Below are 65,318 nucleotides of genomic sequence, written 5' to 3' on the forward strand. Positions count from 1 at the left end.
AAAGAGCAAAATTTATATCTTAAGGTACGGAGAGAAAAAGTCTGGTGGTGCTAGAGGGAAATTAAAATGGATTTCATTGCCAAATAAACATAAAATTATAAAAATTTTAAAGACCTTTTAAATACACACACACACACACACACACACACACACATCCTATAGCTTTTACTTCAGAACTTTAGCCATGAGATAAATACAAATTCACCAGCTTGCAAGCAAAAAAACTGTTGTATCCAAACAGTGGTTTTGATCTTAATAGAAAAATAACAGCAGATTTAAAGCAGGCAGAAAAGAAAATAGAGAAAAAAGAGAACTTAGGAACTCTGTAGTTTGTAGGTGGACCTTAAGGCTCTTCTTTTCTTTCCTTCTTTCTTTCCTTTCTTTCTTTCTTTTCTTTCTTTCTTTCTTTCTTTCTTTCTTTCTTTCTTTCTTTCTTTCTTTCTTGCTTGCTTGCTTGCTTGCTTTCCTTCTTTTCTTTCTCTTCTAAAAAAAAATGAAATACATATGCAGGAGAACGTGCAGGTTTGTTACATAGGTGTATGTGTGCCTTGGTGGTTTGCTGCACCTATTGACCCAACCTCTAAGTTCCCTCCTCTCATTCCCCACCCCCTAACAGCCCCTGATATGTGTTGCTCTCCTCTCTGTGTCCATGTGTTCTCAAAGTTCAACTCCCACATGTGAGTGAGAACATGTTGTATTTGGTATTCTGTTTCTGTGTTAGTTTGCTGAGGATGATGGTTTCCAGCTTCATCCATGTCCCTACAAAGGACATGATCTCACTCCGTTTTATGGCTGCATCGTATTCCATGGTGTATATGTACCACATTTTCTTTATCAAGTCTATAATTGATGGGCGTTTGGGTTAGTTCCATGTCTTTGCTCTTGTAAATAATGCTGCAATAAACATACATGTGCCTGTGTCTTTATAGTAGAATGATTTGTATTCCTTTGGGTATATAACAAGTAATGGGATTGCTGGATCAAATGGTATTTCTGATTCTAGATCCTTGAGGAATCACCATACTGTCTTCCACAATGGTTGAACTAATATACATGGGCCCTTTCTTTCTTAATGTAAATATGCACAAAGACCATATTACTTCCATTTTACTTAAACTCTGGCAAGTACAGGTGCCATAAAACCTATGGAGTGCTCGAAAGGGAATCATTCTCTTTGCTTTCTCCTCATTCTTAGATTATTTGTTTCCCAGTTTGCTTCTTAAAAAGAGGAACTGAGCTGAGGCCTAGAGGTTTTCTGTGGTGGATCAATATGTGCCACTTGTGGGCAGGACTCCACAGTGGGTCACCACTGAAAACAACAGTTCAGTTCCTCATGCAAATGCACACAGACAAGCCGAATCGAGCTTCATTTGTGGAGAAAAAGCAACAGAGAGGACCCTTTAGAATGCATCTCTGAACTAGAATTAGGATCTTTAAACAACAACTTCCTAGAAGGAAAACAAAACAACAGCCAAGACCACTTTTTGTAAACTGTGCTCAGACACCCCTTAACTCTGTAGCTGTCATCTACCATTATACCCAGCAAGGTCAAAGCCAAAGAGGTCAGGTCTTGCAATACAGGAAAATAGAGGTTTAGAGTTAAGAAGAATCTACCCATGACTCTTGAAACTCCACAAAGAAAACAAAACACCCCAAAAGGGGTGAGTGGCAACCTTTGTTCTGATTCTTTAAGGTGGTTCAAGTCATTAGAAGCCTTCTCTAGATTTTTTGGTACTGCAGACGGCAAAGGGGGAAAGAGGTATATGGTGGAAGAAAAGTAAATGAAAGAAAATTTGTTTTCTAAGGCAGGAAGGAAACATAGAAACCAAGTGCATGGGTTTTTGGTTCTTTTTGTTTGTTTTCTTCTTTTGCAGCTGCAAGGAATTTTAGCCAAATTAAAGAGGCTTTGTTACCCATAATTTTGAATTCTCACTTGGATTTGACCAAGTCAGGTAGAGTTGGTCAAGTCTGATGGGAGAAAGACCAAAACAAACAACAAAGTGTCCAACAATATGATTACCAAGCATTCTAATGATAAGGAGAAATTAAGACCAGCTGGTTGTTAAACTTTAGCCAAGACAAAGCCCCAGTTCAGCTACTTACCTACGGATGGGTCTCAGGCTGAAGGCTGCTTTCTACCATCCTAGAAGCAGGAAAAAAACTCAAACTGGTCTTCCCTGCTGGGAGTGAGCTCAAACTCTACATGCCTTTCATCACCATGGAAGCAGGAAATCTTGCCTTCCTTGTAAAGGAAGTAAAATAAATCTTGCCTTCCTTGTAAAGGAAGGCAAGTAAGCCAGTAAAACTCCAAAAAAAAAAAAAAAAAATAGATGGGGCAGTTGTACAGCAAAATACACTTTAGATCTTCACCAAATTTTGGGAGATCATGGATTCTTTGGGGAGGGTGCTTCCACAACTCAGTAAATTGTCCTCTTGGTTTGAGCCATAAGGTTAGCTCATGCTATTACCAGGTACCAACTGGATATTTGTCAAAGGTCAGGTGCATCTCCACTCAGAATCCCTTCAGAATTACCAAAATGTGAACCCTGAATATCTGAGACAGGCTTTAGTTAATTTAGAAAGTTTGTTTTGCCAAGGTTGAGGGTGCTTCAGTGACACAGCTTCAGGCTGCTCCAGTGACACAGCTTCAGGAAGTCCTGACAACATGTGTGTAAGGTGGTCAGATAACACTTTTGTTTTATACATTTTAGGGAGATATGAGACATCAATCAACATATGTAAGATAAACACAGATTTGGTTCAGAAAAGGCAGGACAAGTCGAAGCAAAGGCGGGACAAGTCAAAGCTGGGAGGGGGCTTCCAGATCATAGGTATATAAGAGACAAATGGTTGCATTCTTTTGAGTTTCTGATTAGTCTTTCCCAAGGAGGCAATCAGATATGCATTTATCTCAGTGAGCAGAGGGGTGACTTTGAATAGAATGAGAGGCAGATTTTCCCTAAGCAGTTCTGAGTTTGCCTTTCCCCTTTAGCTTAGTGATTTGGGGGCCCCAATGTTTATTTTACTTTCATAGCCTTCTAACCTTATTTATCCTGCCTCATGTTTAAGAAGGCATCATAACTCTATGATTAAGATCTGGGCAACAATTTTCTTAAGGCATCTGAAGAAATGTGAAGCTTATCAATGATATCTGAACAAATCATCTTAAACTTGATTGGCTCAATAGCTTAGGGCACTTCAGAGCTGATAATTGTCAAGTAAAAGTAAAAACATCAAGAGCAGGTGCTCCTACTAGAATGCCAAGTTATAATCACTTACCATATTATTTCAGATTCAAATGAAGGCACTACTCTTGGAGATTCTAATTAGGATATGCACCCCAGCTGCGACCTACTCAAGGCTATGAACTAATTTCAAAAAAAAATTCTTTTTTTTCTCAATTTATTTATTTATTTATTTATTTTTATTATACTTTAAGTTTTGGGGTACATGTGCACAACAAGCAGGTTAGTTACATATATACATGTGCCATGTTGGTGTGCTGCACCCATCAACTTGTCATTTAACATTAGGTATATCTCCTAATGCTATCCTTCCCCCCTCCCCCCACTCCCACAACAGGCCCCGGTGTGTGATGTTTCCCTTCCTGTGTCTATGTGTTCTCATTGTTCAATTCCCACCTATGAGTGAGAACATGCGGTGTTTTGTTTTTTGTCCTTGCGATAGTTTGCTGAGAATGATGGTTGCCAGCTTCATCCATGTCCCTACAAAGGACATGAACTCATCATTTTATATGGCTGCATAGTATTCCATGGTGTATATGTGCCACATTTTCTTAATCCAGTCTATGATTGTTGTACATTTGGGTTGGTTCCAAGTCTTTGCTATTGTGAATAGTGCCACGATAAACATACATGTTCATGTGTCTTTACAGCAGCATGGTTTATAATCCTTTGGGTATATACCCAGTAATGGATTGTTGGGTCAAATGGTATTTCTAGTTCAAGATCCCTGAAGAATCGCCACACTGTCTTCCACAATGGTTGAACTAGTTTACAGTCCCACCAACAGTGTAAAAGTGTTCCTATTTCTCCACATCCTCTCCAGCACGTGTTGTTTCCTGACTTTTTAATGATCGCCATTCTAACTGGTGTGAGATGGTATCTCACTGTGGTTTTGATTTGCATTTCTCTGATGGCCAGTGATGATGAGCATTTTTTCATGTGTCTTTTGGCTGCATAAATGTCTTCTTTTGAGAAGTGTCTGTTCATATCCTTTGCCCACTTTTTGATGGGGCTGTTTGTTTTTTGGTCTTTGACAAACCTGACAAAAACAAGAAATGGGGAAAGGATCCCCTGTTTAATAAATGGTGCTGTGAAAACTGGCTAGTCATATGTAGAAAGCTGAAACTGGATCCCTTCCTTACACTTTATACAAAAATTAATTCAAGATGGATTAAAGACTTACATATTAGACCTAAAACCATAAAAACACTAGAAGAAAACCTAGGCAATACCATTCAGGACATAGGCGTGGGCATGGACTTCATGTCTAAAACACCAAAAGCAATGGCAACAAAAGCCAAAATTGACAAATGGGATCTAATTAAACTAAAGAGCTTCTGCACAGCAAAAGAAACTACCATCAGGGTGAACAGGCAACCTACAGAATGGGAGAAAATTTTTGCAATCTACTCATCTGGCAAAGGGCTAATATCCAGAATCTACAATGAACTCAAACAAATCTACAAGAAAATAATTCTTAAAAAGAAAAGTGAGCCTCGAAATTTTCAGCCTTTCTGGGTTTATATATATTAAAATGTTAAGTGTGGAGATGTTTAAATTATAACGTAAACCCATAGAGACCACTGTCAGAAATATACTATGCTATCCGGATAAAATACAGCTCAACATGCTTTTTTTCCTCAGCAGAACTCACTGGGAAATAAAGCCCACTTTTTGGTTATAAATTCCAAAATGTTGTTTATTGAGTGAAATGACTCGAGTACATTAAATTCTTTATAGAAGATTTCCCTTATTTCATTGGTGTCTACTTTTCTGAAATTTGGTTTTATGTTTTTTGTCAAAATAGGGACAATAGTATTGTGAGATATAATGTGTTCATGATAAAATGTATTTCAAGAGCTAAGGCATGAATTAAATCTGTCTTAATTTAGGATATTAAGACGCACGTGCACATACACACACATATACACACAGCACTTTTATTCCAATACCTTCAATTATCTATATTTGATATAGAATGTATCTTCAAAATGATTTCAACACGGGTTGCTCCTCCTGTGTCTTTGTGTAAAATATAATTGCCAGGGAATCAGTAAAATAATTATGAAAGCAATAGAGAATGATACCAATGAATTCTTAAGTGCAGAAATGTTTATTAGAAAGCAGAGATGCAACAAAGCATAAGAAATTCACGCTAGGAGAAACACAGAATATAATTGGGTGGCTGGATCTGAGGGTGCAACCTCAGTGACAAAACTGGTCCTGCAGATAATATCTACCTCACTGAGAAGGAGAATCTGTACCTTAAAGTGATAAACAAAATAAGGAAATCAGAAAATTGGAATAATTTCTTAGCTAGTGGATTACAAATTAATTCACATTTGGTGCCACCACCGGAGGAAAAAGAAAGCAAGGGAGGGAGTTTAAAATGAACCAGAATGTTCTCACAGAGTCAGTGAAATGGTGGTGGGCTCTTTGGAAGCATAAGGTCCATCCTGTTGAATGACATCAACCCCACTTCATGTATCCTAATGGTCAGCACAGTAGAAGGGTCTACATCTGTGGGCCAGTGGTGAAGGGGGACGTGAGCCAGGGCAGTGGGCTCAGCAGCAAGAGGAGGCACAGCATAAGGGGCGGGGACAGGTGGAGATGACACAGGTTGGGCGATAGCAAGTGGTGTGGCAGGAGACTCGGCCACAGACTGGACGCAGGCAGCAGCAGGGGCAGCAGCAGCTGGGGCGGCAGCAGGTGGGTTGGCAGCACACAGACTGGCAGCACTGGGGCTTGCAGCAGCTGGACACACAGCAGCTGGGGCGGCAGCAGCTGGAGATGCAGCACCTAGGGTGGCAGCAGGTCGTCTCACAGCAGCTGGGGCGACAGCAGGTGGGTTGGCAGCACACAGACTGGCAGCACTGCGGCCTGCAGCAGCTGGACACACAGCAGCTGGGGCGGCAGCAGGTAGTCCTGCAGCAGGTGGTCTCACAGCAGCTGGGGCGGCAGCAGGTCTCCTGACAGAGGTCTTGGCCGCAGCCCTGGTCAGAGCACACGGAGCCACAACAGGAGCTGACCATGGTGTCAGAACGGGGAGGATCTGGGTGGGCTTCCAAGAGAGTGAAGTTCTTGGGTTTGGAAGTCTTCTGGGTCCATAGCCTCCTTTATACCCTGCTGAAGGCCCATTGCCACCACGTCATTATTTCCTTATTATTTACCTCGTGGAAAACTTAATCATGTATTTACGTAATTGTGTGTTTCTACTTAAATACTCCAAAAGAGAGAAAATAACCCATTTCCTTTTCCTGCTGTGCTCCTGTGTTTCTATTGGAAACACTTGTCATATTTCTTCCTTAGTGGGGGTCACCTTTGTCCCTGGTCTCTGCAGTGTCTTTTACAAAGCACTGGTCACATGACTCTGACACTTTATTTCTAAATGTGATTCTCCCTCCTACCTGTAGATTGCTCTCTGCAAATCATGGGGGACAATTTTTATAATGTGAATGTGTCTTTTATTGTCAAATAATGTCCTGATCAGATGAAATGTTGGAAAGAAATTAGAAGGAAGGACTCATTCGGGAGAACGATGTCCCATCTATAATGAAGACGACTGATTCCGTGTATGCTTCTTGAGTGGTTGGGGAGATGGTCAGATCTCAAGGAAGTTATAAACTCTGTGTCAGATCTCATTCCACCACTCCAAGTGAAAGTACTTAGCCATGATTCATTGCCTTTAAGGAGTAAAAACACATTTTTCTGTATGTCTTACAGTATAGGCATTTGGAGTAGGAAGTTTTGATTTACCTTTGATCATCAAAACTGCATGATGGATTTTCATTGACAAAAGCATTTGTTATATGTAAACAATATTTAGAATTATTAAGCCTTCAATAATATGCACCCAAGAAATTCTACTGGGTACTCTGGGTATAGAACAGATAAACCCTCCTCTTTTTCCTTCAGGTACTTGTATAAGACACATGCATAAGAAACAGAATTTGGCAAAAATGAAAAGAATTACAATTATGTTCATTAAACAACTAAAATAAAAAATGTATAGTATGTGGATAAGTTCCATACATCCTCAGGGTATGTATATTACTTGTGAAGTATTGACTATGTACCAGACATTGTGCTAAATATCTTTTTCATTTTCACTCTTTATTACAACCTTATAAAGTAGTGTACATTCTTATTGCTCTTTTAGCAGAATACTCAAAAGAAGCATTAAAAAGCTAAAACAAACAAACAAAATGCTTGTCCAAGATTAAAGAGAAAGTAAGCCTAATATGTCTTAGTGTAGCCAAGAAAGTGGTAAAGAATAAAATTTGCTAAGCTTGCTGAAACTGCTTCATCTTCTTGGAATGTGTCGTCTTTTTTTGTCCACTCTGCAAACTCCTACTCATTTGTCAAAACCCAGTTAAATATTTCCTCCTCAATAATATCTTTCCTGATAAACTACCCCATTCATTTATCATTATTTCCTGCCTTGTGCTCATAATGTGATACATTCTATTGTATCATAGACGTTTACTTCTTTCATTCGCTCATATGCAATGCAAATACCCTGAACGCATGGGCTATGACATTTCTTTTTGTTACCATGATACTCAGCACAGAGAACACCGGAAATAAATGTTTGTTGAATGAATGAAGGCTTTTTGATGACATAGAAGCATGTAAGGTCCTTTAAAAATGTATATATCTTTTGACTTCTGGATAAAAGAGAGGAAAACATTCAAAACAAGGAGATCAGAGTTTCATTTCAGGAAAACTACAATTATTTATGTGGTAAGCAACATGTCCCCTGATAAATAACATATGTGGAACCTTGTGGAATTAGGATTCCGTTTATAGAATGAGACTTGGTTATAGATAACCAGGAATACCATGTTATCCCATTGTGGAAGGGAGAGAGGGTGAGACAGAGAAAGAAGGAGTCAAACTCATCCTTTTATAAGGAACCCACTCTTGTGATAATAACATTAATCCACTCATGAGGGTGGTGTCACCATGACCCAAACATCTCCTGTTAGGCCCCACCTCCCAACACTGCTGCATTGAGGATCAAGCTTCCAACACATGAACTTTGAGGGACACATTCAAACCATTGCATTCCACCCTTGGCCCCCAAATCCATGTCCTTCTTGTACACAAAATACATTCCTTTTATCCCAATAGTCCCAAAGTCATGTTCCATCACCAACTTAAAAGTCAAAATGTAAATCTAAGAGTGTCATGTGACTCTGATATGAATGAGACTCAACACAGGACTTATCCTGAGGCAAATTCTCCTCCATATGTGAACCTATTAAAGAAGTTATCTAGTTCCAAAATCCAATGGTGGGAGAGGCATAGGATAGACAGGCCCATTCCAAAAGGGAGCAATAGGAAAGAAAAAAACGGTAACTGGCCCCAAGTGAGTCCAACAGGGAAGACAGCATTAAATCTTAAGACTGGAGAATAACCTTTGACTCCATGTGCTGCCTCCTGGATGTGCCCGACACGGGGCAGGGCTGCCTGGGGGCCTTGGTGTTAGGCCCCAAATGCCCTCAGATAGCCCTGCCCCATGGCTTTGCTGGGCTCAGCCCATACAGCAGCTGTCTGATTGGAGTCTCTGCTGCAGCTCTCTCAGGCTAGTATTGCAGGCTGATAGTTCTATAGTTCTAGGGTCTCAGTGGCTGCTCTGACCCGCCGTTTTCCTAAGCACGGCTCTAAGAGGACCTCTCTGCTGTGGCTACACCACTATGGCAGGCTGTCAGAAACAACCTTTCAAACCTAGGTGGACCACCATGGCCCCACAACTCCTGCAGTCTGTGTATCTACAGTCAGTACTACATGAACACCACCAAGGCTTACAGTTTGTACCCTCTGCAGCAGCAGCACAAGTCTCATCTAAGCCCACTTGAGCCACAACTGGAGCAGCAAAGGGGCACTGTGCTAGAATGTGGAGAGTACCAAGCCCTTTCTGACCTCAAGATTCTCTCATTTGGAGCCTGTGATGGGAGGGATAGCTTCAACAATCTCTGAAATGCCTTCAGAGCCATTCTCCCATTGATCTGATGAACAGCACCTAGCTTCCTTCTATTCATATCAATCCTTGTATCAAAGCATCACTTGGCCACACCCTTGCATGCTTTTTCATTCTTTTTTTTAAATTTTATTATTATTATACTTTAAGTTTTAGGGTACATGTGCACAACGTGCAAGTTTGTTACATATGTATACATGTGCCATGTTGGTGTGCTGCACCCATTAACTCGTCATTTACATTAGGTATTTCTCCTAATGCTATCCCTCCCCCCTCCCCCCACCCCACAACAGTCCCTGGTGTGTGATGTTCCCCTTCATGTGACCATGTGTTCTCATTGTTGGTCAGGCTGCACATTTTCTACATCTATATTCTCTGTTTCCCTTTTAATTGCGAATTCCACCTTTAAATTGTTTCTTTCCTCTTGCATTTTACTATACGCAGTTCAAAGACACCAATCAGCTCCTTCAACATTTTTCTTGGAAATTTCTTCCCCCGATATACTTGTTCATCTTTCTTTAACTCTGCCTTCCGTAAAGCCTTTAGACATGAACATAATTCAATCAAGTCCTTTGCCACTTTGTAGCAAGGATGGCCTTTACTCCAGTTTCCAATTCTTGTTCCTCATTTCCATCTGAGATCTCATCAGAATAGCCTCTATTGTCCATATTTCTCTCAGCATTCTGGCCACGGCCACCTAAATAATCTATAAGAAGATTCATACTTTCCCTACAGCTATTATTTTCTTCTGAGCCCTAACCAGAATCACCCTTAATGCTCTCTTCATAGCATTACAGTATTCCTTCCCTATCTGTGGATTTACTTTCCATGGTTTCAGTTACTTATGGTCAACCACGGTTCTAATGTATTTAATGGAAGATTCCAGAAATAAACAATTTGTAAGTTTTAAATTGCATGCCATTCTGAGTTGTATGATGAAATATCACCAATCCTGCTCTGTCTTGCCTGGGACAAATGTCTTCGCTGTGTCCATACTGTATACATGACCACCCTTTAATCCCCGAATAATTATCTCAGTTACCAGGCTGACTGTTGCAGTATTGTAGGCTATGCAATGCTTGCTTTCAAATAACCCTCATTTTACTTAATAATGGCCCCAAAGTGCAGGCTACACTAATTTGGTTGACTTGGACTTTAGAAAATAATGTCACTTAATGCTATTCTGCCATAAAATCATAATAAAATCATGTATTTTGCAGCAACATGGGTGGAACTGGAGATCATTATCTTAAATGAAACAAATCAGACACAGAAAGACAAATATCGCATATTCTCACACATGGGGGCTACATAATGTGTGTGCATGGACATACAGAGTAGAATGATAGACCATGGACACTCAGAAAGCTTAGAGAGTGAGGGTGGGGTTGACAATGAGAAATTACTTAATGGGTACAGTTTATGTTACTCATGTGATGATGGCCTAAAAGCCCTGACTTGCTAATTATGCAATCTATGCATGTAACAAAGTCACACTTGTACCTCAAAACTTAAAAAATAAAATAAAATAATAATGTCGTTTAGCTTCTTCCCAATACATTTAAACATAATTAAGCATCATAGCTAAAGAATGCTTCTAAGTGATGAGGTTCAAGGCTCAAGTACAGAATAATATGATTCACTTGCAATTAGCACAAAGTACATTCACGCTAGGTTAAATATATCTTCTGTAATTACATTTACCTTCCCAATTTGTCCATGAATTTTGTGGAAGATGCCAATTTTCCCTGGGTACAGGTGAGGGAAAATTAGCCTGCACATGTCCCAAATTAATAAGATTTTGTTGTATGATGATCAATTATAGCAAGAAATTTAGGAAGCGTAGGAGATATTCAGGACATTGTCCTAATTCTTTTCTATGATGTAACCTGATCATCAGAATTTCAGGTAATATGTTAGTCAAGTAATGAATTATTGCCCCAACACACAATACTGCTAGGAATGCATAATGCCAATAGAATAGAATAGAATAGAATAGAATAGAATAGAATAGAATAGAATAGAATAGAATAGAATAGAATAGAATAGAATAGAATAGATCAAAAGTGAATCACTAATGCCACAGTCTTCAATGTTCAGAATATTCACAGGGTCATGTAGGGATTGGCTTAGGGCCTTGAAGAGCCCTGTGTGACTCACAGGTGGGATCACAATAGCAGGTCCATGTGTGCAGATGAGCTTTATATTGGTCAGAAATGTTCTTTTGGAAGGTCTTTGTTGGGTTTGATATAATCGGAAATTAGGAGTCCTATACAGCTATAGATCATCGTTCACTTATCTATTCAACAATGAGGAGACCTCTCTCATTCTGTTCTACAGACTATGCAGGAACCTCCATACTACTTGTTCTTTAAGACTTAGGTGCTATTACCTCCTCAAGCAAACCTTTCCTGATGCTCTCTGCCCAAGCCACCTCTCCCTTAAGTTGCCCTCTTCTAAGATCCTGGCAGCATGTTTCTCATGTGTTTCATATTGTTGAATTTATTGTTAGCTTTTTGAAAGCTTTTTGGAGATATAATTGACAAGTAAAAATTGCATATATTCAAGGTGTACAAAATAATGTTTTGATATACATATACATTGTGAAATAGATGACCACAATCAAACTAATTAACATATCAATCACCTCACATAGTTATTCTTTTTGTGGTGAAAATACTTACGTTCTAGAAAATTTCAACTGTACAATACAGTATTGTTAACTATAGTCACATTGCCATACATTCTATTTCCAGAACTTACTGATTTTGGATAGCTGAAACTTTATACTCTTTGACCAACATCTACCCATTTCTTCCTCATTCCACCCCAGGCAACCACCATATAAGTCAGATCATGCAGTATTGGTCTTTGTGTGTCTAGCTTATTTCACTTGGCTTAATGTCCTCCGGGTTCATCCATGTTGTTATAAATGACAGGATTTTCTTCTTTTTAAAGGCTGAATTGCATTTTGAATAATGACATTTATATACATTTTCTTTATCCACTCATCTGTGGATGGGCATGTAGATATTTCTGTATCTTAGTAGTTGTGAATAATGCTGCAATGTACATACAAGTGCAGATATCTTCAAGATAGTGATTTTATTTACTTTGGATATGTATCCAGAAGTGGAATTGCTGGTTCACAGGTGAGTTCTATTTTTAATTTTTTGAGGAGCCTCCATACTGTTTTCCATAATGGCTGCATCAAGTTACATTCCCACCAACAATGTATAAGAGTTCCCTTTACACCACATCCTTGCCGACACTTATCTTTTGACTTTTTGATAATAGCCATCCTAACAGGCATGTGGTAATATCTTATAGTGGTTTTCATTATCACTTCCCTGATGATTAGTGATGTTGAGCACCTTTTCAAAGACTACATTTGACGGTACTTTAGAATTCTCAGGTCAATTGGGAAGTTGGAACACAAAGGAAGAGGAAGAATGGTGGCTGTTGGATAGAGAGGGATGTAAGAGCTAAATTCTTGTCACACATAACAGTGGGCCAATAGATAATATCTAAACTTTAAAAGTCAAGAAATAGTAGTGTAACCACACCATTTAGAAAGATCTTTTTCCTAGAGTTCTCCCTCCAAAATCCTCATCTTACTGTTCTCCTCTGCACTGATTGCTTTCTAGGCTTGCTGTACGGTTGCCATTTTTGGATTTACCTTGAATGCAATTCTGATTTTCTGACTTGAAATTCCTGTTTTCTGAATCTGTGTTCTCCTCTTTGTCAACTTCTTCTTCATGTTGGTGGTGCACATCCTCCAGACGTTACTTTAGAAAGGGTGCAGGGACAATAAGGATTTTTTTGGACTTTTCATATCTGAAAATGTTACTATTCCTTTGTTTCTGTTTGGTAGTTTGGCCAGGCATGGAATTCTAGGCTAAAAAACATCCCACTGAGAAATTTTAAGGCATTTCCCATTGTCTTCTGGCTTCCGGTGTGGATGTTGAAAAGTGTGATGCCATTTCGCCTCCTGAACCTTGGTATGGGAACCACATATTATTTTCCTCACTGGACGCTTTTAGTACCATTTTCATATCCCTAATATTCTGAGATTTCACAGTGATGTATCTTGATGTGAGCCTTACATTCACTGTTCTCAGCGCTGGTGGTCTTTTAATCTGGAGCTCCCTTCTGAAAGAAATTTTCTTTTACTATTTCTTTGATAGCTTTCTCCCTTGTATTTCCTTCCTTCCTTCCTTCTTCCTTCCTTCCCTCCCTCCCTTCCTCTTTCTCTATTTCCCTTTCTTCCTGTCTTCCTTCCTTTCTTTTTCTTCCTCTTCTTTCTTTCTTTTCCTTCCTTCCTCTTTCTCTTTCTTTCTCTCCTTTCCTTCCTCCCTCCCTCGCTTCTTTCCTTCCTTCCTCCCTCCTTCCTTCCCTCCCTCCTTCCTTCCCTTCTTCCTTCCTTCCTTCCTTTCTTTCTTTCTTTTCTTTCTCTTTCTCTCTCTCTCTCTTTCTCTCTCTCTCTCTCTTCCTCTTTCTCTCTCTCTTTCTTTCTTTCTTTCTCCCTTCCCTTCCTGTCTTCTTTTTTCCTTTTGAGACAAGACTTCTCTATGTTGCCCAGGCTGGCTTCAAATCCCTGGGCCCAAGGGACCCTCTCACCTCAGCCTCCCAAGTAACTGGGACTATAGGCACAGGCCATCATTACACCTGACTCCTTATGTTTTCTCATCTGTCTTTCTAAAATTTTTCTTCATTGAGTGGTAGATCTCCTGAATTGATCCTCTGTGTTATTATAGTTTCTTTAATGTCCATTTCTTTCACTTCTTTTTATAAATTTTTTTTACATATCTTCAAGACAGGAGAACAAATTATTTGACTTCTTGTTCTACTTTACCTTCCAGACATTTTACTGAACGTTTTTCTAATTTTTTCTATCACATTTTAATTCTCAAGCTTTCACTCAACTTCTCTGACTGCTCCTGTTTCTTAGAATCTTGTTTTTATTTCAAACAGAATTTCTTCTCTTAGCTCTCTCATTTTATTTACAATAGTTCTTGTTTTATAATTTTTTAGTTCTATTCTGCTCCCTGTAGTTTCTATTCCTGTCAAATTTGTTTTTCCCCCTTTTTCTTTTTTTCTTTTTAAATTAGTGTGAATTGTCAGGCTGGAGACATTTCCCAAGCGTCTGCAGCATAGTGGTTAACATGGCACTAAAAAGCCAATTGAAAGTTCTGTGTGGAAAGCAGGGCTTGTTAATTGATCTCTTCACCTTTCCTCCCCTTCGTCCACAAAAAGGAAATCAAGATTTATATGTTTAGTTTCTTTAGAGGAGAATCTTCCAATATCCTGCTTGGAAGGCTTATGGCCATCAGAGTCCTGGATGCTGAGCACAGTGCTCAGATTTTCACTGCATGAGTCTGTTTTCTGTTCTATTCTTGACTTTTGTTCACTCTAGTATTCCCAAATCTGGAGTCTCTGTCACTAAATTTTCTGGAAGATAACCCTTGTTTCTCCTGGTTGGAAGTGGGGGAGGCCTAATGACCAACTTTGTAGGGTGGGGTAGGGATCCAGAGGTGGAAGCAGCCTGCTGCCTACCCTGCCTTCAGGGGTATTACCTGGTGACTCCGGGTTCTGAGCCTTTCTGAGGATTCAAGGAAAACCAGCTTTACACTCTGTGGTACTCTCTCTGTATGCATTCACATTGTAGCTCCTTTTGTTATCTTTAGTTGACCACCATTGCTCTTGCCCCAAATTTGCTACTTTCTTATCTGCTATTGTCTCCTGTCCTAAGAAAGTAAGATGAGGGTTTCTGTTTTTTAACACCTTTTAAAAGTTGGCGTATCATAATGGATTCAAAGAGGATAAGAGGACATAAAAGTTAATTTTCTGACATTTTAAGGACCTGCTATTACTAAACTGTTAAAATTAGACTTAGTATCTCATATATACACTCCCCCTTAAGTGTTCCTGAAGTAAACTAGTGCCCATGCTCCAGATGTTGGTGAGATTCTTTCTCTGTGTTTCCAAAGCATGTTAAATAATCCTGAAGGTTAATTTTATTTTTCAATATTTTATTCACGCCTAAACTGCATTGAAGGGCAAAAAAAATTGTGGCATGCCTGTGGTCCCAGCTACTTGGGAGGCTGAGGTGGGAGGTTGGCTTGAGTCCAGGAGTTGGAGCTTGCAGTGAGCTGAAATGGCGCCACCACACTCTAGCTTAGGTGACAGAACCAGACCCTCTTATTTTGATCCACACAAGCTATTGGTCATGTGTGAAGGCAATGGAAAGATTTCCTCATAGATTCAAGGACTCAGGATATATAACTTCCCTTTAAAATTCCTTTAAGAAATATTCCCATTGACTGAAATACAAGTCAAAATAAAGAATTCCATTACAGTATAGATGTCATGCATAAAACAATGGTTCTGAGAGATGAAGCTGATAAAATTTAAAAAGATTCAAATATATTCTAAAAGTGGTAGGGGATAAAAAATAGCAAAGAATACACAAGTGGTAGGCAAATTAAAAAATGGGGTAACAATACCTATATTTTCTGGTAATAAAGTGGGTGTGGTGGCTCGCACCTGTAATCCCAGCACTTTGGGAGACCGAGGTGGGTGGATTGCTTGAGCTCAGGAGTTCAAGACCAACCTGGGCAACATAGTGAGACCCTGTCTCTACAAAAAATACAAAAATTAGCTAGACATAGTGGTGCATGCCTGCGGTCCTAGCTACTTGGGAGGCTGAAGTAGCTAGGGGAGGTTGGCTTGAGCCGTGGAGTTGAATTTTGCAGTGAGCTGACATGGTGCCACTGCACTCCAACTTAGGTGACAGAGCCAGATCCTGTCTTTTAAAAAAAGGAAAAAATTCAAAAAATGAAGATAACATATTTATAAATGTTTATGTGCCATAGAAGAGATCATAGAAATGAACAAAACAAATACAGTTTTGCAATATGCAGATATGACAGAATAGGCATCATTACTAGTTTGAGGCTCTGATAGATTTCTCAGGCCTAGGTACTTAAGCAATACTGAAACGAGAAAGAGCTTGTATAGACCATTTATGGTCCTGGAATAAATTGAAGAGGGATGCCTGAGCCCAAAGATACGATTCTCACGTCGCATTACCATATCAATTTCTGAATATGTTGTTTTGAGTTTTGTGCTGACTTTACTTTTTTATTTTCCTCTTCAGCTAAAAGTTTTGCCTAGAGCTCTTGAGCCTACTGATATCATTTTGATTGATATCATTTTGAAATGGAAGGAAATGGCTTGAAAAGACACAGGAAATACAATATGAACTGAACTCCCAATGCAAAAGGGAATCTCAAAGTTATAAAGGAAACACAGGTAGCTGGGTGACTTGATCCAGGTCATGTGGAGTGAGCCCTAACCTTTGCATGTCTCATAGGTAGACCTGCATGCAAACTCTGCAATTGGAGCTTTAATGGAGCATGAGTGGATGAATATCATTAATGGGTCAGTGAAGCATCTCAAAAATAGAACTCAACTGCAATTCCAATTTGGTTTCCATCACTTTCTTTCCCATAATGACGTGTTTCATCACTCATGCTCGCTGACTTTCCCAATGACTCTATGGCTTCAGCCTAAAATTATGCCTCTTATTTTTCCATAGAACTCACCATGAATTAATCTTGACATATCCCTCCTCCTTAAAAGGACTATAATTTTTTAAATGTCTTTTTAATAAGACTACCCTTCATAAAGATATAAATATTCGGCTGTGATCTGATTCTCCTTCACGTAATCTTACATGTTTGAGACCTGTGCATGTTAACCTGAATTTTCAGAATTGACACATTTTATTTCTATGAATCAATCCTTACGTACGTATTACTTTTCTCCAATAGAATAGAGTCCTTTTTCTCACTAATATTACCAACATACTCTCCCTGACATATGCACTTAAATTAAATTCATGATTAATTGAATTAATTGAATGGAGAGGGAAAGGAAAGAAAAATAACTTTCAGACCAGGTAAGGTGGCTCACACCTGTAATACCAGCACTTTAGGAGACCGAGGCAGGCGGATCACCTCAGTTCAGGAGTTCGAGACCAGCCTGACGAACATGAAGAAACCCCGTCTCTACTAAAAATACAAAATTAGCCGGACATGGTGGTTCATGCCTGTAATCCCAGCTACTTGGGAGGCTGAGGCAAGAGAATCACTTGAACCCGAGAGGCAGAGGTTGCCGTGAGCTGAGATCATGCCACTGCACTCCAGCCTGGGAAGCAAGAGCGAAACCCCATCTCAAAAAAAAAAAAAAAAAAAATCCATGATTATGTTGTGAGTTACCTAAGGGACAATAAGTGGGTCTCATTCATTTTATGCAATTCCCAGAGCCCAATAGCTTGCTAATTGGTTCTTAATTTAATTACAGTAAAAATTAAGTTCTTGTTTTGTCTCAATAAACTTGATGGCAGGTAAAGTGAGCAATCTGTTTTGGATAAGAAAAATGAATTATTTGGCATTTTCTCTAATACAGGCTTTGGCTGATACATATAATAACAATTTTTTTGTTATTGCCCATACAATAGGAACTCAAACCATTTTCCAAATAAATAATCAACAGTAAGAAATACTGAAAGATCACAAATGTTTTTGATACCAAGAGAGTGTTTATTGAGATATAGTTACTCTACCAGACGTAATTCATTGCAAAGTCCAGACCACACTCGGCAATTGTAAGCTTAGAAGCCTGTTCCAATGAAATAGTGTGAGATATCTGGTCATCTGACTGCACACCAAGCATAGAAGTTGGAGGTTTTGTAAGATATGCATTTAAATTGTTGCTTTTAAAATAGTTGCTTGGTGGAATGAACAATGAGCTATATAAATGTAGTGGTGGATCAGGGCAAGGCCAGGTCCAGTGGAGAAGGGGAATGAGAATGACTGGTACACTGACAACATGGTGGTTGAACCAGGGCTGGTGGTCAGGAATGAGGTTCAACAGCAAGAGGATTCATAAGAGACTGGACCACAGCAGGTGGTCTGGTAGCAGACTGGACCACAGCAGCTGGACACACAGCAGCCAGGGTGGCAGGAGCTAGAAGTGCAGCAGAAGGGTGGCAGCAGGAGGGCTGGTAGTACTGAGGATTATAACACCTGGGCCTGGAGCAGCTGGACACACTGCAGCTGGAGCAGCAGCAGCTAGAAATGCAGCAGCTGGGGCAGCACAGGGACTGGCAGCACTGGGGCCTGCAACAGCTGGACACAGATCAGCTGGGATGGTAGCAGATGGTTCTGCAGTAGGTGGTCTGGCAGCAACTGGGGCAGCAGCAGGTCTGGCAGAGGCCTTGGCCACAGCTCTATTCAGAGCAGACAGAGCCACAACAGAAGCTGACCATGGTGTCAGATGAGAATTGCAGATGACGAGCAGAAGGAGGCACTTCTTCCCATACAATATGTCTCCATGTGGTTCAAGGAAGTAGCCACCCTCATCAAGCAACAAGATAAATGGTCTTTGACCCACACAAGATTCACCGGAAATACTGATATCCTTTCAAGTCACTAAGTCTTTGGTCTTTCCTGCCTTGTAAAAAAGCTTGGCTCTTTATGCCATACTTCACAGAGCCCTACTCCTGATTCATCTTCTTGAGAATACAAAGTCGCAGTTGTATTTGAATTTAGGCCACAGTCTTATGGATGGAATTGCACCCAGCAAGGAGTTGATGAGAAGGTCATGGCCTTGGACTCTTCTTGGCATCTTCCTAGAACATCTCAGGCAGTTTTGTTTTTAATAAATATAGATTTCTAGGCAATGCTCTTGGATATGCTGTGTCACTTGATTATTATCCTGAGTAGCTGGGATTACAGGCACCTGCCACCATGGCCAGCTAATTTTTGTATCTTTAGTAGAGACAGGATTTCACCATGTTGGCCAGGCTGGTGTTGAACTCCTGACCTCAAATGATCAGCCCACCTCGGCCTCCCAAAGTGCTGGGATTACAGGCATAAGCCACCACTCCCATCCCAAAATAGAATTTCTAATGAAATAGACATAATCTAATTTGATCTTCTAGAAGACTTTTCCAAGCCTCACAACAAAGATTATTAAAATAATTGATTCTCTACTTTGGTACATTAGATTATTCCTTATTAATGTTTACTCTCCCCCCTCCTCCCACCCAACTCCGGAAGTATCCTCTATCACCCTCTGACTTGGACTTTGCCATGTGAGTTGCTTTGACCAATGAGATGTCAGAAGGCATGACCCGAAGACTCAAAATGTGAGATTGTTCCCTTGGGCTTTTGTTCTCAGAGGAGGATGACCCCTAAAATACCGGACACTCCATTAAAATGGAATTCCAGACAAACAACAAATAATTTTTAAATGTAAGTATACCCATGCATAATCAGATATAATTGTAATAAAATTATTTGTTGTTTTTCTGAAATTGACATGTAACTGGGGAACCTGTATTTTTATTTCCTAAATATGACAACTCTCATTCAAAAGAAAGTCCCAAACCAACCTGTGGGCAGAAGCTAAGGCCAGCCTTAATCAGCCAAACCCCAACTAACCTACAAATATATGACCAATAAATAAATACTTGTTACAATAAGCTATGAGAGTTTGTGGTTGCTTGCTATGCAGCAATAGCTGTCTAATTCAACCATGGTAGCAATGTGAAGCCAGCTTAATACACCAATCAATACACAAGGATGAACAGATGGCTTTCTACAAAGAAAATAAAAATAGAAGAGTGGCCAAGTATTTGTGACAGGGTTGGTTTTATGGTAAATTTTGATAAATTTTCTGGAGGGGATAGTTAGTTAAATTTTTAGCTTTATCAATATAATGAGGATTAATGGATAGTGCAAAGTGAGCCTATTCAAATTAAATGGAAGGAGAATCTCATTTTCATAAGCCTATTTGTGAAAACACAGCTTTTGATTTAGACATGCTTGGATTTGAATCTAGACTGTTAACTAAGAGCCTACAGTTTAATGCTGTTCTGATCAGGCTATGGCAGAAGCTCAAGCTGGAACAGTGCTTCACTAAGGAGCCTCAGGCTCAGCCCGCTGCCCTCCCACAGAGGAATGGCAGGTGCCAGCCCCTTTATACTAGGATGAGGGCTAAGGTCCCAGAATCCCAAGGGCCTTTGCCCCTATCTGATGGCTTCCGCTATGCCTTGACTTGTGCAGACACCTGCATGGGGCTACTGTAGATGTATCCCAGCAAGTATGTTACCCAGAAAACCACCATAAAAAGACTGGAGTTATATGTGGCCTGTGGCATCCCCACTGATATCAACAGTGCCCAGAGCTCTCACTTTACCATATACAAAGTGCAGGAATCGGTGGAGGCCCTGGATGTCCATTGGCATTTCTACCTGCCATACAACCCTATAGCAGCGGGGCTGATTGAATGGATGAAACAACCATTGAAGAAACAACTCTGGCAGGAGACGCCCTCTCTGGCTCTGCGGACACACTGCTTACCAGCACCCATCTGCGCCCTGAATGAAACTATCCAAGTTAGATGTGTCACTTTGCAAAATCACATGCCCTGGATGCTTAGTGTGGATCTTCTGCATTAATTAAAACTGAATGTTGTGTATATATATCCCTGATTACTCTCACAATGTAACCCAGGCCGTGCAGTCCCAAGATATCCCTGAATTAACAGGTGTGCTCTCATCTCCCCAGTGCACACACTCTTCTGGCTCAAGGACCTGATACCACCATCACGATCCAGGTTGACAGTGTAAGGGATGGTCCCCCCCTCCTTTGCCTCAACCTGGGACTCAACCTGGGGCTACGCCCTTGCCATAGGACCTACCCACTGGAGAGCACATCATTACATGGGCCCGGAAATCACAAACCAGCCCCAGTTGGTACAGTTTTTTCACTCCATGGGGCAAGGGCGTAGAAAATGATATGCAGATCACACCTATTTTACATCCTATTCCTCCTTGTACTTCTAAAATAATCAATCCTAGCCCCACTTGTGCAAGGGGGTGATCATCCTCTCATTATGGGACATTACGGTATCCACACTGTCTTACTGTGGCTGCAACGTGTTGCAGAAGTGGGCAATCCATGTGGTATTGCAAACCAGGCACAGGTTGCTGCTGGGGGTGGTGATCTCTCAGAACAACACAACTTCCTGTCTTGTTAGATGGCCTGACATGCCCTTTCTTCTTTTTTTTTTTTTTTTATTGAGATGGAGTTTTGCTCTTGTTGCCCAGGCTAGAGTGCAGTGGCATGATCTCGGCTCACTGCAATCTCCGCCTCCTGGGTTCAAGTGATTCTCCTGCCTCAGCCTCCCAAGTGGCTGGGATTACAGGCATGCACCACCACGCCTGCCTAATTTTTTTTGTATTTTTAGTAGAGACGGGGTTTCACCATGTTGGTCAGCTGGTCTCGAACTCCAGACCTCAGGTGTTCCACACGCCTTGGCCTCCAAAAGTGTTGGGATTACAGACGTGAGCCACTGTGCCCGGCCAACTTGCCCATTCTTCTACCCACTAGGTATCTCACCTGTCGCCCATAGGTGGTGTACCTCTTCACCAACTGGGTGCAAATGGTGACCTTTCCCCAAAACAAAACAGACTGTTGCATCTGCAGGGAGCTGCCCTTCTCCTCCAGCATCAGCCTGCCATGGTGCATCCAAGCAGCTAACCTCAGTATCTGGAGCCATTTCTATACTTGGTATAATGACCCTCACCCATTTCCCTTTAGCAATAACCACACTTCATGTGATAAGTTTCCCACCATCAGAGATGAGACAACATATTTTCCACCTAGTATAGGAGCAGGTTAATGTCACCCCCACTGTGGGGTATTCTGTAGATGATGGGCCAGGGTGGACAACAGCAGTATAGATACAGCTTGTGGGCTGTGCACCCACATGTATTAAAAGGCATGATAACAGCATGCCACAAGCTAAAACCAGTAATATGGGATGGCTACCCCCACAGTGTAATGTAATCTATTTCTTCAGGTAATAGACATGGAATATGACAGCAATGAAACCAATCTCTTCAGGTAACCAGTGATACTTGACTGCGACGACAGAGTGACTCTCCACGTGGGGGCCTACCACACCCCTTAGGATGGCTGTGGGCATGCGGCATCCACAGTTGGCCTTACTTACCCTATAATTGGACTGGTAGATGCACCTGGGGACATCCTCATTTGCTGGGATACATCGTGCCCAGTTTAGACACCATTCTTACTAACTGGGAAATTGTAAAAGCCAGGCACTGCTGGAAGCATGCATCCCAGTGGTTTTACCCGTTGGCTACTTTTGCCATGTCCCCCTCCCCTCCCCCGCCCCCCACCACTCACCACCCAAGTGGTGACAATAAACATACAGCTGCAAGTTGAGGCCCTGGCTTAACATAGGGCTGCAGTCTTTAATGATATCTGCCATGATATTACTCTTCTCACGGAAGAAACTGCCCAAATTAGGTGTGTTACTTTGCAAAATTGTATGGCCCAGGACATCTTAACCGCTTATCAGGGCAGAACCTGTGCATTAATTAAAACTGAATTTTGTGTATATATCCCTGATTACTCTCACAATGGAACATAGGCCATGTGGGCCCTAGATACCCAGATTTCTGCTATAGAATCTCTATCTTATGACCCTGTAACCACATGGTTTAATCAACTCCTGAGTGCTTGGAAAAACTTTCTATACAGTACAATTGTTGTTACATTCATTATTCTTTTTTGTTGTAGTAGTTTATGTTGCAATGCTCCTCTGCATATCCTAGCCCCAGGGAAATCTCAGAAGAATGGTGTGATTAGAATGTAAGGGCTATTCAAGGGTATGCTGAGGTGGAGGGTACGGCAGACACATCTGGCAGCAATAACTTAACTTAAGCATACCCTGAGAATGATCCTACAATCAAAGAAGAATGTATGCTTGGAGTTCTGAGCTAAGGATCTGGGAGTGGCCAACCTGGAGATCCACTCCTTATCTATGAAGGACATTTGAATCCCCAGCTCATCCATTAGAACACAGGTCATACTGGGGATTGAGGCCCTTTGTTTTGGATTAAATGGAGGTTGTCAGGTGGAGGGTTCTAATGAAAATACTATGTGAACTGCATGCTTTTTACAAATAGTAGAAGTTCTCCTGTCCAGATACCGCCACTGGACCACCCTTGCATGTAAGTTCCACTAATAAACCCTGCATCGTGTTAGCTTTCTCCAGGTCCCTTCTCTAGCCTCTCAGACACATTGTCATCCTTATTGGAGTCAATGGGGGTCCAGGATGACAATGTGTCATCTGGGCAAAACATTTCCCTAATTCTCTTCCAGTACCACTTCTAACCTTGCTGCTGAAAGGAAAGTTCATTACTTATTTTTTTAAATCTGTGTTTAATATGTATAAATGTAAGAGGTTCAAATGCAGCATTGTTACATGGATATATTGCATAGTGGCATGAAGTCTGGGCTTCTACTTTAATATATGTTTTCTTTCCTGTCTAAAGACCATGGTTTACTGAATCCAATGAGCATGAAACTCATAGTAGAGGCTACTTACTGCAGACTGAGGAGACCTGGACCTCAGACTTCATATGGTGACCTCATTGTGTGACCTTGGTACACTCTCAGGACCTCAGCTGTAGAGTGAGGGCATAGGCCTACATATTCTCCGCAATCCCTTCCCAGACTCTACAGATGCAACGACTAATTCCAAACAAATTACAAATATAATAATTGCAATGGATCCTTGAAGAGGGTTTTACAATCAAGGTAGAAGTTGAGTTTGGATTGGAAGGATGAGGAGGGCATTCCAGGTGAATGATGACACATCAAAACCAAGGCAGGAAAGCCCAGGTCCTAGTCAGGGGAGAGTGACCACACCGGTGGGCAGGGATCCGCATTTCGTGTGATCCCTGCTCACATGAAAAACCACAAGCCTATCTTTAAGTGAGTCATGGAAGGAGCTATCTTCGAAGCAGATGACTACTGGTCTGCACTAGGATGATGCAATTAACCTGCTACCATCATGCCTATGTGCATTAATAAGGCAAGTCACTGCTTGGGTGCCGGTGATGGGAGCCTTTGAAGACAAGGAATAACATGCTAATTTTAGCGCCAAAGGGCAGAGCGATTAGACACTAATTTAGAAAACACATTCTTTTCTCTCTTATGGGTTAGGAATATTTCAAAGGAAAATTAATCAGAAGTGAATCCAATGTCTAAATTTAGTGAGGATAAACAATACAAGAAAATGAGCGAATATTTGTGGTGTATGTACATGAATATGTATGAGGTGAAGAGTGACCAAAATACCATTAGTCAATGCTAAATCTTCACTTAATTGGCCAGAAGATGCACAGGAAAATGATCATATGTTGAAGGGTCATCAGCTCCCAGCCAGGGTATATAAAGGGCCCAGTGTGGGAGGAGGACATTCACACCTGAGAACATCCAGCTCCTCTCAACAGCCCAACCCACGCCAGCCTCAGACACCACCATGACCGGCTCCTGCTGCGGCTCCACCTTCTCCTCCCTGAGCTACGGAGGAGGCTGCTGCCAGCCCTGCTGCTGCCGCGACCCCTGCTGTTGCCGCCCCGTGACCTGCCAGACCACCGTGTGCCGCCCCGTGACCTGCGTGCCCCGCTGCACGCGCCCCATCTGCGAGCCCTGCCGCCGCCCGGTGTGCTGCGACCCCTGCTCCCTGCAGGAAGGCTGCTGCCGCCCCATCACCTGCTGCCCCTCGTCGTGCACGGCTGTGGTGTGCAGGCCCTGCTGCTGGGCCACCACCTGCTGCCAGCCTGTGTCTGTGCAGTCCCCCTGCTGCCGGCCTCCCTGCGGCCAGCCGACCCCTTGCAGCACCACCTGCAGGACCTACTCCTGCTGAGATCCCAATGCCCCCACAGAGCAATACGCTGAAGCCTAAACATCTATCTGGTGTTTTTAAAAAGTTAAAAGAAAAATAGATATTTTTTCGCAAGGTGACAATAGTGATTTCTACCATCTGGATACAGCCTGGTGTAAGCAGACGTCCATTACCACCCTCACCCAAATTTTCAGGTGTCTACATCAGCCTTAGTCATTATGGATAGTAAATAGACCTTTAAGAATTCCTGGGGTGGACTTTGCAAACACATTCTACAACCTGATGGTTTTTACTGCTCAAACTGTCACCATTATCTTTTGCAATGTGTTGCTCACTGTTGTCAATAAACTAATTTTTCCTGGCATAGCAGACTGCCCTGCTCCCTGATTTGTTTGTTAGTGCATGTTTATTAGCGTACACAGATAAGCAAGATTTTGGAACCTGCACAAGGGAACCAAAGCTCAACGTAAGCAAAACCTTATCCATAGAAATCTCATCTATTCAGTCATTCAGGAATTGTTTATCAAGGGACCTCCAGTTGACAGGTGCTGCCTGATTAGTGATGAACAAGCTACATGCCTTGTGTCTTAGAAGCTTATGGTCTAATGGAATAGACAAAAGGAAAGACAATGTTCATGAAGAGGGGTAGAAGTGGGAATAGCATATGCCAAGCCCAGAATGACCACTGGTAGTAAACTGACCAGCACAGCGCATCTCATCTTCTTACCACAGTTCCTAGAGTAGCATTTTTCGAAGTGTGGCCCATGCGTCATACACAATAGAATCTCTTGCAATTACCTATTAAAATGCACATTCTTAGGCCCCAAACCAAACCTAATGAATCAAAATCTCTGGGAGTGGGGCCCAAGGCTGTTTATTTTCTATCACTTCCATGTAATTTATTAGAATTTCAGGACCATTATTTCAGAGGAAGACCAGGATTTGAGCTCCTTGAGGGCTTAACAAGCATGGCCTGGAAGCCTTCCAAGAATAGTCACCAGGACAAGCCACAATGAAGACACCCAAAGTGAAGAAAAAAATGTAATATAATAATAAGTATGAAACAGCACCTGCTAAACTGTAATCAGAAGAATCGGTTTGGCAGAGAAGTGAATGTAAATGAACGTGCAAAAAAGCAGTATCTTGAGTTTGTCATAGGTGGAATAAAATGACAACACAAAAAGAGAGACAAAAAGTAAGAGATAAGGGATGAATAAAAAGTGAAGAGGGGAGGCAAGGCAATGAATAGGAGGAAGAGTGAAGAGGAAGATGATGGAGGTGATGAGAAAGACAGAAGAGGAACAGAGACAGGCACTAGGATTCCTGGTACAAGTATTTGGTATTTGAAGATGTTACAGGAGAGCTAGGCTAGTCCTCAGATTACCCACGTGGCTAGGAAGTGTGTGCACATCAGGTGGTCTGCTGCCTGTCCTTTGCCCATCTCTACAGATCCATGTCTCACTGCTCCCCACTAAGATTCACTTCAAGCAACACTGACCTTATAGTTATTAAACATTTGCAGTTCCAAATGTTTTGCTTTTCCTCATGTTCTTTCACTTATCTGTTCTTTTACACACTCTTTCTCTTCACCTTCATCACCTACTTAACTCTGATTCATTTCCAAGATTCAATTCAGTCTTCTCCAGTAGTCCTGTCCCAACCCCTGTATCACACAAACCCATGTGCAAATGCATACACACACACACACACACACACACACACACACACAAGTTAGGAGCTGTCAGCAAGTTCCAATAGCTTACCTCCCTCCCCATAAGGCATTGTATTGAGATTATATGTTTTTTTGCCTCCAAGGAGGGGACCACAGTTTGTTTTTGGCTTCCAATACTGAGCTCAACGTTTAATATGTAGCCGGTACTTAATTTCTGTTTGTTTAGTTGTCAAAATAAAAGGAAATTGTCTTTACCACAAGAATTTTAAAAGGTAGATAATTATTTATAGCAAAAATTTTGGCATTAGTGTAACTTAACCTCTCTGACTCTCGAGTTTTCTCATCCGCAAAATGGGAAAAGCAACATTTACCAATGTAGATTGCTAGGGAAGTTAAATAACAATTACAACTTTTTATGTATGCAAGATGCCTGGCACATAGTTAAATGCCCAGTAACATTCATTTATATTCCTTTTGGTGCATTTGGACATCACTGTATCGAACAGGCTCAAAAGATGTGCTATCTATTACATATCAACTCATTGGGAATGGGAACAAATTCAGGGGAGGGCTTTACTAACCAAACTTGAATTGTAATTTTTTTTCAGGATAGTCCACATCTACCAGTAAGAATAGATTTTCTAATAAATATAATGAAGAAGGCAAAAAAAAAACCCCACAACAACTTGGCATCAGATTAAGGCTGTCTCAGAATGAAAATAATCTTTAAAAATTCATTCTACAAGTCCACAGGAATGAGTCCTAGATTATAGGATTTATGAATAGGAGTGCAGCATCAGGTAAAAGAAGGATTGAGCAACATGTAAGTATCTGATGGTTCGACTCTTTCTTTCACATTGAACCTTCCAAGGGAATTAAACAACTCAAAGCTGTAATAGACCTCAAAAGATTACTTTGCCTTCCCTGACTTTAGGCAAATGAATATCTAAAAAACTCAGATGAAATTTTTAAAAAAATTCTAGCAACAAATTCCACCAGTCCCCTGATCATTTAGTTTTTCTGTCTCTCACAACTAAACTATTTTCTTTTCTAATTATATCTAATTAATTATATCCCTTTCTCTGTCTTCCATGTTTGTATGGATTTTATGATAAGCCAGCCTCTGAAGAACACCAGGCACTGAAGACTCTGCCCATTTTACAGATGAGGAAACCTGGCTAAGGGTAAGTCATTTACTCTAAGTTAGACAACTGCAAAGAGGTGGAGAAAGGACTGGAATCCTTCTTTATCTTCTCCATTTTCCTCCTGCCCTGTGCCCATCAATATTCCTCATCCCATCCTTGACTCTTATGATTGGAGGATATTTTTAAGATTATTTCTGAGAACGAAGTCCTTAAGCAATGTATATTCTAATTTTAGAATTTTAATAATTTTCCTAACATCTAGTGGCTTCCAGACTAGTTCCTAACAAAATATAATTCATAAAACTATTAAGAAGAGGGCATGGCCCACCATCACAAGAGGTCACCAACACTACATTCTTTATCTATCCGACTACAAAAATCTCACAAGTTATTTTCACTGTGCTTCAGATTTACTTGTTTCCATCCTGGTGATTATGCACTTGAAGAATGTGTGGAACTTGAATAATATGACTAAAAATGTCCATGTGGTAAAGACCAGGGATACACCTCTTGTCCAATAGCTTAGGACTATTAATGTGCTACAGCAAGGGAGACCACATAGCTGAGGACCATGGGGCATCCTCCCAAACAAAGGAGGAGAAATGTTATTATAAAATGTTGAGGAATGGTGGGGTAAAATTACGTGACACAGTGTTTTCATAGGCTCAAGAAAAACAGGGCTGTGTATAAAAAATAATTAACACCAGACCTGAGCTGTGAAACAGACTTATGGTCCTCTTTCACTGGAAACTGTATAGTTGAGACAAATGGGGAATGTTGTGTCTGAAAGTCACTTGTCTGAAATTCTGTACCTGGGTTGGGTACTGAGGTTGCTTCTCTGTCCAAATGACTTAGATCCTGTCTAGGCAAGAGTGGAATGTTTCCTTCTTACTGATGTGGCTTGGAAGAGCAAGGTTTCTAACAGCCTATAATTTTAGAAAACAGTATTTCTTAGTACTGTGTTCTTTTGTTAACAAAAGCAGTGGATTTACAGACATATTTCTCTTTTTAGTTTGGCATCTCTGTATACATTCCAAAACAAAGAACAGAGTGCTAAACCATGTATCAAGTGAGTACTTATTTTATTTCACTAAAGGGAATAAAACTTTTTAATAACTACTGCTACATGTTATCTATTTTGAGTGACTCCGAGTTGGAAAAAGACTGGGAGACATCACCAGTGTTTCTACTCCACAGAAGACCTGTGGTATTGCTAAATATTTGCCATTCTTTGATCCGTACGACTTTGGAGGAATTCATTTTGTAAATCTGGTCTTCCAAAAACTGTGATGGACTATGATGGATCATAGACTCAAAGGCCTTCAAAGATCAGGGATATGATAGACCAAAGGGTGTATTTTTAAAAAGAGAAAACAAAACAAAACACACGTCAGAGGTAAATTTGCACTGAAGACCATCAGCATTCCTTGGACAATGTTATCTTTAATCTACCTTCCAACTCTAAATTTATTTTCTGTATTCCTATTTGTCTTTGCTATGGCTGGAAAAGACAAAGCTATTTTATTGGTCACCAGCTCAACTAATTCCCCTTGTCTTTTTCATAATGCCACCTTCCCACCTCATAAGCAAACAAAACCCTCAGCCAACAAACTAAAGAAGCTGTGACAGAAAGATAATTGATTCGTTTGTAGATATTGTCCATAGATTTTTAAGTATGTAATACAAAGTGCATATGTCAAAGCAAGAAAGCAAGAAATAGCCCAATTTCAATTTTATTTCTAGGACAATAATCAGGGAAGGGCATTCAGAAAGGCACAGAATGAATGAAATCCCCATTTAGTTTGACCTTATTGTTCCCAGAAAAGTTCTTTCCCTTTAATTGCTTGATTTATCTTTGTCTTGCCTTACTAAAATTTGTGATTACTATGTGATAGGAAACTATTTGAAAGCTATTTTTCTTTCCTTTCCCTCTCCACCCCCAAATAGTACAGTACCATCTACATAATAAGTGTCTCATAAGTGTTAATGAGTTATAAACCAACTCAGATTACTAAAATAAAATCAGTCTAGCAGCTTTGGTGATGATTTTCTTATAAACAAGGTTAGGCACTGTGTCATTAAACACTGGGCCATTCTTTCCATAGCAGAATCAATACACATCTGCTCTTATGAGCCATTTTGGTTTTTTAGAAATTCTTGCTTGATCTCAATGCCAATCAGAAACCCAGCCTGTGACTCATGAACATTCCAGTCCCATGCTTAAGTCACGGATGGCAGCGAACAAGAGGAAAGTGTGATGGTGGCTGGATTCTTCAAACTTGCACCTTCTCACATGGCATGGCCTGGAAGGACTAGCTGATAGATGAGCAATTGTTCTGATGATATACATGACCAGGTATTCCGTTCTAGGGAAAAAGCAGACAGGTAGAAAACAAAGCATTCTTTAGTGATTTAGGGATCGCTGCCTCAGCAGTTAAATCCAGAGTTCTCATTTCAATGGGCAGCTACAACTCCAGGAAATGACCTCATGTCCTGGGGGTCATCAGCATCCAGCTAGGGTATATAAAGAGCCCAGAATGGAACGAGGACATTCACACCTGAGAACATCCAGCTCCTCTCAACAGCCCAACCCACACCAGCCTCAGACACCACCATGACCGGCTCCTGCTGCGGCTCCACCTTCTCCTCCCTGAGCTACGGGGGAGGCTGCTGCCAGCCCTGCTGCTGCCGCGACCCCTGCTGCTGCCGCCCCGTGACCTGCCAGACCACCGTGTGCCGCCCCGTGACCTGCGTGCCCCGCTGCACGCGCCCCATCTGCGAGCCCTGCCGCCGCCCGGTGTGCTGCGACCCCTGCTCCCTGCAGGAAGGCTGCTGCCGCCCCATCACCTGCTGCCCCTCGTCGTGCACGGCTGTGGTGTGCAGGCCCTGCTGCTGGGCCACCACCTGCTGCCAGCCTGTGTCTGTGCAGTCCCCCTGCTGCCGGCCTCCCTGCGGCCAGCCGACCCCTTGCAGCACCACCTGCAGGACCTACTCCTGCTGAGACCCCACCTCTCCCCTCAACGCACGAAACATTCGCAGGTGCACAGAAGCTTGTGCAGACTCTCCTACCCCTTCTGGATCAGATGAGAGGCTCCACCTTTGCAGCCTAGCTGATCCTCAAGCACGAATTCAACAATAACATCCTATCTATTTCCCCACATAATTATGCAGCTAATCCTGGCCCTCTCTGACAATCTTGAGAAAAATTCCAGCTTTCATCATTCGAATTCCTGGCTTGAAAAAAAAAACAAGTAAATAAAAATCAAAGCTCCTCTTGAATAGAACTCTGTCCCACTGACTCATCACCCTTTTTTCTACTGTTTCAAGGTTCTCAGATGAGATTTTTTTCTTCCAGGATAATACTATTTGTATGCTGTATTTTTGCACTGTAAAAAAAAATAAAATTATTTTTCTGGGGAAGCAAACACATTTCTTTTTATTTATTGTTTATTGCTCTTCAAAAGCTCATATTTAGCTTACATTACAGCATGCAGAATCAGAAGAACGAAAGGAGAGATTTTCTAAGGGCCATTTTTGAGCTTTAGAATAGGAACAACTCAGGTGGAAGGTCTATAATTTTAATAGCATTTCAAATAAATCTGATCATCTCGTGATTCACCTTCATATTTCAAGTCGCAGGTTTTATGGTGATGCTGACGAAATGGTGAGACTACAGTAGGTCTCTGTAAACATAAACTTGACTTATGAATAATTCACACACATGATAAGGGGGAGGAAGTCTAAGTTAAGTTATAGCCCTATTTGTTCACCAATGTAGGAAACTGTACGGTAATTGATGTCAAACAGGACCTGGGAATCCCTAGCCACTGAACATCCTATCCTGGAGGAACCACTATCCCATCTTCTCCATGGTTCCCGTCAGCACCACCACAGCCAGTTCTACTTCCAGTGGAGTGGCTGCTGCTGAGAAGACAGGGAGAAATGAAGCCTTGGTTGTAATCATCCTAGTTTTGAGCTCCGCATACATCTTACCATTTAAACAACTGCAATGCGGTTGAAATGCTGATAACATTAATCCATACTGCATATATTTTTGATTTTGTTAAATACTTGTATGTTGGTAAGGAAGGCTAACCACTATCATTTTCCTGATAAATATCTTTTTAGTTCCTAGCATGTGATAGAAAAGAGGTTTCTTTGATTGTTCAGCATGTATTCCTGGGCATATCTACCTGCCCGTTGAGAGAAGTGAGGCAAGGGAAGCTTTGTGAAGGCAGGGGTCTTTAGTCTTTTTAATTTAAATTTATTTCAAGTTCAGGGGTACATGTGCACGTTTGTTATATAGGTAAATTGTGTGTCATAGGGTTTTGGTATACAGATTATTTCATCACCCAGGTAATAAGCATAGTAACAGATGGCCAGGTGCAGTGGCTCAAGCCTGAAATCCCAGCACTTTGGGAGGCTGAGATGGGTAGGTCACTTGAGGCCAGGAATTCAAGACCATCCTGGCCAACATGGTGAAACCCTGTCTCTACTAAAAATACAAAAAGTAGCTGGGCATGGTGGCATGTGCCTGTAATCCAAGCTACTCAGGAGGCTGAATCAGGAGAATCGCTTGAACCTGGGAGGCAGAGGCTTTGGTGAGACAAGGTTGCGCCACTGCACTCCTGCCTGGGTGACAGAGTGAGACTCTGTCTCAAAAATTAATTAATTAATTAATTTAATTAAACAAAAGCATAGTAACAGATAGATGGTTTTTTTATCCTCACCCTCTTCCCACCATCTGCCCTCAAGTAAGCTTCAGTATCTGTTGTTCCCTTATTTGTGTCCATATGTACTCAATGTTTAGCTACCACTTATAAGTGAGAACATGCCATATTTGGTTTTCTGTATCTGTGTTAGTTTGCTTAGGATAATGGCCTCCAGCTTCATCCACATTGCTACAAAGGACATAATTTCCTTTTTTTATGGCTGTATAGTATTCCATGGTGTATGTGTACCACATTTTCTTTATCCAGTCCACCTTGATGGGTATTTAGGTTGATTCCATATCTTTGCTACTTTGAACAGTGCTGCAATAAACATATGCATGTACATGTCTTTATGGTAGAATGATTTCTATCCCTCTGGGTCCATACCCAATAATGGGATTGCTGGGTTGAATGGTAATTCTGTTTTAAATACTTTCAGAAATCGCCAAACTGCTTTCCACAATGGCTGAGCTAATTTACATTGAGGGCCAGGATCTCGACTAACTTTGTTCACTACTAGATTCCCACTGATCTGCACAATATTTGGCACATTGAGTATAATCAGAAATGATGTGTCGAATGATAAATGAGTAAGTTCTAAGGGGATTGGTTAAAAGAGAGAAAGACATTATCATTCCATCCCAACTCTCAACTCATGCTGGATATGCATATTCTTAAAATAAAACAATAAACCAATCATGAAGAAAGATCTTTTTTCTGGAAATATGGTAAAAGTTTCTCAACAAGAAGACTGTTATATTCAAAACCTTTACATTTGCAGTACGTGCACAATGGAGTTTTATCTTTTTTAACGGTTTGGTAATTAACCAATGGATAGGCTCACAAGTCTAATTTCTTTCTATATATTCTTGATCACTGTTTTCAAAATTCATTAAGTACATCTGTTTTTCTCCTCTCAGAGTTTTTCTTGTTAGCCTTCTAGAGACCTCCTTATTTAAAAGTGTTTTCTCAAATGGACAATGCCTTGTTTCCCCTCAAACCTATCATTATTATTGGATCTCATTTATTCCCACAGTCACCCCATTCTCTGGTTGGCTGAAGCGGCTGGTGCAGATCTGGGTAAGCCTGTAAGAAACCATGCAAGTGGTGTGATCAATAAGAAGGCTTACACTTGAACCTTCAACTTCAGATCTATTAGGCTGGTGCAAAAATAATTGTAGCTTTTGCCATTGAAAGTAATGCCAAAAACCACAATTACTTTTTGCACCAACCTAATAGAACAGTCTTAGTTGTAAAGGAAAAGGTCAGAACCAAGTAAATTAAGAGGCAAAGACTCAAAAGTGATTGAGTGACATAATTTGCCTACAAGTCATGACAGTTTGAAACAATTAAAAATGACAATTGGTTCCATAAGCAGAAATGAGCCCCAGCATAGCACACAGGGAGATACTGAAGACACAGAGGTGTGGGCCAGATGAGGCCCGAGAACACGTTCAAGTGGGATCACTACTGAAGGGTTTTGTTATACCGCAAGACTGCAACCTTCCTCTACATAGACTTGTTTGACTTCCTCACCATATTGGTGGCTTTGTTCACAATACCCCATGATCATTCAGTGATGCCCAACTATGACACTATCTCCTTAGGGTATGTTTAGACATTTTCAGAAGGCTGAATAGAAGGTAATTCTTCCCATTCCTGAGGCTGTTGGTAAGACATAGAGTCCTTTCAACCGACTCTAAAAATTAGACATATCATAAATAACAACTGTTTTCAAAGTAAATACACTGTAAAAGCTCCTAAATAAAACAGACATTCCTTAATACCTGGGAATGTGGTACCTACAATCCATTCTTTAGCTACAGTGAGTTCTTCAGCTTTTTGGGCTGATAAATAATGTTCCCACAGATACTTCTGGAATGAGTATTGACTCCAACACTTACTAGGTACATGACCCTGGGTAAGTCACTTATCTGGTTCCTTATGTGTGAAATGAGAAATAAACAATATCCACATCCTAAGAATGTTATGAAGATTAGATTAATGCATGTATTTTTTAATATGACGCTTGGAACATAGTTACAACTTAATGATACTGGCTATCATGAAGATTACAGTGAAATTTACCTTGGTCTGGAAAGATACAACCGTAGAAATCAATGAACATATCTCTAAGACAAAAACCACTGGATGACGGAAACCTACTAAAATGCATTCTTGTACCTCCAAAAAGGGGACAGGAAAATTCTTCTTTTACTGAGAAATCCTGACTTTTAAACTATCCCTGTAGTATTATCCTCAACTTGTTTTGCCCAGGAAGCTTAGCAGTGGCAAAGAATGCTAACAACTTGAGGTGCTCGCTTTACTTCAACTGCTAGCAAGTAATAACCCTCAGAGCATGCAGAGCACGACAGCTGCTTTGTGCTATCAAAACAGCAACTAGCAAAAGAGTCACTGAATTATAACGATAATTGGAGACTTTGAAGTTAGGGTCATTAAATTCATATTTGAACCATAAATAGCAAAATATAATGGGTCTACACTAAATAAGGAAAATAGACTTTTATGTGTACCTGAGCATCTAAACAATGTCTACAAAACTTACTAATCTGCTGGTGTTATTTCAGGAAGAATAAGTGAAAACAAGGAAATGACCTTGTGTCCTGGGGGTCATCAGCTCCCAGCCAGCGTATATAAAGGGCCCAGAGGGGGAGGAGGACATTCACACCTGAGAACATCCAGCTCCTCTCAACAGCCCAACCCACACCAGCCTCAGACACCACCATGACCGGCTCCTGCTGCGGCTCCACCTTCTCCTCCCTGAGCTACGGAGGAGGCTGCTGCCAGCCCTGCTGCTGCCGCGACCCCTGCTGCTGCCGCCCCGTGACCTGCCAGACCACCGTGTGCCGCCCCGTGACCTGCGTGCCCCGCTGCACGCGCCCCATCTGCGAGCCCTGCCGCCGCCCGGTGTGCTGCGACCCCTGCTCCCTGCAGGAAGGCTGCTGCCGCCCCATCACCTGCTGCCCCTCGTCGTGCACGGCTGTGGTGTGCAGGCCCTGCTGCTGGGCCACCACCTGCTGCCAGCCTGTGTCTGTGCAGTCCCCCTGCTGCCGGCCTCCCTGCGGCCAGCCGACCCCTTGCAGCACCACCTGCAGGACCTACTCCTGCTGAGCCACCACCTGCTGCCAGCCTGTGTCTGTGCAGTCCCCCTGCTGCCGGCCTCCCTGCGGCCAGCCGACCCCTTGCAGCACCACCTGCAGGACCTCCTCCTGCTGAGCAGCCCGTTATCACGAAGGGCCCCTCAGAAGATGGCCAGGTCCATCCCGCTGCCCCTCAGGGCTTCGCCGCAGAGCAATACACGTTTCCTTGAGAAGCCCATTTCTCATCTCTTCATACTAGCTCACACTATGCATTGAAGACACCTTTTCAGACCAACCACAGATGAGAAATACTTTTCCTAGGACTCCAGTCTAACTCCTATATCATGTTGTCTGCTTTCTAATAAACTCAATACTCCTACCATAGAAATCACGGTCTTTATGATATTTTCTTCTGGGAGATTGTCTCTTTTTTTCTAGAGATACTCAAAGCAAGATGCAGAATAATCCTCTTATACAGTTCTCATAACTTAAGTCTGAGTAGTTTTCTTATAATCATTTTAAATGGCATTTATGGAGCACAGCTGAGTCAGGAAGATGGATACAACTATGACTTTATCATGTGTACAGAGTCACTTGTGCCCAGAATTCCAGGCATGCATTGAACACCTGAGAAATGTTCTGCAACAAGAAACACGCTGGGAGGCCGCACCTGGGTTGAAACTTACATTCCCAGCCTAATGGTGTGTTTACTGATCCGACACTTGTTGGAACATCATAGAACGCCCGGGGTGTTAGAGGTGGAAGAAGCCTTAGGCAACCTCTGGCCAATTACCTCTGTTTTTGAAGTTAAAGAAACATGAGTAATGTAAGAGTAAATAAGTTCCTTACTAATGTAATTATAATCCCAAAAGTTCAGAAAAGACCCTGGAGAATACAAGTTTCCTGCATTTAGACCTCAGGTCAAACACTTCTTAGTATGGTGAGAGACATGTTAATCACAAAATGGTTGTACATTCTACAACTTTATTTTACACTTCAATAGCCACACACACACATATACACACTTCCTAGGAATACATCTAACCAAGGAAGTGAAAAATCTCTACAGAGAAAACTACAGAACACGACTTAAAGAAATGATAGGTGACACAAACGAATGGAAAAACATCCCATGCCAATGGACTGGAAGAATCAGTATCATTAAAATGACCACACTGCCCAAAGCAATCTACAGATTCAATGCTATTTCTATCAAGCTACCAATGTCATTTTTCACAGAACTAGAAAAAACTATTCTGAAATTCATATGGAACCAAAAAGAGCCCAAATAGCCAAAGCAATCCTAAATAAAAAGAAAACTGAAGGCATCACATTACCTGACTTCAAACTATGCTATAAGACTACAGTAAACAAAACAGCATGGTACTGGTACAAAAACAGAAAGTTGTAAAATATAAAGTGGCATAGACAAAAGGAACAGAATAGAGAACCCAGAAATAAAGCCATGCTCATACAACAATCTAATCTTTGATAACATTAACAAAAATAAGCAATGAGGATAGGACTCCCTATTCAATAAGTGGTGCTGGGATAGCTGGCTAGCTCTATGCAGATGATTGAAACTAGACCCTGACTTTCACCATACAGAAAAATTAACTCAAGATGGATTAAAGATTTAAATGTAAGACCTCAAACTTTAAAAACCCTAGGAGAAAATCTAGAAAACATCATTCTTAACATCAACCTTGGGAAAGAATTTATGACTAAGTCCTCAAAAGCAATTGCAACAAACACAAAAATTGGCAAGTGGGACCTAATTAAACTAAAGAGCTTCTGCACAGTAAATGAAACTATGAACACAGTAAATAGACAACCTACAGAATGAGAGAAAATATTCACAAACTGTGCATCCAACAAAGGCCTAACATCCAGAATCTATAAGGAACTTAAACAATTGAAAAAGCAAAAACAAATAATCCCATTAAAAAGTGGGCAAAGGACTTGAACAATCACTTCTCAAAACAAGACATACAAGCAGCCAAACACACATGTGAAAAAATGCTCCACATCATTATTCATCAAAGAAATGCAAAATCAAAACCACAATGAGATACCATCTTACACCAGTCAAAATGGCTATTATTAAAAAGCTCAGTAACTGAAGCCCCATACTTTCAGAATAAAGAAAAAAATAGTAAAAAAACAACAGATGCTGACAAGGCTGTTGAGAGGAGAGAATGCTTATATGCTGTTGATGGGAATGTAAATTAGTTCAGCTACTATGGAAAGCAGTGTGGAGATTTCTCAGGAACTTAAAGTAGAACTATCATTTGACCCAGCAATCCCTTTACTTGGTCTGTAGCCAAAAGAAAACAAATCATTCTACCAAAAAGACACATGCACTTGCATGTTTGTCACAGTACAATTCACAATAGCAAAGACATGGAATCGACCTAGGTTCCCATCAGTGGTGGACTGGATAGAGAAAATATGGTACACATATACCATGGAATACTACTGACCCATAAAAAACAATGAACTCATGTCCTTCACAGTAACATAGATGCAGCTGGGGGCCATCATCCTAAGCAAATTAACCCAGGAACAGAAAACCAAATGCCATATTTTCTCACTGACAAATGGGAGTTAAACATCAGGTACTCATTGACATAATGATGGCAACAATAGACAATGGGGACTGCTAGAGCGGGGAGAGAGGGAGGAAGACAAGGGCTGAAAAACTATTGGGTACCACACTCAGTCCTGGGTGACAGGATCAATCATACCCCAAACCTCAGCATCACACAGTATACCCACATAACAAACTGGCACATCACACAATATACCACCTGAATCTAAAGGAAAAGTTGAAATAATGAAAAAAAAATTTGTTCATAATGTTATTGTTAAATGATAATGTGAAATAAAACTCTAGAGTTTGTTACACAAAATCTGTTGTCCATCACCATGAGAAATCTGTCTAAATCAATTTGAAGGCTTTTTTTTTAAAGGATGCTTCTCTAAGACCCCATTCTGTATTGCATGGGCTGTGGGGTTCTCAGTAGGGGTCTTGTTGTTATACACAGTCCTGACAGATATGCCTTCTGTCAGTTCAACAATAGCCTGACTCCCTTAACAGAGGTAAGTGCTCAATGAGAAGGTGCTCTGTTTCTTCCTTCCAGGTGCTTTTATTTTATTTCATGCTATTAATGGAACTTACCACTGAATAATGTTATTTCATGTGTATTGTTTGGTGACTAAGCAGAGAACTAACCATTTGCCGTAACAAATATGTTGGTCTTTGTTCTAAACAAAGTTTAGAATTTAGAAAGTACCAATGTAACATGACCTTTTGCTATATATACTATGGTATACATATAGTAAATATATATAGTATATGTAAAATACATATAGTAAAATATATACACATATTTGTATATATACATATATACTATATATAGTAAAATATATATAGTATATATATAAATATATAATATATTATATTATATATATTTTACTATATATAAATTATATTAAAATATATATATAATATATTATATATATTTTACTATATATGTAATATATATGCACCATATTATCGGCGGACCTGCCCCGATAATCACGTATGTTCTTTTCTATTTTGCTAAGCATCGGCTGGCTTGAGAAATAAAGGGACAGAGAACAAAAGAGAGAAACTTTAAAGCTGGGTGTTCGGGGGAGACATCACATTTTGGTAGGATCCGTGATGCCCCACAAGCCACAAAAACCAGCAAGTTTTTATTAGGGAGTTTCAAAAGGGGAGGGAGTACACGAATAGGTGTGAGTGACAGACATCAAGTACTTAACAGGGTAATACAATATCACAAGGCAAGTGGAGGCAGGGCGAGATCAGAGGACCACAGGACCGAGGCGAAATTAAAATTGCTAATGAAGTTTTGGGCACCACTGTCATTGATAACATTTTATCAGGAGACAGGGTTTTGAGATCAACCGGTCTGACCAAAATTTATCAGGTGGGAATTTCCTCTTCCTAGTAAGCCTGGGAGCGCTATGGGAGACTGGAGTTTATTTCACCTCTGCAATCTCGACCATAAGAGACAGGTACACCCCGGGGGGGCCAGTTCAGAGACCTACCCCTAGGTGCGCATTCTCTTTCTCAGGGACGTTCCACGCTGAGAAAAAGAATTCAGCGATATTTCTCCCATTTGCTTTTGAAAAAAGAGAAATATGGCTCTGTTCTGCCTGGCTCACCAGCGGTCAGAGTTTAAGATTATCTCTCTTATTCCCTGAACAATTGCTGTTATTCTGTTCTTTTTTCAGGGTGCCCACATTTCATATTGCTCAAACACACATGCTGTACAATTTTTGTAGTTAATGCAATTATTACAGGGTCCTGGAATGATATACATCCTCCTCAACTGACAGGATTAAGAGATTAAAGTAAAGACGGGCATAGGAAATCACAAGGGTACTGATTGGGGAAGTGATAAGTGTCCATGAAATCTTTACAATTTATGTTTAGAGATTTCAGTAAAGACAGGCATAATAAATTACAAAAGTATTAATTTGGGGAACTAATAAATGTCCATAAAATCTTCACAATCCACGTTCTTCTGTCATGGCTTCAGTCGGTCCCTCCGTTTGGGGTTCCTGACTTCCCGCAACACCATATACATATATAGTATACATACATATATACTGTATACATATATACTATACATATTTTACTATATATGTAATACATATGTATATATACATATATACTATATACATTTTACTATATATATAGTAAAAGGTCATGTTACTATATATGTGTATATATGTGTGTATATATATATTTACTACATATATATATTTAAGAAATACAAGACACTAAGTGCCAGACACTGTTTGTTCTTAGCACTTGACAAATATTAGCTCATGTAATCCTTACAATTCTGATATGAACTATTATTATGGCCCAAGGACACACAGCCAGTAAGTGGCAGAGCTTTAAATGAGCATTGTCCAGTTTCAGAATAAGTGGGGTCAGAAAATAGGATGTGATTTGCCACCAGTGTCAAACCGCAGAGCTGTCTGTGCTCTCACAACTCTGAGGCATGAATAACTGAAGCATGACCCATATTTTCTCTGTCTGAAAATGAAGTTTGGCTATGGGGTGTGGATAAGTGTCTTAGAGTGAATAAACACTAGAAAGGTTACTGAGTGATGCACAGATTATCTTTTTGGATCTTTATAAAGGGGAAAGACAGATCCTTATAAAGGGGAGAGACAGATCTTTGTAAAGGGGAGAGACAGATCTCTTTAGAATGACCTTGGGTTTGAAGTTTCTGCAGTAGAGAAATGAGTCTTGTTAAAGTGATGATTTAAGTCTTCCAAAGAGGGTCCCATTGCATAAAATGTGATTATCATGAAGACTCCACAGCAGCATGAAAATAAATTATGAGATAATATGTCTCGAAAAGAGCAGAATATACAACTCTTTACCTAGTTACCTCTGGTTACCACTTTGAAAAACAAAAATCCCATGTCCATAAACAAAGAAAAGAATGTAAAACAGGAGAGTCAAAGGTCTCTAGCGATGAGATTGTGCCTGATATCTCCCTCTTCTGTTTCCCTAATTGTGACTACCGGGTCCAGTCAATTTACATTCCTTTTAAAGTTTTGAAATTATGCTTGAAATTCCATTTGGGGAGCTTTAGATGTCCGGCCCCAAGGCACATTCTTTCAAATAAAGAAAATGATCCTGAAGTGATTCAAAACCCTGTCTGGTGACTAACAGGAGGAGTAAAGCTGAAAAGTAATGGGACTGTTTCCCCCATGTAGTTCCTGAACTGCCCCTGGCAACACTTCCTGAAGAAGCGCATCCATCACGCTTTTAGCAGTGCCACAGCAGAACACTGGGCAGCCTCCCAATGTGTCTACCCCTGAACAGTGTTCTGGATATGTGTGCAATGTTGGTTGAAAACCCCTTTCTTGTCACTTGCTAATCAGAGCACCTATGTCAAAGTATATATGCATATTTCTTTTTTGAGATGGAGTCTCACTCTGTAGCCCAAGCTGGAGTGCAATGGCATGATCTCGGCTCACTGCAACCTCCGCCTTTGGGGCTCAAGGGATTCTCTTTCCCCAGCCTCCTGCACAGCTGGGACTACAGGCACCTGCCACCACACCCAGCTAATTTTTTTGTATTTTATTAGAGTTGAGGTTTCACCATGTTTCCCAGGGTGGTCTTGAACTCCTGAGCTCAGGTGATCCACTTGCATTGGCCTCCCCAGGTGTTGGGATTACAGGCGTGAGCCACTGCGCCCAGCCAACAAGGTATATTCAGAAAAATTTCCCATTACAGAATTCTTCATTACATGCACAAGAAAGGCAACGCTAAAAAATGACATGTTTCAGAGATAAAAATCAGCATCTTATGACCAGAAAGACCAGAGTTGCACAGAACCTGAACTAGAGAAAAGAAAACATGCAAGGCAGTCTTGGAGGTTTTATTCCAATACTTAGTGGTTTGCAAAAATTTCTGTCTGTCCTGTACAACTCTATGAGCTGCTATCCTATTCAAGGCCTATGTATCCCACTATATCAAGTGATAATCAAACGTATTCCCAAGCAGACTACATGGGAGGGCTTGTCTAACCCTCGTGTGATTCACGTTTCACATGTAGGTGCTTCCAAGGACTTGAGTCCCCTATTAGGGTCAGGATAGGCTCTACTCAGTGTTCTATGTACTTCTCTGTTTTTAATTTCTTTTAAAAACTGAAGTTTTTTTAGACCGTTTTGTCCAGATTTGATCCAGTGTTATCTACTCAAAATAAGCATCAAGAGCTACTATCACCTCAAATGACGATGAGTTCTTAGATTTTCACCCAATATGAGTACATCCATACTTAGAGATAAAACAAGAGCTCTTTAATGAGATAATGAGTGTGTCACAAGCAACCATTAGTCAAAACAAAATTCTACTTAATTGGCCAAAAGGTAAACGAAAAGGGTCACCTGCACCCGGCCAGGGTATATAAAGGGCCCAGAGGGGGAGGAGGACGTTCACACCTGAGAACATCCAGCTCCTCTCAACAGCCCAACCCACACCAGCCTCAGACACCACCATGACCGGCTCCTGCTGCGGCTCCACCTTCTCCTCCCTGAGCTACGGGGGAGGCTGCTGCCAGCCCTGCTGCTGCCGCGACCCCTGCTGCTGCCGCCCCGTGACCTGCCAGACCACCGTGTGCCGCCCCGTGACCTGCGTGCCCCGCTGCACGCGCCCCATCTGCGAGCCCTGCCGCCGCCCGGTGTGCTGCGACCCCTGCTCCCTGCAGGAAGGCTGCTGCCGCCCCATCACCTGCTGCCCCTCGTCGTGCACGGCTGTGGTGTGCAGGCCCTGCTGCTGGGCCACCACCTGCTGCCAGCCTGTGTCTGTGCAGTCCCCCTGCTGCCGGCCCCCCTGCGGCCAGCCGACCCCTTGCAGCACCACCTGCAGGACCTACTCCTGCTGAGCAGTGCACTGACTGCCCGGAACGCGTAACTCACCTTCTGAAAAAGTCACACTCCCATTTCTCTACTTTAACAAACCTCCTGCCCTGAGCCCACAAAACCCCACATCAACCAAGCTGGGAACCGAGCACTGGGCTCATCTATTAAGACCTGGGCCATTCTGAAGTCTGTAAAAGAAGCAATTTCCTTCTTCTTAAGATTTCGTGCCATGTTTATTTTCTAATAAATATCTGTTCTTTGGCCTTGCAAAAAGCTTTGGTTTTATTTACTCATTCTAATATTTTGTATTAAATTAATTTTTTAATTAAAAAAACACACATAATTGTACATATTTATGGGGTGCAATGTGATGTTTCCATACATGTATACATTGTGTAATAATCAAGTCAGGGTGTTTAGCATATTCGTCACCTCATACATTTATCATTTCTTCATGGTAAGATCATTTAAAATCTTCTCTGATGGCTATTTTGAAATATATGATACAATATTACTAACCACAGTCACCCTACTGTACATTAGAATACCAAAACTTATCCCTCCTATCTACCTGTAACTTTGTACCTGTAGACCAATCTCTGCCTATCCTCCCCTCCTCTCACCCTCCCCAGCCTCTGGTAGTCACTATTCTACTCTCTACTTCTATGAGATCAACTTCTTTAGATTTCACATAGGAGTGAGAGAATGTGCTATTTGACTTTCTGTGGCTGGTTAATTTCACTTAACATAATGTCCCCCAGGTTCATCCATGTTGCTGCACATGACAGTATTTCATTCTTTTTCATGGCTGATAGTATTTCATTGTGTGTTTGTGTGTGAGTGTGTGTCACATTTTCTTTATCCATTCATCCATTGATGGACACTTAGATTGTTTTCATATGTTGGCTGTTGTGAATCGTGCTGCAATAAACATGGAAGTGCAGATATCTCCTCAACATACTGATTTCATTTCCTTTGCATATATACTCAGTAGTGGGATTCCTGGATCACATGGTCGTCCTATTTTTAATTTTTGGGGAACCCTCCATACTGTTTTCCATAATGGCTATACTACTTTACATTCCCTCCAACCTTGTATGAGTTCCCTTTTTTTCCACATCCACACCAGCGTTTGTTATCTTTTTGTATTTTTGATAATAGCCATTCTAATTGTGGTGATATGGTATCTCATTGCGGTTTTGATTTGCATTTCCTGATGATTAGTGATGCTGAGCACTTCTTCATATATGTGTTGGCAATTTGTGTGTTTTCTTTTGTGAAATATCTATTCAGGTCTTTTACCTATTTTTAATTGGATTTTTTATTATTATTCACTGTTGAGTTGTTCAAGTTCCTTATATATTCTAGATATTAACCCCTGGTCAAATGCATAGTTTGAAAATATTTTCTCCCAAATTTTTGCAATCTACTCATCTGACAAAGGGCTAATATCCAGAATCTACAAAGAACTCAAACAAATTTACAAGAAAAAAACAAACAACCCCATCAATAAGTGGGTGAAGGATATGAACAGACACTTCTCAAAAGAAGACATTTATGCAGCCAACAGACACATGGAAAAAAATGCTCATCATCACTGGCCATCAGAGAAATGCAAATCAAAACCACAATGAGATACCATCTCACACCAGTTAGAATGGTGATCATTAAAAGTCAGGAAACAACAGGTGCTGGACAGGATGTGGAGAAATAGGAACACTTTTACACTGTTGGTGGGACTGTAAACTAGTTCAACCATTGTGGAAGACAGTGTGGCGATTCCTCAGGGATCTAGAACTAGAAATACCATTTGACCCAGCCATCCCATTACTGGGTATATACTCAAAGGATTATAAATCATGCTGCTATAAAGATACGTGCACATGTATGTTTATTGCAACACTATTCACAATAGCAAAGACTTGGAACCAACCCAAATGTCCATCAATGATAGACTGGATTAAGAAAATGTGGCACATATACATGGAATACTATGCAGCCATAAAAAATGATGAGTTCATGTCCTTTGTAGGGACATGGATGAAGCTGGAAACCATCATTCTCAGCAAACTATCGCAAGGACAGAAAACCAAACACTGCATGTTCTCACCCATAGGTGGGAATTGAACAATGAGAACACTCGGACACAGGAGGGGGAACATCACACACCGGGGCCTGTTGTGTGGTGGGGGGAGAGGGGAGGGATAGCATTAGGAGATATACCTAATGTAAATGACGAGTTAATGGGTGCAGCACACCAACATGGCACACGTATACATATGTAACAAACCTGCATGTTGTGCACATGTACCCTAGAACTTAAAGTATAATTTAAAAAAAGTACCAAAAAAGAAAATATTTTCTCCCATTCTCTAGGCTGTCTCTTCACTCTGCTGATTTGATTGCTTCCTTTGCTGTGCAGAAGGTTTTAATTTTATATCATCCCATTTGTTTACTTTCACTTTTGTTGCCTGTGCCTTTGAGGTCTTATCCCCCCAAGAAAAAACCATTGCCCAACCAGTGCCATAAAATGTTTCCTGTGTGTTTTCTTCTAGTAGTTTTATTATATGTGGTCTTATATTTAAGTATTTAATCCATTTTGGGTTGTTTTTAAATGAGTTGAGAAATAGGGTCTAAATGTGCTGCTTGCCTACCATATGCAACTCACAGGCTATCTGGTATAAAATAGAAAGTAAAATTGAATTAAAAATGTTCCCATCTTCAAAAAGATTCTAGAGACATGGGTCATATTCACCTATAATTCATCTAAAAAGTAGAATATTAAAAAATAAAAGTACAACACTGTGTGGTGTCAACACAGAAGTCACTATTGGTTGGGGAAAATAAGAAAGATTGAAAAGAGAAGCTAACATTTTATATAGGTTCAGATTGTGGTGTCCAGATCACAGGGATGGCATTCTCAGCAATAGAAATAGTATGAGCAAAGGTGCGGAGGGAGGGGAACCATAGGGTTGTTCAGAGTATGGTTTGGCTGGGGGCACTGGATATATATAGAGTGATAGTGAAAGAAAGATTTGGAAAATTTGTATGCTTTGAATACTAGCCAACGGAGTACACCCTTAATGCAATAAGCAGTAAGGAGTTGTTGAAAGCTTTGGGGCAGGAAAATGGCATAACAAGAGCAGGGCATTGGGACAATTCTCATGATAGCTCCTTATAAAGACAGAGGTCAAAGGCCAGAGAAATGAGTCATAGAGAACTATACAGAAACTAATCAGGAAGATATTGCCTTGGTCAAGTGATTACAATAAGAGCTCAACTAAGATAATACCCATGGAATAAAGAAGACACAATGAGTATAGCAGATGTAGAAACCCAGAAAGTATATTAACTTAGTTGAATGTGGGAAACAAAAAACAACTAGGAGGCAAATGTGACTTATTCCAATTATAAGTCTCTGGTCCAGATACTTAAAAGAACTTTAACATATTTGTACTTATTTATTGTGTATTTAAAATCACTACTCCATAGTGTCATCTCTCTACCATCTAATATATCTATTCTTGTGCTATTATAAAATACCTTTTTTTTAGGAAAAAAGACAAAGACAAAGAGCCTTACTAACATTAATTGATTCTGAAAAGCAGCATGGTATAAAATAAAAAGAACTGGTCTAGGAACAAGTGATAGGAATTTTATACCCAACTCTTCTGGTTGTGTACTGTGTGAATGGAACAAGCCGCTTAACCTCTTCAAGACTCAAGAGTATTCTAACATCAACTGATGTTAAGTGAAAATGAAAAGTGCTCCATACCACATCACCAATGTTCCCATTTAGAACTTTGAGACTAAATGGTTCTATACTCAACTCTTTTCCTTGATTAATCCCTCCTATTGCTACTACACTGATTTTTATACTAGAGCAAGATACAAAACAAATAGATGGGACCTTGCTTTCTGTATAAGCCTTTAGTGCTCTGGGCATAGTAGAAGTTAATAAATATGTGCTATTTATAATAAGAATGATGTCAGTTTCTACACCTATAAAATTAAGTGGTGGAACAAGAAAATTTACTACATTTTTGATCTCCAACATTCAGTGATTACATATAACCATTTTCAACTTCATACCTACAGTCATGGTTACCATATGACGTGAACATCTTTACTGAAGCTGGCATGAATCACATTGTGATATAACCCCATTCCTGTACAAACAAATGCCACCACCTCATAAAAAGCTAACTATGTGTTTCTATTCATGATTGGAAGGGAGAAATAAACCTACGCCAAGTAGAAATAATATGTTTTTGACCAGCCTTTTTTCATTTATCTCATGTAACCCTAAACTCCCAGTGAAAATTACATTCTTTCTTCTGGCAATGACCAGGAATTGTTTTAACTTTTATTTTGCTGAAATTTTCCTTAATCTCTTTGCATTTATTATACTACACCTCTTGAACTATATTTGGTCACCCATTTTCTAACCTGCCTTATAAAGCAGATAAAAGTATTTTCTAACTCTTGCTTTTTCTTTGATTTATTCCCTTTCCTAAATTCAGTTGTCATGCTCTTTGGTCTAATATCTTTTCACAGGACACATGGTTTAGTAACGTGAAATGACATAAATTAAAATTAAATTCTGCCTTTGAAAAATTATATGCCAGATAATCCTTATACAAGTGATTTTTGTCTTTCATAGAGAAGTGTAAATTTCATTAAAATATTTTGCAATTTTTTTCCAATTACTGAATATGAATTTTAGCCTCTTCTTTAAGAGACATTGAAATTGAACAGGTTTTGTTTTATATATCCTCCTGAGTGATCATTGTTTCCTAAAATATGAATGTGAAGTTCAGGAGATATCACAGAAATTGGAAAGATTCCATTTCAGGGAAAAATCTATGAATTTCTATAATATAGAGTTTATCGGAGTTTCTATCTGGCTAATAAGATTATATCGAGAGAGGATAATCTTATTAGTCTTAAAAAATACAAAGCAGTCTTACATAAGGGCAATCATGATTAATAATTCTTTTCTGGAGACCTGAGGTTTGGTGAATATGATCTCCAAAATCACATCACCTTATGGGTGAGAGTCACTTTGTCAGGTGATATACCCACAAGCGCAAACCTGAAGCTGAAGCTCAAGTGGAAATTATACCATTGTTTGTAAACAAAATGTTAACATTGTTACCAAGGACAAACACATTTGGTGAGTGTTAGCTGAGCAATAAGGAAAAATCAATTTCGAGATATATTTAAAACAATTCAGCATTTGAACCATCAGAGGGCCCTAGAAAGGCTGGTTTAAAGAGTAACAAGATAAAAATGTTGCTCGCCACAAATAGAGGAATTGGCCCAGACTTATAAAAAGCCGGCAGTGGAACAGGCAGGCATAATTCAGAAACTCCTCCAAGCAACCCAACCTTCAGATCAACTCCTGACACCATGGCCTGCTGTCAGACCAGCTTCTGTGGATTTCCCAGCTGCTCCACCAGTGGGACCTGCGGCTCCAGCTGCTGCCAGCCAAGCTGCTGTGAGACCAGCTCCTGCCAGCCATGCTGCTGTGAGACCAGCTGCTGCCAGCCAAGCTGCTGCCAGACCAGCTTCTGTGGATTTCCTAGCTTCTCAACCAGTGGCACTTGTGACTCTAGCTGCTGCCAGCCAAGCTGCTGTGAAACTAGCTGCTGCCAGCCAAGCTGCTTCCAGACCAGCTCCTGCGGAACTGGCTGCGGCATTGGTGGTGGCATTGGCTATGGCCAGGAGGGCAGCAGTGGAGCTGTGAGCACCCGTATCAGGTGGTGCCGCCCAGACTGCCGTGTGGAGGGTACCTGCCTGCCCCCCTGCTGCGTGGTTAGCTGCACACCCCCAACCTGCTGCCAGCTGCACCACGCCCAGGCCTCCTGCTGCCGCCCATCCTACTGTGGACAGTCCTGTTGCCGCCCAGTCTGCTGCTGCTACTGCTCTGAGCCCACTTGTTGAAAACCTCCTTCTGCTGGGGATCCTGATAAGATGGCACCTTAAAACTAGCCAAATTAGAATCCTAACAATCTTCTGAACTCCAGTACCTATAACTGGGCTTGCAACCTCTCATCACACAGCCACATAAATTCCCTAGGATGTAAATTCATTTACAGTGGAAGACCAAAAATTTTTCCTAGACCTGGTTGTCAGCCAAAGTCCTACAATGTGAAAAGAGTTAGATACTATTTTACTATAAATATCACCTGAAATATTTCAACAGTTATTGAGACTTAAATTTAATAAAAGTTTTCATCTCTTCAATGATGAAGTTGTTGTTTGAACTTTCTTTGCTTTGGAATTTATTGAGAATATTGGGGTACTGGGATTTTTCAAAATATCAACATGACATGGCACTATGGTTTTTCTGTACTTTTGCTCTTTTAATGATGATATTTAACAGCAATTTTCCTTTGTTTTACCATTAAATGGTCCAATATTTTGCAGCCAAGACATATGATTAAAGGAACATGACAACATTTAGGAACTGTTTCCTAAGGTCCTCTCATGTGCAAAGTGGTGGGCTAGGTATTCCAACAGATTGATTCAGCTTCTTGAGGTTTTGCCAAATCTATTCATTCATCCATTCATATATGAGGTTGTATACAATTATTTCTGTCCTCTAAGATATACAAAAGCATAATAAAAATTGTGAAAGAATACAAACACAAGATTATAGAGTAATAGCACATAACAAATATACACATTTCATACAAGGTCTAGGCTCATAACTCCCATAGCCCTTTTATTGATGTTAGCGCACTTTACACTTCAGAAGCAGGCCTCAGAAAACAGAATCTCTCTCTCTCTCTCTCTCTCTCTCTCTCTCTCTGGCTCTCTCGCTCTCGCTCACTCACTTGCTCTTGCTCTCTCTCTCTCTCTGGCCTTCTCCCCACCTCTTTTCACCTGCTTCTTTTACTCCTCAAGGCAAGAATCTTCCCCCACTGTTCTTGGCACTGGCCGTCAAGATATTCTCCTACCTACCTTGCCTGATTGTAGGTCATAAGATCCCCATTTCAGAAGAGGTTCTGCCCCATGCCCTGGAGGAAGGAAGGCTGCACAGAGAGACCAAGAAGGATCTGACAGACAGGCCTTGCTGGGCTTCACCACTCACTCTACTAACATTAGATCATACTCTTTTTGTCCAATCATGTTTCTAATGGTTGTCCATCATGCCCATCCACTGAAGTCCCCATAAAATGTTCAAAAAAAAAAAAAAAAACCACAGAGTTTGAGGAGCTTCCAGATAGCTGAATGTGTGGAGGTTCCTGGAATGTGCTGTTCCCAGAGAGGTTACGAAAGCTCCTCATACCCCTTCCCCCACACCTCACCCTATGCATCTCTTCTTCTGTACCTTTTGTAATTGTCTTTATAATAAACCAATAAGCTAAATGTTTCCCTGAGTCCTGGGACCTGCTCTAGCACATTCATCAAACTTGAGGGTGTCATGGAATTCCCAATTTATGGCTGGTTGGTCAGAAACACAGGCAAAACAACCTGGAGCTTGTGCTTGGCACTGGAAGTAGGGGGCAGTCTTACAGAACTGAGCCCTCCCTCTGTAAAACCTGACACTATCACCAAGTAAATAGCGTTAGAATGGAATTGGAGTGGAAAACACGCAGCTGGTATCTGCTGCAGAATTTATTTCCTTGCTTCTTGATGGGGAGAAATCTCCACACATTAGCCAGAGAAATCTTCTGTGTTGATTGTCGTTGAGTGAGAGAGTAGAAAGAACATTTGAGTGTGATTTTTTTTCCTTCTACCCAATAGCATAAGATGTAAAAATAGCTTATGCTATTGGGTAGAAGAACAAAAAGCTAAATCAAGACTCCTGAGTTCTAGTCCCAACTTTGTAACTAGCTATCCATGAATCCTTAAGCAAGTCCCTTCACTTGCCTGGGTACCTATTTCTAATTTGGGAAATGAGAGAATTGAGTCATTACTGACAACATCCCTTCCAGGCATAAGAGGGTAGATAATTTCCTAAACAGGCTACAAACTGACCAGTAATAGCTTCAGATGCTCAAAGAGGAAAAAATATACAGTGGTCAAATTATGTTGTATGCTTTATCACCATCTTGCAAGTTTATAAAGCCACACGGGAATATTAAAGGGACTGAGATGCCCTGCAATAAAGAAAGCTCTACAACCAGTGGCCGGGCTCAGTGGCTCACACCTGTCATCCTAGCACTTCCGGAGGCTGAGGCAGGTGGATCACCTGAGGTCACAAGTTCGAGACCAGCATGACAAACATGGCAAAACCCCGTGTCTACTAAAAATACAAAAATTAGCCAGGCATCATGGCGGGCACCTGTGGTCTTACAGGCTGAAGCAGGAGAATCACTTGAATCCAGGAAGTGGAGGTTGCGGTGAAACAAGATCGTGCCACTACACTACAGCCTGGGTGACAGAGTGAGAGTCCATCTCAAAAAAAAAAAAAAAAAGAAAGAAAGAAAGAAAAGAAAAAAAAAAACTCTATAACCATCATTCCCAAACTAACTTAGCCAGAAAACTCTCTATTTTTATGTTACCTGTTAACACCCTGTAACTCAAATACTCCTCAAAATATACTTTGAAAAATGATGAAAGGGAGTATCAACTGATGTTTTTATAATACCTGTATAATCTTCTTATGTATTGTGAAGCAGAAAATAAATGTTCACTGCAAGGATGGATTTAAATGAATGTGATGTTGGCTATATACTGTCACCGTTCTTATTCTAATTTTCAGAGAGAGTTCTAGATGAAGCAAGCATTAAATAAAAGACGCATAGTGAGGCTTTCATTCCAAGGGATAAAATCTTTCGTCATTAAATCGAAGTGGTGAGCCAGTGCCTGGGGGTAGAGGGGTATGGGAAGTGATTGCCTAAAGGTCATGGGGGTGTTCTTCTGCAACGATGGAAAAGTTTTTGAAACTAGAGAGAGATGATGTTGCCCAACATTATAAATATACTATATGTCACTCAATTATATACTTTAAAATGGTTAATTGTAGGTTATGTGAATTTAACCTCCATTTTAAAAAATCAAAAGAACAGGACCTCTGCTAGCACAACTTTAAAAGAATTAGGAAAAGGCACCACTTTGGAGAAGATACAGACAGAGGGGTGCACAGTTTGTTGAGCCTCCAGCTTGATGTAAGAAATAATATGCTCCTTCCTCTGAGTGGACAGAGCCACAAGCCACACATCAGGGTATAGGTACATCTATACACAATGGCCCTACAATGTAGTCAACATTTTATTCCCCTCATTTAGAGCTCTGTTGTCTCTGAGAGGGTTTAGGTTGGATGTACCTTTTAATTAAAAGGACTTTGGCTCAGCAGCACCCCAAAAAAGCCTGGTTGGCATTCAGGAGGGAAGAGATAGATCTTGTGACTTGGCTTAGGATAAAAGTTGGTAGCAAGAAGAGGTCCTTGAAGTTTATGTGTTATCTGGTCTAGATTACTAGGATGGAAGCCCAGAGCAGAAGCACAGAAGCCGTACATAGGAATGTTGTATTCATTTGACTGGTACATCAATCATGTTTTATTTCTCGAGAATCTAAGTAAGGCAGTCACAACTGAATTAGAGAACTAGTAAAACGGAGATGAAGAAATTGGGAGAATCCCCAGAACTTGTAACTAGAAAACCAGAACCATGATATCTTAAAGAAAAATAATTTCAAACATTAGTATCTGTGTTAAACCAAAGCCACGTTCAGGAATAACAGACAAACACATTCTTTCTTCTTATGGTACTGGAATGGTCTAGAGCCCATCACTTAAATGAAGTAATGAAAGCCAGAGGGAATCAGCACAGTAATAAGAAATGTGGTATATACGCTCAACGGAATACTATTGAGTCTATATAAAGCAGGAAATTCGGTCACATATTACAACATACCTAAACTTGAAGGATATTATGTAAAGTGAAATAAAATAAATTTCATTTTCTTAGTTTACTTAGAGGAGGTAAGGGAATGTTCAGATTAGTCTTTGTTCTGTGGCACAGGAGTCAAATTCTCAAGTAAGTGTCATACCTTAAATTTTGCATTGAGGAAGATGTTGAAAATAGTGCCACAGTAGAAAAGCCCAGAAAGGGAGAACTGATATGCAACGCCACTGTCTCCAGTGCTCTTATCAATAATGTATTTCAAGTCCTCAGATATCTGAGCCTTTTGCAAAAGGAGACACATCTGTTTAGTATCAAAGATTCTGCTAAATTTATATCTGAATTAAATAGCTCCTGAGATTGTTGTCACGACACATCCACGTATTTCAAGCATCCAACATAAAAAATATTAGCTAATCAAAGAATCTGTGATGTAGCTTTGCTTAAGAAGAAGCAAGGAATTCACAAAGAATCATATCTTTTAAACCAAATTTGATGTGGGATTTGAAAATACGTCTTAATTCTGACTCAGAAAGAGTTATGATGTAAACTCAAAGCTGTCATTTCTAGAGAAGCAGAACTACCACTTGGTGTTCTGGTTCAAAATCCAAGAGTAACATCGTAACTTGCATTTCTCTGTAATGAACCCATACTCCATGGAGGCCTGGTCACCTTTTATTGCATCTAAACAAAACCTTTATATTCACCGTCATCAGCTGTCTCATTCAAATTATATAAACTTTCCAGTTCACTGGATTAGTCTCTAATATCTATAATAAACTGCATATAGCCGATCTAACAATCTGTAGTAAATCACATACTCCAGTATTAATATGTTAAGTATAATTTTATGCAGTTAAAAAATCTAAATCTATAGAATATCCTAAGATAAAAGATGAGACAAAGTCACAAGGAGGTTAACTTTTTTAGCACTTAAGATTTTCTTGAAGTGTGCTTATTATGCTGTTAATAAATAAATAAAATCTCTAGGAATGGCTCTAGTAAACAGTGTTATTACTTACCCTAAGCTCTCCCTTCCTTCCTTTTGCTCTCAAAAAGTCTGTAAGAAAGGAAGAAAATTTTTATGGCTTGCTTTCACCCTTGGATTTTCCTTAGAATGACTGCTTACATAAAAAAAGAAGAAAGGAAAGAAAGAAAGAAAGGAGAAAGAAGAAAGAAAGAAAGAAAGAAAGAAAGAAAGAAAGAAAGAAAGAAAGAAAGAAAGAAAGAAAGAAAGAAAGAAGAAAAAGAAAGGAGGGAAGGAAGAAAGGAGGGAAGAAAGGAAGGAAGGGAGAAAGACAGAGAGAAAGAGAGAAAGAATTGACTATAGTGTTTAAAGAGTTTAGTCTGGAATCAGAGGGTGTGGATTCAAATTTCAGATTCACTAGATACTAGTGTGAACTTGGGTAAGTTACTTCAATCTGTTGTGGCTCAGTTTTCTCACATGGTTGATGGGAGTGGCAGTGATACCTAGCCCATAGATTGCTGTGAAAATTCAGCAAATTGACACGTGAAGTACTCAGAACTATTTAGGCACATAATCAGTGATGGAAAAATGTTATCAATAGCAATTAATGCAAATCTCCCAGGCCCGAGAAAGCATCCCTTTCTGGCCAGCTGAATATAGTCTTGCTTCACAGTCAAAGGGAAGATAAGAAAGTTAGAGAAGGAGCCACAGTTAAATTGGAAGGAATTAAACTGTCATGTGAGACCCAATCACCCAGTTGTAAGGGTCAACACTGAGTAATATTGACAATCCTTAAAGGTGAGGCATCAGTCAATTATTCCTTGACCATGAGGAAATTTTAAGAAACAAGAGGAGTTAGGGATCATATTCCTAATTAATGCCAATGACTTCTTGACCATGGTAAAGGAGCCTAATTGCAGACCAAATACAATCAACTTTCAAAGGCTCTCAGTAGGTTCAACAAATAATTCAGGGAGAGGCCAATTATCATTCAGAGACAAATTATCAAACACAAATAAGGAAGATACTTCAGGAATTATGTAAACAGTAGCTGGCCAAGGCTTATAAAAGGCCCAATGTGGCAGCCATCACCAAAACTCAGAAACTCCTCCAAGCAACCCAGACTTCAGACCAGCTCCCAACACCATGACGTGCTGCCAGACCAGCTTCTGTGGATATCCCAGCTGCTCCACCAGTGGGACATGCGGCTCCAGCTGCTGCCAGCCAAGCTGCTGTGAGACCAGCTGCTGCCAGCCAAGCTGCTGTGAGACCAGCTGCTGCCAGCCAAGCTGCTGTGAGACCAGCTGCTGCCAGCCAAGCTGCTGCCAGACCAGCTTCTGCGGATTTCCTAGCTTCTCAACCAGTGGGACCTGCAGCTCCAGTTGCTGCCAGCCAAGCTGCTGTGAGACCAGCTGCTGCCAGCCAAGCTGCTGCCAGACCAGCTCCTGCGGAACTGGCTGTGGCATTGGTGGTGGCATCGGCTATGGCCAGGAGGGCAGCAGTGGAGCTGTGAGCACCCGTATCAGGTGGTGCCGCCCAGACTGCCGTGTGGAGGGTACCTGCCTGCCCCCCTGCTGTGTGGTTAGCTGCACACCCCCATCCTGCTGCCAGCTGCACCACGCCCAGGCCTCCTGCTGCCGCCCATCCTACTGTGGACAGTCCTGCTGCCGCCCAGTCTGCTGCTGCTACTCCTGTGAGCCCAACTGCTAAAAGCCAGTTTGCTGATTTTCAACTTGAAATGTCCACTTTCAGTTCCATTCATGAACGAATTATTTCTTCAAGCACTTATGGACAACTAACAAATTCTTGAACTTTTCTTTGGCTTTGTTATGGGGGTTACCAAATATTTTGGCCTCAGAATTATCTGATTCCTTTCAATTCCAGAAAGACCTTACTCTTCTCTCTGAGGAGGCCAAAATACAAATTTGACCCAAGAAATGAAAAAGCCGATTTACCTTGAAATTGAGCCTTTACAAGCATTGAAGCCCACGCTCTGAGTCTCAGCGCCGACGAGACCATGGAAGAGCCATCTGTCCTTCTCAGGACACTCACTTCCTGTATTCCACTGTCCTGCAAATTGCATCCCCTATGAAAGAGGAATAATATACCAAGGTCTAATAAATTTTAACTATTGGTGCAACAAACATATCTTTTTTTTTCATTGAGTGTATTCAGGATATACATTTCATAGAATGTCATATGAAAAATTTTAATCTGCTTTTGATATCCCTTCTCTTCTGATACCACATTAGGAAATTTGTTATCCAGAGGTCCAGTTGAGGTTAATGACCATAAAAACATAGAGTAAATGTAGTTATTTAGGGCCTCAGAAATGGCAAAGGCTCTGTTACCATAACTTAACCTTACACAGTGCTTTCACAACCAGGAAGTTACAGAAATCAAAATCTCTGGCTGGGTACGGTGGCTCACACCTGTAATCCCAGCATTTTGGGAGGCGAAGGTGGGAAGATCATGAGGTCGGGAGTTTGAGATCAGCTTGGCCAACATGGTGAAACCCCATCTCTACTAAAAAAAATAAATTGTTTTTCTATATACTAACCATGAAAAATCTGTAAGGAAAATTTTAAAAACAATTCCATTTACAATAACATCAAAAGAATAAAATACTTATGGCCGGGCATGGTGGCTCATGCCTGTAATCCCAGCACTTTGGTGAGCTGAGGCGGGCAGATCACCTGAGGTCAGGAGTTCAAGTCCAGCCTGGCCAATATAGTGAAACCCTGTCTCTACTAAAAATACAAAAATTAGCCAGGCATGTTCGTGGATGCCTATGGTCCCAGCTACTGGGGAGGCTGAGGCATGAGAATTGCTTGAACCCAGGAGGTGGAGGTTACAGTGAACCAAGATTGCGCCACTTCACTCCAGCCTGGGTGACAGAGACTCCATTTCAAATAATAATAATAATAATAATAATAATAATATAAAGAATAAAATACTTAGGAACAAACTTAACCTTGAAGGGGAAAGACTTGTACACCAGAAACTACAAAATGTTACTGAAAGAAATTAAAGAAGATACAAATAAATGAAAAGACATCCTGAGATCATGGATTGTAGGATTTAATATTGTTAAGATGTCAATACTACCCAGAGAATCTACAGATTTAACGCAATCCCTATAAAAATCCCAATAATGTTTTTGCAAAAATTTTTAAAAAATCCATCCTAAAATACATATGAAATCAGAAAGGGTCCTATATAGCCAAAACAATCTTAAAAAAGGACAAAGTTGGTCTCACATTTTCCTATTTCAAAATTTACTGTAAAGCTACAGTAATCATAACAGTGTGATACTGATATAAAGACAGATATATAAAGCAATGGAAAAGAACAGAGAGCCTAGAAATAAACCCTCAAATACATATATGGTTAAATGAGTTCATTTATTTATTTATTTGAATTGACAAAAATTATATGTATTTATTGTGTACAACACATTTTTTTGGAATATGTATACTTCGTACAATGGCTAAATCAAACTAATTAACATATGCATTACCTCACATAAGTTTTTTTGTAGTGAAAACACAAAATCTACTCTCTTAGCAATTTTCAGGACTGTAACATATTGTTATGAACTATAGTCTCTATGTTGTACAATAGATCTCTTGAATTTATTCCTCTTATCTAACTGAAATTTTGTAATCCTTTGACCAACATCTTCCCAACACACTCCACCACCACCCTACCCCCTGGTAACCACCATTCTACTTTCTACTTCCATGAGTTCAACTTTTTCTTTTTTTTGAGGTTTTTTTGTTTTTATTATACTTTAAGTTCTAGGGTACATGTGCACAACGTGCAGGTTTGTTACATATGTATACATGTGCCATGTTGGTGTGCTGCACCCATTAACTTGTCATTTACATTAAGTTCCACTTGTAAGTGAGAAAGTGCAATATTAGTCTTTTTCTTTTTGTCTGACTTATTTCACTTAGTATAATGTTCTCAAGTTTCATCTGTGTTGCCCCAAATAGCAGGATTTCCTTCTTTTATGACCAATAATATTCCAGTGTGTGAGTGTGTGTGTGTGTATGTGTGTGTGTATCACATTTTCTTTATCCACTCATTTAATGATGGACATGGACACTTAGGTTGCTTGCATATCTTGGCTATTGGGAGTAATGCTGCAATGAACATGGGAATGCAGATGTCTCTTCAAAATACTGATTTACTTTCCTTGGGGTATATACACAGAAGTGGGATTGCTTGATTATATGACAGTTCTATTTTTAATTTTCTGAGGAACCTTCATATTGTTTTCCATAATGGCTGTACTAATTTACGTTTCCACCAACAGTGTGCCAGAGTTCTCTTTTCTCCACTTCCTCTCCAACACTTGCTATCTTTTGTCTTTTTGATAATAACTACCTAATATGTGTGAGACGATATCTCATTGTGGTTTCAATTTGCATTATCCGATGATTGGTGATTTTGAAAATTTTTCATATACCTGTTGGCCATTTGTAGATTTTTTTTGAGAAATGTCTATTTAGATTTTTTGCCCATTTTTCAATGACATTATTTGTTTTCTTACTACAGGTATTGAGTTGTTTGAGTTTCCTCTATATTTTGGATATTAACCCTTTATCAGATATGTGGTTTATAAATATTTTCTCCCATTCAGTGGTTTGCGTCTTCACTCAGTTTAGTGTTTTATTGGCTGTGCAGAAGCTTTTTAGTTTGATGTAATCCCACTTGTCTATTTTTGCTGATGCTTTTGGATTCATGTTCACAATATCACAATATTGGCCAGGCAAAAGTCACGGAGTTTCCTCTGTTTTCTTCTAATAGTTTTATCATTTTGAGTCTTTCTTACGTTTCAGTCTTTTAATCCATTCTAAGTTGGTTTTTGTATATAATGTGAGATAATGGTCTAATTTCATTCTTCTGAATGTGAATGTGGTCAAATGATTTTCAACAAGGGTGACAAGACTATTTACAAATGGTTAAGATGGTTAATGTAAATGGTTCATAAATTTTATGGTATGTATATTTTACCACAGTTAAAAATTTGTAACTATAAACATGTGTAGGAGACCCAAACTTTTCTGAAATAGAAGATATATATGTATATATGCTGGTTTATATTTGCAGAAGCAAGGATAAAGGTTTCAAAGAATGTGCACCAAATTCTTAATATTGATTACCTCTAGAGCATTAGTTTTGGAAGAGATGTGTGCATCTTCCAGGAAGGGAAAAGATACTAATTTTTCTTTATATACCTCTGTACTCTTTGACTTGTTACAGTGTGTATTCATTACTAGCACATATGTTTAATTTAGTAGAGTCAGAAAACAATCTACAAGCAAAAGTCATTAAAGATTTTAGTTAGCAATATGTACATTCACTACTACTGAAGGCAAGAATATTTGATAGAGCTCTGAGGATCCTATAACTTGCAAAAATTGATCATAGAAAGGCATACTTGGTTTGAAAGTTGATACATCAGGTTGTAGTTCATGTTTTGATGACACTAATGTTAGTCTTTCCAAGTCTGGACAAATTGTTTATAAAACCATGATCATGGTTAAGTGACCATTTAAGGAAAAATGGTCAGTTAAGATAAATTCTGCCTAAAGGTTATCAAAGGACAAGTATGACAAAACGTGCCAGGGCAACACTTGGCTCAAGGCTAGTCTGAGCTGTGACTTGCATAAAGAGGCACTTCGGTGCTTGGCTTCCATGATGAGCCTTCACTTCACCCAGAGGGCAAAGAAGAAACATAATGAGACTTAATTGAACAATGGAAAAAGCAGGCTATTGAAATGCTATTTATAACTTTATAAACACCTCAGGTATTAGCCAGAGACTCACACTGAAATTGACATCAAGAAAAGGTGTTGGGTAAATATGCAGCTCTAGGGAACATATCAAAGGACAGATATAGAAGGTGCAGCCCAAACTCAGAAACCTCTCTTAACACAGCTCTCAACCCAACTCCTGACACCATGGTCAGCTGTTCCACCAGTGGGACCTGTGGCTCCAGTTGCTGCCAGCCAAGCTGCTGTGAAACTAGCTGCTGCTAGCCAAGCTGCTGCCAGACCAGCTCCGGCAGAACTGGCTGTGGCATTGGTGGTGGCATTGGCTATGGCCAGGAGGGCAGCGGTGGAGCTGTGAGCACCCATATCAGGTGGTGCCACCCAGATTGCCACGTGGAGGGCACCTGCCTGCCCCCGTGCTACCTGGTAAGCTGCACACCCCCATCCTGCTGCCAGCTGCACCATGCCGAGGCCTCCTGCTGCCGCCCGTCCTACTGTGGACAGTCCTGCTGCCGCCCAGCCTGCTGCTGCCACTGCTGTGAGCCCACCTGCTAAAAGCCAGGTTGCTGATCGCTTAAGAATGAAAGGGGAAGCACAGCAAAATTGTGCTGATTTCTGAAGAACTGTTCGATTTTACTTGGATGCTAAGTACCATGATGTTGTTAAGCTGCTCAGAGATAATGAAACTCCTAGTTAGGACACTGTGGATGTGCCGAATTCACTTACTGAAACATGTATCAATCAGTGTTCTGGATAGCTTGCGTTGCTTGAGCAGAGGACCAGGATGGAATAGTTCATCATTTCAGTGACATCTCTGCTCCCCCAACTTTCTCTTGATGCTCATGCATCTTCAGACCTGGTTTTTCCTTGAATATCTCTGATTAATTCAAATAAAATGTTTTAATGTGCAAAGCAAACTGAGTTATGTCCTCCTTCTACCTTTAAACATGTCTTCTTGTAGCTGGTATTCAAGAGTGGATTTGCAATTTGATAATAATACCAAGGCATAACCATAAAGTCTAAACCAGAAAGATTAAATACAAAGTAAATTATGCTTGAATCCATCAGCTTAAAAATGCTCCATGAATTAAAGAATTTTTATAGTTCAAATATTTACATGCTCTAATCTATTATGATTAGGTCTAGACCAATAAAGGTTGACCTTTAGCTAAAATGTTAAGGTTGATCAAAGCTATTGATTTCTATCTAAATGTAATTCTACCATCTTTTGTCTCCTTCCATTTAATATACTAAATGTTCTCCTTCATTTATGCCCCAAAATCTAAAGAAATTGCATTACCTTCTAAATAGATTTAAAAATATCTACTAGATACTACCTATTTTCCAAGAGAATTTAGGTTTAATTTCTATACCTTAGCCTTTCACATTCTTCCCACTGATCCCTGAATTGCTCTCTAAGCTTCAACTCCCACTATTCACCTTCATTTGATGCACGTATGCATAAGGTGTATCTTTGGTCTAAATGATAGTAGAAGAAACAGCTATAGAGAGCACCCGCTGAGTTCTACCATTGCCATTTGTCAGACAGAAGCGTTAGAAATCTGAAACAGCTTGATTATATTTTGCACTTTGCAACCCAACTTAAAAGATATTCTCTTAAGAAGTTAACACGCTGGGCACGGTGGCTTACGCCTGTAATCCCAGCACTTTGGGAGGCTGAGATGGGTGGATCACGAGGTCAGGAGATCAAGACCATCCTGGCTAATATGGTGAAACCCAGTCTTTACTAAAAATACAAAAAAAAAAAAAAATTAGCCAGGCGTGGTCATGGGTGCCTGCAGTCCCAGCTACTTGGGAGGCTGAGGCAGGAGTATGGCGTGAACCTGGGAGGCAGAGCTTGCAGTGAGCCAAGATCACGCCACTGCACTCCAGCCTGGGCAACAAGCAAGACTCTGTCTCAAAAAAAAAAAAAAAAATTAACACAACCTAGAACAAAACAAAACATATTTTACCATTTAATTTTTAAATTCTTCATTAGGCATTAGAGTGTAATACACAAAATACAATAGGATGCAAATATAGAAAGAAACACGTTTTCCACATTATTTACAAGCTCCCAGAACTTACCTCTATATTTAATTGGTAGCAATGATGGATTACACACAAAATTATGCAGTTTCCAAGAGGAATAAAGTAGATGGCAGTACATTCTTCAAAGTGTCATAACTCCTAGATATTTTTTCCTGAGCCCGGTTCCACTACTAAATCCAAAAAATAAAATAAAATAAAATAAACCAAAAAACACATTTCCTAGTCTCTTTACAGCAAATAACAAGACTCTTTCATGAGAAGTACTACAGCTTGAAAGTTCTCTTTAATCATGTTTGAGTGGTATTGATATCCATGAATCAAGCCTTTTACTCCACCTATTCAATAAACATTTATTGAATCAGATTCAGTAAACATTTATTAAGGTTCTACCACAAACTAAGGACTCTGCTGGATACCTTCCTAAATACTATGTCAGTTTGGTTCCCAAGAACAGATTTCTGGTCTGGAACAGGAATAATATTCACACATTCCAAATTGGTTGAAATCAAAGGAACTATAATCGGTAATTCAATAGGACATTGGAACAAAAAAAGGTGAAATCTGCGAATTATGTATGACTAAAGGTATTCCTTCAGTTCAGTAGATATCCAGATATCCAAAATTCAATAAAATTTAATCTATATATCTAGGAGGAAAAAGTAATAGTTAAATATAACAGCACAATTATTACTCTTAGCCTTAGAGGTATGGATAGATTGTCACGTGGAATAACTATTATGTAAAATGAGAGCATTCATTTGGACTAAAATGGAAGTACTCTTTGAACATGGGAAGCCACAAACATAGTCCAAAGAGCAAAGGACTGATATGAGGAGTCCAGAAGAAACTATAAAACAGTAATTTCTAAACTATTGCTCATAATGTGTCACAAGTATTTCAACATAAGCCAATCAGAGATCCACGGAGTAACAAATTTAAACAAAAACAAAGAAAATATGTTAACAATTTTGTAAACAGCAGCTGGTTCAGATATATAAAAGGACCAACGTGGAAGTCACCACCAAACCTCAGAAACTCCTCCAAGCAACCTAACTCTTAACCCAACTTCCGACACCATGACCTGCTGCCAGACCAGCTTCTGTGGATATCCCAGCTGCTCCACCAGTGGGACCTGTGGCTCCAGCTGCTGCCAGCCAAGCTGCTGTGAGACCAGCTGCTGCCAGCCACGCAGCTGCCAGACCAGCTTCTGCGGATTTCCCACCTTCTCAACCAGTGGGACCTGCAGCTCCAGTTGCTGCCAGCCAAGCTGCTGTGAGACCAGCTGCTGCCAGCCAAGCTGCTGCCAGACCAGCTCCTGCGGAACTGGCTGTGGCATTGGTGGTGGCATCGGCTATGGCCAGGAGGGCAGCAGTGGAGCTGTGAGCACCCGTATCAGGTGGTGTCGCCCAGACAGTCGTGTGGAGGGTACCTGCCTGCCCCCCTGCTGTGTGGTGAGCTGCACGCCCCCATCCTGCTGCCAACTGCACCATGCCCAGGCCTCCTGCTGCCGCCCGTCCTACTGTGGACAGTCCTGCTGCCGCCCAGTCTGCTGCTGTGAGCCCACTTGCTGAAAGCCAGTTTGCTTATTTTCAATTGCCTAGGTCACAGTGTCTCTGAACTGTTCATCCCTTGACCACCCCTGGACCACTAACAAGTTCTCAGACTTTGCATTGCCTGTGATAGAGACTACTAAGTATATGAGCTCACAATTCTATCTGATTCCATTCTACAATGAATACCTTGACCCTTCACTGGGGACACAGAAATGCTACAAAGCCACCTGCTGATCATCAATTTGCTTGGGATATACTATTTCTGATATTTCTGCAGGATTAAAAATTACTGACATGTTGTGGAATTTATCCATGAGAACTATCCACAAGTCTAATGTTTCCATGCTTTATAATCTATTTTATCTTGTTTACCTAAAATTTTTTGCAACATCAAAGACACCACATTATAGCCAAGTGACATTCCTCAAGTCATCAGAGAGAATGGAAGCTCATCACCCAACATTCAGCTTCTAAGAAGTAGGCTGGACTTTCCGCATTTTAACACCTGATCCATCCCTTGGTTTTTGGATCATAATGATCTTGCCTGCTGGATATTTCAGTTATATCTGTGATACAATGTCTTCTGTCATTTCTTAATAAATATTATATACTAGGCAAAGAAACCATTGTCTTTGTTTTCACTTGTACATCACCTGGTTTAACTGCTTATAATTCAAGAATGTCTACTTGAGGCCAGGAGCAGTGGTTCACACCTGTAATCCTAGCAATTTGGGAGGCTGAGGTGAGTGGATTACCTGAGCTCATGAGTTTGAGACCAGCCTGGGCAACATGGTGAAACCCTGTCTTTACTAAAAATACAAAAAAAAAAAATTAGCTGGGCGCGGTAGTGCACACCTGTAGTCCCAGCTACTTGGGAGGCTGAGGCAGGAGAATCGCTTGAACCCAGGAGGCGGAGGTTTCAGTGAGCTGAGATCATGCTACTGCATTCCATTACACTATGCAATAAACTGCAGTAAGCTCTCAAAATGGCAGTTTCCTATATATGACACCAAAGAAGACATAAAGTGCACTAAACAGTTAAGTAATGGTAAAAAGACACATATTTCCAAGTCAAAAGCAAATGTGGGAGCCTTTCCTTTATTGAGGATCATTGGCCATGTAAGGGTAGGTGGACAACGAAAGGGATGAAGCAAGATGAATTAAGGTATTAAAGGATGGAGACAAGAATGAAAAAGGGGAGAAGAGAACAAAATATAGGAGAAAAGACAGAGAGAAGACATAGTGAAAAAGGCTAGGTATGAGAGGCTGAAAGAAAAGGAGGAAGAGTGATGGAGAAGACACACCTGAAGGGAAAGGAGGTGAACCAGCATGGCCTTGTTAGTACCATATGCTGTGCATGTGCCAGGTACACATCATGCGAACTTTGCTTCACATAACATCTATACTGATCCTGTGAAATAGATATTGTGATCCTGGCTTGTAGATAAGTAAGTCTAAAAGAAGTTAAATAGCTTGCTTACAGTCACATAGCTCATAAGTTTAGAAACAAAACTGAAATCCGAATGCAACTCTGTCTGACTCCAAAATTTATGGAGAGAATGAAATTAAGAAAATAGATATAAAGAAACGTGTGGGAAAGTTTGTAAGATTTAAAGACGGCTATTTCAGAGATTGTGGGCTTCAGAATAAGTTACTCTGTGCTGCTGGTTAAGTTGTGGTCTCAGAACTCCACATCCTCCCTACTATACTCAGCTTTATGATGTTAGTGATGAAATCTGCAAGCCACATTGTTGCTTTTCCAGCTCTCCACATTAGGCCTTGCTCCAGCCAGCCAGCACCCCATCCTCAGAATTCTGAGTCAGGTCCACTGGGACTATCCTCCAAGTTCAGAGACATCAGAATATGTCAAGAAAAAATATGACTGTCAGTTCTGCAGGACCCAGCCTCTAAACTTACACATTTTAATAACTCCTAACTCTTCCTTGTTCCTTCAACCCTAGGGTCAGTAGCTGCTTCCTGTAGTTGCTACTTCCGTGTTCAAATAATTGGCGTGGA

At 40.5% G+C, this 65,318-nt stretch overlaps 9 protein-coding genes across 9 annotated transcripts; 8 read left to right on the top strand and 1 right to left on the bottom strand.

Moving 5' to 3' along the window:
- Nucleotides 1-5,335: 5,335 nt before the first annotated feature.
- Nucleotides 5,336-6,346, bottom strand: KRTAP4-7 (keratin associated protein 4-7). The gene has a single exon (XM_004041799.4). It carries the CDS (start codon nucleotides 6,275-6,277, stop codon nucleotides 5,810-5,812), a length of 468 nt encoding a protein of 155 aa, XP_004041847.3. The 5' UTR covers nucleotides 6,278-6,346; the 3' UTR covers nucleotides 5,336-5,809.
- Nucleotides 6,347-24,588: 18,242 nt separating this feature from the next.
- LOC101130972 (keratin-associated protein 2-1) lies at nucleotides 24,589-25,392 on the top strand. The gene has a single exon (XM_004041797.3). The coding sequence runs from the start codon at nucleotides 24,658-24,660 to the stop codon at nucleotides 25,042-25,044; it is 387 nt and encodes a 128-aa protein (XP_004041845.2). The 5' UTR covers nucleotides 24,589-24,657; the 3' UTR covers nucleotides 25,045-25,392.
- Nucleotides 25,393-30,377: 4,985 nt separating this feature from the next.
- LOC101130614 (keratin-associated protein 2-1) lies at nucleotides 30,378-31,265 on the top strand. The gene has a single exon (XM_004041796.5). The coding sequence runs from the start codon at nucleotides 30,455-30,457 to the stop codon at nucleotides 30,839-30,841; it is 387 nt and encodes a 128-aa protein (XP_004041844.1). The 5' UTR covers nucleotides 30,378-30,454; the 3' UTR covers nucleotides 30,842-31,265.
- A 3,974-nt stretch (nucleotides 31,266-35,239) lies between these two features.
- Nucleotides 35,240-36,041, top strand: LOC101130238 (keratin-associated protein 2-1). The gene has a single exon (XM_004041795.3). It carries the CDS (start codon nucleotides 35,298-35,300, stop codon nucleotides 35,682-35,684), a length of 387 nt encoding a protein of 128 aa, XP_004041843.1. The 5' UTR covers nucleotides 35,240-35,297; the 3' UTR covers nucleotides 35,685-36,041.
- A 6,631-nt stretch (nucleotides 36,042-42,672) lies between these two features.
- Nucleotides 42,673-43,359, top strand: KRTAP2-1 (keratin associated protein 2-1). The gene has a single exon (XM_004041794.3). It carries the CDS (start codon nucleotides 42,727-42,729, stop codon nucleotides 43,111-43,113), a length of 387 nt encoding a protein of 128 aa, XP_004041842.1. The 5' UTR covers nucleotides 42,673-42,726; the 3' UTR covers nucleotides 43,114-43,359.
- Nucleotides 43,360-48,425: 5,066 nt separating this feature from the next.
- On the top strand, nucleotides 48,426-49,342 carry LOC101129533 (keratin-associated protein 1-1). The gene has a single exon (XM_019026658.3). The coding sequence runs from the start codon at nucleotides 48,503-48,505 to the stop codon at nucleotides 49,034-49,036; it is 534 nt and encodes a 177-aa protein (XP_018882203.1). The 5' UTR covers nucleotides 48,426-48,502; the 3' UTR covers nucleotides 49,037-49,342.
- A 5,671-nt stretch (nucleotides 49,343-55,013) lies between these two features.
- On the top strand, nucleotides 55,014-56,058 carry LOC101134919 (keratin-associated protein 1-3). The gene has a single exon (XM_019026284.3). The coding sequence runs from the start codon at nucleotides 55,061-55,063 to the stop codon at nucleotides 55,622-55,624; it is 564 nt and encodes a 187-aa protein (XP_018881829.3). The 5' UTR covers nucleotides 55,014-55,060; the 3' UTR covers nucleotides 55,625-56,058.
- A 3,729-nt stretch (nucleotides 56,059-59,787) lies between these two features.
- KRTAP1-4 (keratin associated protein 1-4) lies at nucleotides 59,788-60,601 on the top strand. Its single transcript, XM_019026659.3, is given in 1 exon segment — nucleotides 59,788-60,601. A coding segment is annotated over 1 exon segment (366 nt). The 5' UTR covers nucleotides 59,788-59,886; the 3' UTR covers nucleotides 60,253-60,601.
- Nucleotides 60,602-62,774: 2,173 nt separating this feature from the next.
- LOC101128812 (keratin-associated protein 1-3) lies at nucleotides 62,775-63,919 on the top strand. Its single transcript, XM_004041793.3, has one exon. The coding sequence runs from the start codon at nucleotides 62,826-62,828 to the stop codon at nucleotides 63,318-63,320; it is 495 nt and encodes a 164-aa protein (XP_004041841.2). The 5' UTR covers nucleotides 62,775-62,825; the 3' UTR covers nucleotides 63,321-63,919.
- Nucleotides 63,920-65,318: the final 1,399 nt, after the last annotated feature.

Source organism: Gorilla gorilla, chromosome 4 (genome assembly GCF_029281585.2).
Source record: "Gorilla gorilla gorilla isolate KB3781 chromosome 4, NHGRI_mGorGor1-v2.1_pri, whole genome shotgun sequence".
Taxonomy (NCBI): domain Eukaryota; kingdom Metazoa; phylum Chordata; class Mammalia; order Primates; family Hominidae; genus Gorilla; species Gorilla gorilla.

Bases quoted from the DNA above. Each gene is read 5' to 3' on its own strand.
- KRTAP4-7 (XM_004041799.4), bottom strand. From the start codon at position 6,277: ATGGTCAGCTCCTGTTGTGGCTCCGTGTGCTCTGACCAGGGCTGCGGC.
- LOC101130972 (XM_004041797.3), top strand. From the start codon at position 24,658: ATGACCGGCTCCTGCTGCGGCTCCACCTTCTCCTCCCTGAGCTACGGA.
- LOC101130614 (XM_004041796.5), top strand. From the start codon at position 30,455: ATGACCGGCTCCTGCTGCGGCTCCACCTTCTCCTCCCTGAGCTACGGG.
- LOC101130238 (XM_004041795.3), top strand. From the start codon at position 35,298: ATGACCGGCTCCTGCTGCGGCTCCACCTTCTCCTCCCTGAGCTACGGA.
- KRTAP2-1 (XM_004041794.3), top strand. From the start codon at position 42,727: ATGACCGGCTCCTGCTGCGGCTCCACCTTCTCCTCCCTGAGCTACGGG.
- LOC101129533 (XM_019026658.3), top strand. From the start codon at position 48,503: ATGGCCTGCTGTCAGACCAGCTTCTGTGGATTTCCCAGCTGCTCCACC.
- LOC101134919 (XM_019026284.3), top strand. From the start codon at position 55,061: ATGACGTGCTGCCAGACCAGCTTCTGTGGATATCCCAGCTGCTCCACC.
- LOC101128812 (XM_004041793.3), top strand. From the start codon at position 62,826: ATGACCTGCTGCCAGACCAGCTTCTGTGGATATCCCAGCTGCTCCACC.